The following is a 72,089-nucleotide window of genomic DNA, read 5'->3' as shown; positions in this document are numbered from 1 at the left end:
CACTGTTGTCAGACAGTGTGACCTTGCATATATACCCCTTGTCACAGACAGGTAGCCTTCAGACATGTCAGTTCAGTGTTGTGTAGTACCACAGGCTCATAGATACAGAACAGGTTACTGCAGTACTGTCAGCAGGTCCCTCACAAGCGTAGCCATTACATTAACTGCAACAGATTCACCTGTCAACACCTGTTGGCCCTGCCATTTCTTTCCCATACACTCATCACTGATGCAGTTGATGAGTGTGTGCATGATACTGTGTATGACGGGTTTGTGGTATGTATTCCTGAGTCCACTGGGTGGAACACAGAGATAAAATGGCATATCCTTTACAAACACACAGTAAGGACTGACACATGGGATGTGCCCATAGTAACATTAACACAGTTGGCAATAGACAGATTAGTAAACCTACATTTCCACCTTGATGTACTGTACTACATATACATGACATGCCCCACATAGATTATATGCATTGGCCATAACACAGTACCTCTTACAAAACGTAATGCTCTGAATGCCTTCGTGGATGGTGAGGTAACCCACCAGGCATAGGATGTGGAGTCATGCATTGCTCCTACAAGCTTGGACAAGTGATAGTGCAGCAGATGTTGTATCAGCATGATGTTTCAGTCAGGTATGATGCCTGATTCTGGTATGTGTGTCACTACAGTCACTGTGGCCAATTTGGCAACAATATCACATACATGGGCATTGTTAAGGGACACAGATTACTTATAGGTTGCAAACATCTGGATATCCCATAGATATCTGTACAGGGACTGGTATGGCCTGTGCAATGGTTTAACATGCAGCATGTGAGGCAGTTGCCGTTACCACTCTATATAAAGTAATGCCATTGGGAAGTGGTAAACAAGCATGGATGGTACCCAAATCAAAATGGTATAAGCCAAACAGGATATGATCTTCACCCAAAGATGCACACTCACACACACACATGCACACACACGCACACACACACACACACACACACACACACACACACACACACACACACACACACACACACGTGTCAGTACTGAGATTAGAACTCCTGCCTATCTAGTTATTTGTACTATAGTGTTATTATAGTGTTACACAGTTATCGCATGCACTACAGAGCTTACTGGGCTGACAACTGGCCATAGGTGCTAAGAACTGCACAGCTGAGGTAAACTGTTACAGTTGCCAGAAAGTCTGCCTTCATTTTTCCTGTAGCTCTTGCTAATTCTTTCTCTCCTGCACTTCAAATAGAATAATAGCTTTGTACTTCAACAGTTTTTTTTTATCAATTATTCTAGCACGCCTGAGAGCCATCAGCAGTAGTTGTTCCTCATGGAATTAGCTCCATTACTTAGTAGTTATGTTCAACCCTCCTGACATGATTAAAGTGCAGTTCTCTGTGCTTTTGCCCATTACCCTGGTGCACTTGGGCATTCTGAGGCACTGTTGCAACTGTCTCATGTACGCAGACAACCCTCTCCTCTAGACTCCCAGCATTCAGACCTGTGAGAGATACCCCTGTATCACCGAACTGGATGATATGCACTCTCCGATGAAGACTGTACTAGCTGGTCAAGAGGAGAAGGGTCAACACCTGCAACACACCACATGGAACACATATCCCTCCAGAAAACCCAGTATCACAGCTCTGACATACAAACAATAATCACACACCCACCTTCACAGAGGCACTCAATAGACATTTACCCAAACAGCAGAGACCACCAAGACAGACACCCACTCAACCACCACATCACAGCACAAACCACAGGACGCTATCTCACCTACACAGTGTACCCCTCATCCTAAGCCTCAAAGGCTAACCACCTTGCTTGATACATTAATCAAGGGTGACTCAATAGTGAGGCACACCGATGTCCCACTCACCAGGTTGAACATGGAGAAGATAGCAGTCAGTTATCTATCAGGTGACAGAATCCAACACATAACACACCCAGTCAGGTCACTCCACAACAACTACAAGTATCATTTTGTCATTGTCCATGTGTATGTGAATGACCTGAGATGCACCTCCATGGACTATATGAAAAGAGATATTTTGAAGCTCTCAGATTATGTGGGTCAGGCATGTATGACAGTAGCCCTGAGCAGTATACTACTGTCACCCAGAATGATACCACAGTACAAACGACAAACGACTGACTTCAACAATTGGCTTAAGTGTCTGGTGTCACTCTCATGGGATCTATTATCTGTCTGCTTGGTATGACATAATTGACAAACTGTAATGGCTTGCCAGAGATGGCCTGCATCTATCACCCCAGGTTTCCAGGTACTGGATAAGTCTCTTGCCACCCCTATATTGCCTTTTTAGGTGGTGTTCCAAATGAAATTACAGCCATAACAGCTGTACATATATGCAATCTGAGGGCCATGCTGCTCAACACTAGACATCTACATCCTGAGATGCAGCAACTCGAAGCACTCCTCACAATGGAGAACATTGACATTTGTGCTGTAATGGTGATCTAATATCTTAAAATCATCAGCTCCACAAATAGGCAATGAACTTAAAATCATCAGCTCCAAAAATAGGCAATGAAGAAATAATATATACCAACCTCAAAATTAATCAAAACAAAACCATCAACATAATTGGATGCTACTTCCCACCTGGCCAAAACATCCCTCCACTAGAAAACCTTCTCAGCTGGTCTACCCACCATCTCCCCCAAGAAACTATCATCTTAGGTGATTTCAATATTGAATGGCAATCCTGTTCTGGCAACAATCCAACCCATCATGTACACCTTCATGGCTTCACCCAACTAGTCCAGTCACCAACAAGGATAAATAAAAACTCCAGCAAGCACACTACCCTGGATTGGATACTAGTCAGTAAGAACCCCCAGTCATATATAACAGGCTGCTTATCAGCGATCACTCCCCAACATTCCTACTCAAGAAATACCTGTACCAAGCTAAACCTGTCATCTATCGTCAAATACGTAAAAAAATAAACTTTAACCCACTCACATTCATCTCATCCCTCAAAGAATGTAACTGGCATGCTCTAAAGTACCTCAGTCTAGATGACGCAGTTGCATTTTTTAATACTACCTTCCTGAACATCCTTAATTACCATGCCCCCATAAGATTTTCCAGAACCAAAGCACAACCCACCCCATGGCTACAGAAAACCACTAAGTCAGAAATGAAAAACAGGGATAAAGCTTGGGAGCACTGGCGCAAAACCAAAACCCCCTCAGCTAGACAGAAATTCCTAGAACTACACAATAGAGTCAAAAAGCTAATAAAACAGGACAAATTCCAATACTACCAGTCTGCCCTAGACTCCTCACAACACAGCCCTAAACAATTCTGGTCGTCCATAAACTCCATCCTCCACCCAGGTAAAGTCAGTATCCCTCCTCCTAACATCCCTTACTCCTCAGAAAATATTGCTGCCTCATTCAACACACACTTCACCCAAACCATACTATCACTAGCTAAACAACACACACCCCCTCCCCTCCAACCCACACCTTCAACTAGTAATCTCCCCACCGCCTTCTTTTTTTCTCCTGTACCTACCTCCAACATAAAAAAACTCTTAACTAAACTTAAACCCACCAAATTAGCAGGAGACAACCTCCCAAGTGAATACCTACAAATCGCAGCTGATGCTCTGGCCTACCCAGTATCCATCTTGATTAACCAACCTCTGTCAGAAAGTTACGTTCCCACATTGTGGAAAGCCTCACATATAATTCCCCTCCACAAAGGCGGACCCTCTGCAGAACTAACCAATTACCGCCCTATAGCTATTCTCTCTCCACTCTCCAAAATACTAGAGAGATGCATACACTCTCAGGTCTCAGACTACCTCCTTTCCAGTACTCAGCATGGTTTCCGACCAAACCATAGCACCACCACTGCCTTACTCTCCTTTACTAACACTATCCTTCAGGATAAAACAATGGCTATCTCTCCTCTGCTACTTTCCTAGACCTATCTAAAGCATTTGACATGGTCTCACACAAACAACTTATCTCTGTCCTCAATAACCTATCCTTCTCACAATCAGTCACCAACTGGTTTCAGAGTTACCTGTCTGACCGCCAACAATCCGTTGTATGGCAGAATGGCATATCTCCCCAACTACCTGTCTCCATAGGGGTTCCCCAAGTATCCATCCTTGGACCCCTACTCTTCTCTGTTTACACCAATAATCTAGCCTCTGCAACCAAACATGGCACACTCATCCAATACGCAGATCACTCAACCATCATCTGCTCAGCCCAGTCCCTACCCAAACTGCAAAAAGTCACACAGAAAGCTTTTTCCTCTGTTGAAACATGGTTATCCGATGCCCAATTAATACTCAACCCAAACAAAACTAAACTACTCATCTTCCAACCCACCAAACATACTCAAAACAACTCTCACTTTAACATCACAGCAAAACACAACACCACTATATACCCAACTGAACACACCAAATTGCTAGGAGTGGAAATAGACAATAAACTAAAATTTGACATTCACATATCCATGACCATAAAAAAAGTCCACAAAAAACTAGGAGTATTACACAGAAATAAACAATTTCTCACCAAAGCAGCAAAGATATCAATAGCAAATTCCCACCTTATCTACACCCTACTTTATGCCTCTCCAGTATATACCAACCTAAGGCAATGTGATCTAAATAAGCTAGAGACCTGCTACAACAAAATCAAATACCACAGGCATCCTATCGTAGTCACCACTGTCTCTCACTTGCTGAACTGGGCTGGCTTGAACTCCCTCACCTCCTTCAATGGTATCAACTCTCACTCGTCCACAAACTAGTAAATCATCCACTAAATGTCCCATCCCTCCAGAATCTACTCCAACCCTATTGCACCACCAGACCACTAAGATCCAGCAACAAAAATCACTTGCAGATCACTAAAGCCAATAACTCTGCTGGTGAAGCACTATTCTCTTGCACCATAGCCAAATTATGGAACTCACTCCCACCCACAATTACCTCTGTACCATCATGCACCAACTTCAAAACTTTATTAAAAGCGCACCTAAAAACATACTGGCTATGCCCTTGCAACTTCCACTCTAATATCATCCACCCCATCCAACTACTACCTTTCTTTCCACTCCACTAACTACCTTGATTATAGCAAGCTCAAATGCTCATAAGCCTAGTACTTATTATACAGCAGGAACTTCTCATTGTTACATTTGTTAATGCTTGCTATGTACTTCACAGATAAAGATTCTAGTTGTCTACTGATGTACTATGTTCTTCATCTGTAAATATGTTGTAAGTAATTTCTATGTTAAATTGTTAATCGCTATGTAATCCAATGTAACCACTGTCTGTTTATTTTACTGTGGAGCTTTTCTCCCTGGGCCTCCGCTGAAAATGGACCCACGTCCAGTCGGACACTTCCGGTCAATTTAAATAAATAAATAAATAAAATAAGTGGAGACCTGGTTTACAGCAGCAGACAGTACCCCTGCACTACCAGCCTATAACTCATTCCACACCTGTCATCCCCAAGACATGGACCACAGCTCCAAAGGCAGTGGTGTCTCCATATTAATAATGGATATGCACACATCCAGAGTAGTATCCAAACATAATGCATCTGAGATACTACAGGTACAACTGACATTGGGTAATAGTGCAGTCCAGGTCTTAGCCTGCTATAGGTCCCCATTCATGTCCCTAGACTCTCAATCCACATTCCCCAGCACCCTGGAATCTATCAAGGTCCAAAGCAACACTCTCATAATAGGAGAGTTCAACTACCCCTCCATCAACTGGGACAGATACTCAAGCACCAATACACTGGCCCAACACTTCATGGAGTTCATCAGTTACAATGCCCTGGTCCAGCTCATTCTGACACCCATTAGAGGAAGCAACATCCTTGACCTGTGTTGATTTCTAACATATGGGACCGTTGCTTGACAACAGTAGTCAATCACTACCTTGTCAGATCCAACTTAGAGTAAACACCATGGAAATCCACATCTCACCCACACCCCCCACAAAGGTAACAATCTTGAAAAGTTTCTCCAAAGCTGAATTTGGACTCATAGGAACAGAGGTGGCTAATTTCACAGCACCCATCCCAATGGAAAATACCTGCTTGACTGCCGAATCATACACAAATGCACTGTACAAACATGTACATCAATACATGGAACTAGCCATACCCAAATGAACCATGACACTCTCCTTCAAACACTAGAAGCCAATCTGGTGGTTCCCTGCCATTAATAACCTGTACAACAGAAGGAAGAAACTGTTACAGAAAAAGGTGGAGTCCCATGAGTGGTAAAACTCCCTTATTAGCCTCAACAATAACTTGAGATCCCTCATGAAATCATCTAAAGCCACCTATGATGGCAGAATTGCAGCAGACACTGTCAACAATCACAAATCCTTTGATAGTTATATCAAAATCCTCCACGGCAATAGCCAGAAGTGCTCTGAGTTACTGCACAATGCTACCTCCTATACTGAGCCAACATATACTGCCAACATTCTTGCCAACGCATTCAGTGCCAGCTTTACCCCTCTCTCCCCCCTGGGAACAATCAGAATGCCAGGAGAATGCCAGGCACCCAGGATTATGGCCACCCAGGTTACACCTGCGTTGTCCATGGGCAAGAATACAGCTTTCATGGGACCCCACATTATCCCTGGCTGTGTTCTACATGAACTACAAAGATACCTGGCACTACATCTGTGTGCCCTGTTCAGCCACAACCTCACCTCAGGTTTTGTTCCTCCCAAATAGTGCACTGCTACAATCATCCCTCTCCATAAAGGTGTGGCAACTACAGACCATGGGAATTATCAGTTCATTAGCCTGACTATTCTGATATGTACAGCTATGGAGCACATCATCAGGGACCTGATCGACAAACATATAGGTAATCTCCTAACTTGGACCCCACATAGTTTGGCTTTGTGAAAGGGTGATTATGCCTGCTCAACCTGGTTGACTTCTTTTTGTCAGTCACCAGGGCTGTGTATGACAGTAAGGCACTGCATACAGCCTACTTATCAATCTGGCCAAGGCTCTTGATACCATTCCTCAGTCAGGAATTAATGATGAACCCACCAAACTAGGCATCAACCCCTATATCACTAGGGGGGTTGCAAATTGGCTCACAGATAGAACACACAGTGTGAAAGTCATGAGTTCCAAGTCAGACTGCCAACCAGTCACGAGTGGAGTCCCACAGGGATCAGTCCTGGGAACTCTCCTGTTCAACATCTACTTCTCAGGAGTCCAGGCCAACAAAAACGAACTCTGGCTGACAAAGTTCGCAGACAACTGCAAGCTGGGAGCCATCATTAACTCCACAAGTGATGCAGACATCCTATAGAAAGGCCTCACTGAGACCACTGACTGGTGTGGAAACCATAGTCTGAAGCTCAACACCACAAAATGCATCAGCCTCTTTGGTAAAATCTCAGTTCCCACTAAGTACCACATTGATGTGAGCCCACTGAACAATGTAGACATTATTAGAGATCTGGGGACACAAGTTGACAGCAACCTCTCCTTTAACAACCACATTGCCACTGTGGTCAGGAAATCCTTCTATGTGGCACATCTCATTACCAAGGGTTTTGCATCCAGGAAGAAAGAGGTAATTGTCTCTGTGTACTCTTCCCTCATTAGACCTATCATCAAGTATAATGGCCCATTTGGCATGTACCTCACTAGACACCTGCAACAGCTGGAGAGGCCACAGACGTACCTCACAATGAGGATCCTAGGCATTAAACACATGTCCTACATAGACAGACTCAAAAGACTCCAGCTATTTCCTGTCTTATATCACCTACTTAGAGGTGATCTCTGCTTGACTTGCAAAGCCATGTCTGACCCAGCTCTTTCACAAATGCTACATCTAAAGACATCCCAATCTCTCTGCACCACACACTGCAGGGACCTCAAACTCATTATCACAATCAACACAACATGCTGGAGGACAGGTTCCTCACCCTGAGACTGCACGTGCCCTGTAATAGACTTCCCAAACACGTCAAGAAAGCACCTAGATGACCCTGTTGCAGGGAGATCTTGATGAGTGGATGGGTAATAGAAAGGTCACCCAGGGATCACTCCAGTGGCTCTACTTGATGGGAGCACTGGGAACTAACATTGGGTGGCACACTGGCAGAGCACTTCTATGGGCTAGTCTTGTAATGGCTCCAGGGCAATTAGCCTAGTGCATACCTATGAACCTATAAGGGGAGTGACATTGGCATGACTGATAAAGTAGGCCAGTGGGTGGGTAACTTATCAAAATACTTCTTCCTACAAACATACACACACATTTGCCAGAGCTGAAAGTAGAAGCCTTACTATCTAGTTATTTGTACTATAGTGTTATACAGTTATCACACATGCTACAGAGCTTACTGGATGACAACTGGCCAAAGCTGCTGATAAGGGGAATGACATCAGCATGACTGATAAAGTATGCCAGTGGGTGGGAAACTTATCAAAATACTCCTTCCTATACATACTTCCACACCCATACACACATTTGCCAGATCTGAGAGTAGAACCCCTGCCTATCTAATTATTTGTACTATAGTGTTACACAGTTATTGCATGCAGTACAGAGCTTACTGAGCTGACAACTAGCCAAAGGTGCTGGTAAGGAGAATTACATCAGCAGGAGTGTAAAGTAGGGCAGTGGATGGGAGACTTATCAAAATACTTCTTCTTACAAACATACACACACACTCATTTGCTAGAACTGAGATTAGAACTCCTGTCAAGCTAGTTATTAGTACTATAGTGTTACACAGTTATCACATGCACTACAGAGCTTACTGGGCTGACAACTGGTCAAAGGTGCTGATAAGGGGAATGACATCAGCACGAGTGATAAAGCAGGGAACTGGGTGAGAGACTTATCAAAATGCTTCTTCTTAAAAACATATACACACTCATTTGCCAGATCTGAGATCAGAACCCTTGTCTAGCTAGTGATTTGTAGCATAGTGTTACACAGTTATCACACACACTACACAGCTTACTGGGCTGACACCTGGCCAAATGTGCCAATAAGCGGAATGACATCAGCAGGACTGATAAAGTGGGGCACTGGGAAGTGTTGTGGGTGAGAATGGCCTAAAATTGTTTCACCTACAAAGACACACCCCCTCTCTCTCTCTCATACACAACTGTCTCTCACACACACACACACACACACACACACACACACACACACACACACACACACAGGCAGGTGATGTGATATTATAAACTCATTCTCAGTACTGTTATGCAATAGGGCTCACCTTTTATGCTGGCATGTGCAACTGTTTACAACTGGTAAGCTACTGTCCACAGCAGGACATCACTGCATGCCATTCAGGGTATTTGTGTGTGTGACTCACTCTGTCTGTGTCCCCTTGTGTGTGTGTCTCTCTCTCTGTATCATTGTCTGTCTCTTAGTTCCCCACATCTATGTGTGTGTATGTTTTACATATGCTTATCTGTTGCCCATATATATGTATGTATGTGTACCTTATGCATTTATATTACGCTGTTGAAAACTCAAACTGTCAACAGAGTAATAATCGACACAAAAATGTCAAAACCCCTGAACATCGAACACACACAAAAAAATAAATATAAAAAACACCCAAACACAACACAAATTGCTCTATGCAGGGGGCTGCACCCCCCACACCCCCCGCTACTTAAATATACCAACTCTGAGATCGCACTACATTGCAGTAAATGGAAATCTACCCTTATGGAGATTTCCGTTTACACGTGCGATGACTTTCACTTTCGACATTTTGGTGCCGACAATATCAGCTTTGATACTGTCGGCCTTCGACAGGGTGAAATAGACCCTCTCATGCAACAGATGCAGTTATATCAAATATGGGCCACCTACAGCTAGCTGAGGGTAATCCTGTCTGATATGTGTGTGTGTGTGTGTGTGTGTGTGTGTGTGTGTGTGTGTGTGTGTGTGTGTGTGTGTGTGTGCGTGTGTGTGGGGACAGTTGAGGTGTACATAGCTGTCTGTATGCACGGACATATATACACACTAAAGTCATATATTCTGATGTGGGTTCCAACATGTCCTGTGATTCTCTAAGTGTAGGAGCATGTCCATACCTCTCAGGAGTACAAGGGACTTTCCTCAGGGTACTTGGTTTGTTTAGCAGATATTTTCTGACATATCTGTAGTCTGAAACTGCAATGTATTGTGTCATTACCTAGTGCTAGACATCCTCATATCATCACAGTGCTTTACCAGAGGAATACTAGTTATATGAAGCATAGACCAATATTATGAGGGCAGCTATGTAAATTCTTTCCCCAACAAGGCCATTTCTGAGGTGTGGGTACAGCCAGTGTAGTAATGACACACAGCTGTGTAAACAGTCCAGCAACCTGGTGATACACTGGCTGGGGATCTCCTGCTTGTGAAGTATGTTGCTAACCTAACATGTAATATCCATGTGTGTGCATACTCTGACCTGTACATTTTTTGGCAGGATGTCCAGGTGTTTGCCTAGAGATTTTATCCTTTCTATGTAAACTTGTGTTTTTATGGCAAATTAGTTACATTTAATTCAAGTGTGATGTTACAAAGTTATACAGACATTACTGTATCAGAATACATAACCTTCAGATCATTCCCACTACTGCAAATCCCTCACCCTACCAACTTTCTCAGTATGTAAGGGCGATATTTACAACACATGCCTATCATTGTGCCTTTGTTCCACTTTTATTTCTGCCATTGTCCAGACATCTTGCTGTCAGAGGTTGTGAGTTATGGGTGTGGGTACAGAGTGCATTCAACTGTGCAGGCCTGTCCATTCTTTGTAAAAGCAAACATAAGTAAAAGGATAATTGAGAATGACCACTGGCAACAGTACCACAAAGCACTTATATTCACAAAAGCCTTGGCACCTCTGCTATACATCCTTCAAGATGTCACTAATATGTGTAGTATATTCCACATAGCACTGTGACTTCCAGGTATGTCAGTGGCAGGGCAATGGGTGTCACTGAAATGCATAACAGTTGGCACTGCAGTTATCTGCAGATGGCCCTGTCAAAGGCAGCACTGTACCTAGGGCAGTACAAGATGAGTGCCAGGAGAACGTGCTGGTCAGATCCAGACAGTATTAACCACACATATACATAGCTCATTGATCAGTGTATATTGTGGACAGGCAACATGTTTGTATGTGCATTGCTACAGCCCTGCCAATGTGTGCTATGCTGCTATTTCCATGCAAACACATATGTTACTGCATTTGTGTAGGTATGTGGAGGGGCACACCTGTCAACTGTACACATTTGCACAGACTGTGCTGATATTTGCTTTACATTTTGGTCCCATTTACTATATTATTGTGCCTTGTCTTGAGGACTGGAGGCATATCAGTAAAGAGCCAGGTCAGATTGTAATGGCATACATTTGAGTGTCAGACTTCTTACCCTTCATAGCCTTATTGCAACTGCAGGTCTTGCTGTGCTATCACTGTGTGAGTCTGTAGGGGGTTAATTCAACATTTCTGCCATTTGTGTGCCTTTACCAGACATTTCTCTGTGGTTTTCTACAGCTGACTTGCTGTGTGGGTGTGACGGTTGGTTATGGGACCCCCACCCTGACACCCATACCTGTGACCTATGACCACCCACTTAGTTGTCCCCACACATATACTGTAGCGGGGATTGCCACCTTGGGTACTACTGCATAGTGTGTGGAGGCTAGTTTTGGCCAGACATTTCCTGGTGTCCCACATAGCTGTCAGTTGTGTGCTGCTATCCCATTAGGCCACCCATTCCCTTGCATGCATGCAACATTACCATAAATATGCTAGCAGAACATACTATTCAATTCATTTATTGTTAAGAAGACTGACTTACCTTGTGCTTGCAGCAGTTGTGAGGATGGTGCTTGAGGACCGCCTATGTTGGATGCACACAGTACACTGCCTATACATGGTAAGTTACAGGTAATGTGATGTGTGTGCCATCCATTTTACTGTGTGTGCGAGTCAGAGAGAGGTGTCAGTCCCTGGGGTCCCTACAGTGTCAGTGTGTGTGCTATGCATTGCTTCTTTGTCAAGGCCTGAGCATACTGGACACACCTCTGTCTGCCTATGGGAGCAGGCTCTGGGGCCTCTTCATGTGAGTCCCTCTGTGCCTGTGGGGACTTTGGCAATGGTGGTGGGATGTGTGGCCCTTCTCCATGCTGTTCTTGCTGCAGCTATTTCCTCAGGATCATATTGTGTAGCACGGCACATACTATGAACATGTGTGCACATGTGGCTGGAGAGTACTGCAAGGCTCCACCAGACATGTCAAGGCAGCTGAACTGAGAATTGAGCCTCCCAAATATACTCTCTATAATGATCCTGGTTTATACATGTGTCTCATTATGGCGTTCTTGTGTGGGTGTGTGTGCATTTCTAATGGGTGTCTTCATCCACAGCTCCACTGCATAGCCAGCATTCCCCACCAGATGGCCATATGGAATGCCTCTACTGGCAAATGCTTGGTACAGCTGTGATGAATGCCAGATGTGGGAGTCATGATAGCTTTCAGGGCTGCCAGCACACATATTCATGATAATGCCTGGGCATTCCACATGACCTGGCAGTTGATGGAAGGGAAGCCCTTGCAGTTTATGTAGACACTACCCTGTTCACCGAGTGGTGCTTTGATGTAGATATGCATGCAGTCTATGGCACCCAGTACCTCCGGGTATTCTGCTACATGGTGGAAGAGTCTCATATTGCTGGTCCTCCACTCACAGATATTGGGGAAGTAAATGTGCTCACTGGCGTGTGGTAGCATGGCATTCAGGAACTGGTGGAGTACCCTGGATGCAGATGCCTGTGAGACCCCCATCATGTCCCCAGCAGGTCTTTGGAAAGTACCTGTATCTAGAATTCTTAAGGCTACTCATACCTTGGTATCCACTGGGATGGGTTCCCCTCTGTAGGTTATAGCTCTGAGTTTAGGCTGGCACAGCTTGGTGATTTGCTGAAGTATGTCTCTGTCCACCCTGTAGTGCTCTACTATCTCCAGATCATGTAACCTCTGGTAGATTACCCTGGGTGTGAACACTCTTCTCCTCCACCTTAGTCTGTGGCAGTTGTCAGCATTATCCTCCTCTCCGTCATCAGCGTCTAGCACATACTGGTGGATCAAAGCAATGGCAGCCCCTAACATTTTTCCAGTTAAAATTCCCCCGTATGTATACCCAAATGGTGTAGAGTTTGTGGGAAAAAACAGACTGGAAGGCATTTCCATACTTTATACTGTTGTGTTGCAGATGCTGCCTGTATGATTGGCTGACTATGATATATTCCAGCTGAGTGCCACCTATATTACTCATGGTTTTGATTTGGCCACTGTGAGTGTTAGAGGCATTACTAGTAATTTGTGCAGGATTGCCTTTATTATGCTGTTGTCCTTTTTTAATTATTTTTTACTTACATCTCCTCCCATTTTCAGCTTTGCAGCCACTTGCCAGCTGTATTACTGTGTGCTTTTCATGGCCATTGTGAGTTGTAAGAATCCCATATTAGTGATTTCTACTTCATTTCCCCTTTATTGTGCTGTTGTCCTTTATTTATTTATTTTACATCTCCTCCCATTTTCAGCTATGCAGCCACCTGCCAGCTGTTATTGAGTGCTTTCAATGGCCCATTATGAGTTGCAGACTCCCATATTGCTGATTTCTACAGTGTTCCCCTTGTTCGGCTATTTCCTTTCTTTTTTCCTATATCTTTTCTGTTTAAGCCCCACTGCACCATATAGACCCGTTTAACTAGTGTAAACAGCAAGAAATGGCCCTCCCCTGGGCACGAGCATGCTCCTCAGTTCATGGAATAAGAGTATACAGCCAAAGACACACACCCTCAGTTAGCTGTAATTAGCTAAGCACAAACCCGGGCAACGGAGTTCCAATGTGTTTACAGCAAGCATGACACACCCCCTTTTCATGTTAGTTGCTCCTCCTGCCTACACAATGGTGTTACAGCAACTACATGGTTAGTGCAGTGTGACACTTAGAAGAATTTTGTGATTTAGTATAAGTTCCCTCATTAACATACCCCACTGCCTTAATCTGTAGTTACTGCACTACACAAGAGCCTTTCCCCTTAGCAACCGCTGTTCCCCGCCATTGTTTTGATTCTGCTTGACATTGAGTATAACGGCAAAATGCAGGTTTCACCTAAAATGGACTTTTCAACTTATTTTTTTTATTTTTCCCCATGATCCCATTTGTGTGGCGCTTCCCTATGCTTAAACAGCCGAGATCACCCCAAAAAAAAAAAACTTTTATTTTTAAAAAAATTAAATACTTTAACATGCCAATAGCCATATATCTGGCCATTGGCATGCCTACAGATTAGGGTACATGCTTTTATTGGAGCTGTCATGGCTCCATTTTCATTTTTGCAGAACTGTATTTGGCTAGTAGCCGAATACATTTCTGCAAATAGCCGAATACATTTCTGCAGCTTACACTGTTCCTGCATGGTTACCTACCTGCTTCCTGGATCACTATTTTACCTCATTTTCATGGTTTTCACCAGCAAATGAGACAATTAGCATCCCGCATGGGTTTCCATGTAGGAACAGTGCCGGCTTGCTAGTGCACATCAATACGGCATGTTCCTGGATCGCTCAGTGGCCATATTCTGTACAGGGGCTGCTACACTGCTTCTGCATGGAAAATAAGCATCCATGAATCCCAGGGAAACTCTATCCACACTCTTATGACAAGTAAAATTTAAAAAGTATTACTCATTGACAGAATTAATAAATACTTGCAAACTGTCTACATTACCTATCCAAATAAAAAAATATGTCATCAATAAGATGTTGATAAAATTTATGATAGGTGTAACCAGGAATTTCTCTCAAAATCATAGTTTCCAGTATGCCATCACTAAATTAGCACAGTTGAGTGTCATCCTAGTACCCATAGCAATCCCCTTCTTTGTCTAAAAAATATTATTTAGAACTTGTTCAGTACTCTCAACAATAAATGTTATTTCACAAATTGTATATTCCTCATGATATTGTATATAATGACTGCACATCAGACATTACCAGCCATTCATTCTTCCCCACCAAAATACCTTTAATTTTTTCCAAAAAATCAAATCTGTCCCTAATAAAAATGTGAGGCTTTCACTAACTTAAATAATGATCTATCAATAAATGTAGAAATAGGCTCTGTTTTAGATGTTGCCACAGAAACTAGAAGTCTAAAAGGAAAATCTACATCTGTATGGATTTTTAGTATCCCCAAAAACTTACCACAACTGGTGTTTCTATACTAAAAACTTATACATATTATCAGAAATAATCCCATTACACCAGTTATCATATAACCAGCTATCTATATATTTATATGATTTTTAACATCCCTTAAACTATTTTTTATAAATATCCTTATCTTCCAGCATGGAATTAAGCTTTATATTGTAATAAGATGTATGAGTGATGACCTCCTTTGTCAGCTTTCACAACACAGATGATGTGGTAATTAATCAAGCCCCTCAAAGCTTTCCTTTCAACTTCTGTTAAATTATAAAATTTATTGTTAACTGGTTTAGATGGGGCTTCCCTGACATCCCTAGGCTGATGTGAATAAATAATTTTATTACAAAAAAACACATGGCGGACAAAGGAAAGAGAAACATCAACCTTGGTTTCATGATCTCTGACCACACTATCATTTTGGAGTGGGTTTTGGGTCTACTCTGTATTGAGGGAGAGATTAGTTTGTCTTTAATTTTTGCCCTTTTTCAATACATTATTTGTTTATGAGAGTTAGTTCTTACTATAATGAATGGATATCAGAGGAAGATTAGACAATCTCACACAGATTGTAATCATATATGAGTAGTCCTACACAGAGCACTGTGTAACAACTAGTACTGCATTAAGATGTCAGTCACTTTGTGACAACAATGCAACAGTATAGCCCTGTGCAGGACTAGTATTGTATTATGATATTTAAGTTACTTTGTGACAGGACAAGAAGTCTCTGGGTAGAACCACTACTGCATTATGGTGTCTAAGTAATCTTTTAACAATGTGCTGTAACAACAGATCCATATGCAAAATTACTATAGCACTATAATACCTAAGTCAATCTGTGATGTTACTCTTCAACAACAAACCCATGTTCACAACTAGTACTGTATTATGTTGTTAGTTGCTTTGTGACAAAAACTCTGCAGTATTGTATCATGATATCTAAGTCACTTTGTAACTATACTCCAACATAAATTACCCCTGTGTAGATCTGGTGATGCAACATGATGTCAATCACTTAATACTCTGTTAACGACAAAGCTTCTCAGCTACCTATGTGGTATTGTTCACAGAGACCCTGTACAACAATGTAAATGACTGCATGGAGGTAGCTGTTCCTGCTAGACGTAAATCCAAAACAAACTCTAAAATTAAGCCACACTGATGGAATCCTAACCTTAACATAGTATATAACACAAGGAAAAAAATGTCACGACTAAAATCAGTTAGAGCAACTCCCATAATGATAAGAGCTAGCTAATTAAATTAACATGACACTAAGAGGACTAACACGCTCAAACAAGGCCACTTACAAGGTCAAGCTAGTGTCACAGGCTAAAAACAACTGCAATCCCTTCTACAGCTATGTCCATAACCTCAAAAGCAGTACATAGCAGTGTGCCGAACAGGTGGTCAGTGGTACCAACTTCAGTGAGCAGAATAACATAAAAAATCTGCTGGCTGACAAATTCATCTCAAACTTCATTCCCACTCCCCCCTGCTTCTCCCTCTATAAAATAGCTACTAGCATAACCACCCAACTTTTAGCAGGGAGCAGATCCTGGCAACACTTGCTAACTCCAAACATACAGCCTCAATGGACCCCGACAATATCCCAAAATGTCTTGTAAATAACTTGAAATAATGACCTATCAGGATTACTTGAGTCACTTTTTAACTATAGCCTCAAAACAGGCTCTGTCCCATGAGAATGGAGGACTGCAATGATTATACCACTTCACAAGGGTGGACCATTAACTGACTCTGGAAACTAAGACCCATTAATCTGACTAGTCTAATATGCAAAGCCATGGAATGAACTATCAAGAAAATGAACAACAAAGACATAGGCAACCTTCAGAAATTGAACCCAACCCATTTTGGCTTTGTCAAGGGAGTGTCATGCCTACTAATCCTAATGAACATCTTTGAGAAGGTCACCAAGGCAATGAATGAGGGCAAAATGGTGCAAACTGCCTACCCTGTCCTGGTTAAGGCATTTGGTACAATACCTCACTCGGGTATAGATGACAAATTCACCAAACTGGGCATAAAACCCTATATAACTCATTGGATTGCCAGCTGGCTCACAGACAAGAGCCAGGAAGTCAGGATTGATGAGACCTCTTTCACTGAGAGACAGCTCACCAATGAGGTACCTCAGGGCTTTGTGCTGTGACCACTCCTATTTGGTGTCTACTTCTTGGAGGTAAGCATTAATGCCAAGGGCATTTGGCTGATCACATTCACAGATGACTGCAAATTGAGAAATATCATAGATTCCCCCATGACACAAACATTTTGCAAGAGAATCTAACACAAACAAATGAATGGTGCCAAAGTTTCAGATTAAAACTCAATGCCAACAAATGCATTATAGTGACTTTTCAGAAAACAGCCACCCAGACTAATTAGTCTTAAGATAAGACATCCCTAAGAGTTGTCCCTGCAGTCAGAGATCTGGGAACATATGTAGACAGTAATCTAATCTGACCTTTGACTTTAAACAATATGTGGCCAAGATAGTAAGAAAATCATTCTATGTCACCCAACTTATAAGTAAAGGCATGGCATCCAGGTCTAAGGAAGTCTCACTGCCACTTAATTCAGTCCTTATCAGACCTATCATTGAGTATAATGCCCCTTTCAGCATATACCTGACCAGACATATGCAACAGTTGGAGCACCCATAAAGGTTCCTTACCAGGACAATCTAGGGTATAAACATATTGTACTATATGGACTGCCTTAAAGTCCTATCTCTGTACTCTGTCTGCTACAGAATACTGAGAAGTGACTATCTATGCCTGACATACAAGGCATCCTCATATTCAGCTCTGATGGACCTTTTGCACATCTGCAAAATAAATAGCATCAGAATTACTAGAACCAAGGATTCACATTTTGCTTGTGACATGAACAGGACATGCTGGAGAGACAGACATGTGTCTCAAAGGATTCCCATGCTCTGGAACAGTTTCTCCATCCATGTAAAGCAGAGTCCACCCCTAATCCTATATAAGTGTGACCTTGACCAATGGATGGGAAATCAGAAATTCACCCTGGGATCTGGCACCATGTCTCTAATAGACATAGGCAGAAAGTATGCCCAAATTAACCCCCCACATAACCTTTAGAAACTTCCTTACTAACACATTTGGGTTAGGTTGAATGGCCAGATTATAAAGGCCCTGGTGGTCATTACCCTAGTGTATACTAGGGTAATGACCACCAGGGCCTTTATAACTCTAGCCACTCAACCCAATCCAGTTGTGTTCCTATGTAACATTGGTGTCTGAAAAAAACAAATCCCTCTGCAGAGCAGTACTGCATCAAGCTGTTTAAGTCACTTTGTGTGACAACATTCTAAAAGCACAAGCACTGTGCAGAAATAATCCCACAGTATGAAGTTAGTCACTTTCTGACAACTCTGTGTATAACCAAAGCCCTGGCTAGAACTAGTACACCATTATGATGTCTAAACAACAACATGGCAACTTGCTGTAAAAGTAAAGCACTGTGCAGAAGTAATATCGCATTATGATGTCAGTCACTTTGTGACAACATTCTGAAACAATAAAGTCCTTTGCAGAACTAGTACTGTATTATGCGTAAGCCAGTTTATGAAAGCACTTTGCGAGATCAAAGCCCTGCACATAACTTCTGCTGCATTATGATGTCAGTCACTTTGTGAAGATTAATTTTAGCAACAAAGCCTTGTGGAGAACTAGTATTGTATTATGATGTCTATTTCACTTTGTGACACAGCATCTGAAACAGTAAAGCCCTGTGCAGAACTAATACTATATTGTGAGGTCTAAGATGATATGTGAAAGCTCTCTGCAGCAAAATGCCCTGTACACAAGACAACTAAGCTACTAAACCATTAATGCCTTGCTATTACCCACTCTCACGTTAGATTCTCCTTTTCAAGAAGGAAAGAAGGTCCATGACAGAGTAAATGTATGAGTGACCATCCAACCATGCAGGTTTAATCTAAAGGATGTAAACTGCCACTTTGTTTAACTTACAAACACAGTCTGCTCCAGAGGTTGGTTAGGCAATGCATAATAAATTTATCTTTCCAGTGCATTGTATTTATCTGCTGGCTGAGATTTTAGTCACTAGCTCTGGAATTAGTAGAGGTGTTTGACTTGCAAAGACAGAGAAGATCAAGTTGGCCAGGGTCCCTAAAAGCACATAATCAAGGTATACATAACCCCACAAAAGCACATAAGAACATGAGTACAGGCATAGTCCTTCAAGCTTTTCCTTGTAGCTCAGGAACTTTCGGCCAAATATCTTCTTGGTTAGAAGTCCATGGCAGTTTTCCACTTGCTTAATATGTCCGGAAGGGTATGTTGGGCATTGTGCTCAATAGTTGGTCTAATTAGGACTGCAACTTCTCTTAACTCAGGTGACATGTGACATGCCATTAAGTACAGCTGGCACAGTGGTGCAGTGGTAGCATTGTCACTTTACAGCAAGAAGTTTTCTGGTTCAATTCTTGGCTGGGGTGCTTTCTGTGCAATGTCTGCATGTCCTCCCTGTGTTTGTGTGGGTACCCAATGGGTGCTCTGGTTTCCTCCCATGTTACAAAGATGTGTCTGGAGCATTACACCCCAGGCCTCTGCTGAAAATTGGCTTGTTCCATGTTGGACTTTGCCAGTTAACAAATGTCAAATAAATAAAAAATATTAGTCGTGCTAAATACAAGATTTTCTGACTACTGCTGTTGCTACATGGCAGTCAGAGAAGAAAGAAGTATTGTTCCCTATTCAAAGACCTTACTACATTATATTTTGGAGTGGGGTATTGGCTATATTGTACATTGATGGAGACTTTTTTTCACTAAATGTGACAATAGTAAGCTTATTTACATTTAGCGCCTGATCAGTGCACCACCGTCTACAAGGGTTAGCTCTTGCTATAATGAAAGGGTATCAGCTGGGGATATGTCAATCACATTGTGTGAGCATACATGTTTATCAGAGTTTTGCTGTATATCTTTGTTTGCACTTAATTTCCTTTCTGTTTATAGTCTAAATACAAGTGACAATTTATTTTGAATAACGGCAACTTATATAATATTTTTATGTTATAGTTTGATTTGTATGCCCAGATTTTTTATTATAGCCATGCTCACAAAATAATGTGATCTTAGGCTTCAGGCAGTGATTTGCACAAAACAGCAAAGCAGTCTGTGTTGTCAAGACCCAGTTTCTTTTATAAGAACAGTCACTATGTGATGTCAGGATAGAAAAGCTGACTTAAGGTGTTATTTTTTTTCTTTATTTCAGACTGTGGGCACATTTGTAAAGGCATATTTAACTCTGCAAAATGTGTGCTTCCGGTAGCATAAAGATGTGTGTAACCTTGTATTCTTTCTCTGCAACTGATAACAAGAGATTGAAAGATAAAGAAATGTATGAAACTTGTAATTGAAATGTAAAGTTTACCTTACATAATTGCTTATAAATGAGTCATTAAAGGGTCTGGATTCAGGAAGCTCAACACAATTAAAATATTCAAACAGGTGGCAGAACAGGAAAAGCAATCATTAGTATTCACATGAAAAACTAGTGCATTGCATGTTGGGATCTAAATATAGAAAAAAAACAATCTTTTCTGTGGGAACAAAATTAGCTGACATCAGTGTAATGTCAATCAGTGTTGCTTAGATGACTGTGGTAAACATATACATGCATGTTGCTGTGAAATCTGCAATATTGCTTTATTAACAGAATAGTTAGGCCCAATATTTCTTCAGTAAAGGTTAGCTAGGATTTTCTTCTAGATTAGTCAGAGATTTTATTTAAATATCATGTCTGCATAACTGATTGCTTCTGTTCCTTATGCATTATTATGAAATTACATTTTCATATTTAATGTACATCAGTACTGTCTTTAATTTCCTATTGTTTAAATAGCTTTATTTATTCAATTTTAAGATTTTGTGTCTGGTATTTATTATTTATTCATGTATTGTTAATTTATTATATGAGAAGAAGGCATTATTTAGCACTATAGGTTGGCAGGTTGTCTTATATGCCTGTAATTAGCTAATAACCTGAACATACCACCAGTGAGATATAATTTCTTATCATTTATATTTGACCAAGTCAAAAATGACAGGTAATTGCTGCATTTGTTCCCCAGCCATATCTGTTCTCATGAAAGTATCACTATACCAGGAAGAAAGCTGTGGGGTCTTACAGAATCTTGCTTGTATTCTCTGGTCTCTGGAAATTGTGTGTGTGTGTGTGTGTGTGTGTGTGTGTGTGTGTGTGTGTGTGTGTGTGTGTGTGTGTGTGTGTGTGTGTGTGTGTGTGTGTGTGTGTGTGTGTGTGTGTGTGTGTGTGTGTGTGTGTGTGTGTGTGTGTGTGTGTGTGTGTCTATCTAAATAATTTGTTTGAACTATAGTTATCATGGAAAAGGGGCACTGGAGGACAATGTGGTTCACAGTGAGAGTAGTGAAAAGGGACCTGGGTGTTAGACCAAAAACTGAGCTCTATAAGTAGTCATTTGGAAACAACAAAAGATAAGATGCATTCCGAACAGGCTAAGGCCTGTACATTGAAAACTCCACATGAATATTTTGTCAGAATGGAGAAGTAGGTAGTGTCGAAAACATGACCAGAACTTGCTGTGATGATATATATTATGGCCATAGTTGTTGAGACTGGAGAGTGTGAGTCTGCCTTCTGCCTATAATATTTAACCCCAATCCTTTCCCTGCCTTGGTTATTACTACCTGTTACCTGTAGCAAATTGATTTGCCTTTAAGTTTGAGTGCTAAGAATAATAAAAGTAACTTAGATAATCAGGTTACAGAGTAACCGGCATAGAATAAACATGATTTATAAGCACCAAGAGTATGCAGTGTGAAGACATTTGCAAAGTTATGCATAAAATAATACTAAACATACTTTATTTGCTGGTGGTATACTTAAAAGTCCATAGATTGCAAATGCAGTTTAAGGAATAAAAGTAGTGAGGTTAAGTGCACATGTGAGTCTTTTCTTAACCTGTTTTACAAGTAGTTAGCCTACTTTTATGGTAGCACTACAGACATAAGGCAATTCTTGCAATGAGTACAAGAAAATAAGTTGGTGGTCAAGTCAGGTTGTCTAAAAGATGAAGAAATTGGCAGACTATATGGGAAAAACGGTCCTTATTTGCCATCAGCTTACCTATATATTGCAGAAACTACAAAAACTAAATTACACGACAGCATTATTTGCAGCCAAAGACAACAGTTATAACAGTATGAAGGATTCAAAGCTAATAGTGCATTGATACAAGAACATTCAAAACAGTAAATCATAATTCAGTTTTGGCAGAAATACAATAACATGGTTTCAAAGCTGCCTCCAAAACATAATATTCCAAGTACAAGTAGGAACCTGCCTTTTGACTGAAGATACTATTAACATAGGATTCCACAAGGCTCAGTACTTTGTCCACTGTTATTTTACCCCTTCAATGATATATCCACTGACCTGTCCTCCTTCAATTTAATTCTTTATACAGATAATATCTTACTACTTCAATTGTGTAAAAACACCTTGATTCTTCAGCATAAACTACAATCTAGTCTTTCGGCTTTTCCCGGTTAGGGGTCACCACAGCAGAACTCTGGTCCGCTAATGATTGGTAGTTGATTTTTACATGCCGAGTTACCAGCCCTGACGCACAACCTTCAACTAAGGTACATCCATTCATGTATGTCTCCACGCAGAAGACACTCTTGCTGAGAATCGAACCAGACAGTGTCTTACTGTGAGGCGACAACGCTACCGCAGCACCACCACCACGGGTCCATAGTTTTATGCCACTAGATAAATAAAATATGCCCCTAATCAATCCCCTGAAGTCTGATAGCATGATATTTGACACCAACAAAAAAATAATTAAATACCAATTATTTCTAATACAGATGGCAATCCAATACCACTAGTAACAGAACAGTAGTACCTAGGGATCATTTTGGACCCTACTATTTCATTGGCCAAGTACACTGCCAAAATTATTAGCAAAGCACTCCACCAACTTAAACTATGTTAGAGAATCTTACACTTCCTCACTCCTGTGACTGAAAAGGGTTTGTTGACCAGTCCACTTACCCGGTTATCAAACTTAAGCAAATTATTTTTTTATTTATTTTACATTTATTTACTGGGTTAGTCAGACTGGACACATTTCCATTTACAGCGGAGGCCCGGGGAGAAAAGCTCCACATTCAGTACAGAAAAACAAATAGTTGTACAATATGATAACAATATGATCATCTATACAGAAGCAAAAAAATTGACAACAGATAAAAATACAACTTTTGATTCAAAAAACAAAATTAGACACTAGATAAAAAATACAACTTTTGATACAGAAACAGAAATTGATAAATAAATATGAAAATAAATACATCATGCGATACATATTGTTTGTTAGCCAGCTGTTTAGCTTGAGTCAAAGACCATTTTCACACAGTTTTCCTTCATATGATACATTGTATGACTACCTTGACTAAGTTATCTCTGTGCAAAATTATAAGATTGCAGACCAAAACTAATATAGCCCCAAGGTTTATATTACAGCATTGATGTTGTATTCATAAGATAGCTGCATAAATATTAACTCAGTCCTGATTTTCTCTAGGGCTCATGTACCTCTTGTGTTTTGCTTCAAAACCAATGTCTGTTCATAGGTTCATAGGTAGGTACTAGGCTATCGGCCCGAGGGCCTATACAAGCCTAGTCAAAAAGGTACCCTGGCTTTCGCCACCCAAGAAAATTATTTTCCTGTGCCCCTGTCGAGCAGAGCCACAGAGGTGATCCCCAGGGTGAATTTCCTATTTCCCATCCAATCATCAAGATTTTTCTTGAAGAGTGCTAATGAGGAGCTTTGTTTGATATAGATAGGTAGTTTGCTCCAGAGTATGGGAAGTCTCTGGGACAGGAATCTATCCCTCCAGCATGTTCTGTTTATTGTGGTGACAATGTTTAGGTTCCTAGAACGTGTAGCTCGGAGGGACTGGGATTTCTTTAAGTGGAGCATGCCCAACAGCTCTGGGTTTGACATAGCTTTGTATGTTAGGCAGAGATCGCCTCTGAGTAGGTGATATGCGACAGAGTAAAGATGGAGTTTTTTGAGACGGTCTGCATAGGGCATCTGTTTGAGGCTGGTAATCCTCTTGGTGAGGTATGTCTGCAGCCTTTCCAGTTGTTGTAGATGTCTTGTGAGGTACATACCAAAAGGGGCATTGTACTCTATAATGGGTCTAATGAGTGATGAGTAGAGGGGAACAATGACCTCTTTTTTCCTGGATGAGAAACCTTTTATGATGAGGTGTGCCACGTAGAGGGATTTCCTGACTACTGTGGCAATGTCATTATCAAAGGAGAGACTACTGTCCAGCTGTGTCCCAAGGTCTCTTATCACACTTTCGGTGTTAAGTAGACTACTACTTATGTGGTAGCTCATGGGTACAGAGTTTTTACCAAAGGGGATGACAATGCACTTTTTGGCATTGAGCTTGAGGCTATGGCTTTGACACCTGGCATCTGTCTCAGTGAGGCCATTTTGTGGGATGTCCACATCATTAGAAGTTTCAATTATGGCTCCTAGTTTGCAGTCATCTGCGAACTTCATTAGCCAAAGACCTTCTGTGTTAGCCTGTACTTCAGAAAAGTAGATACCAAACAGGGGAGGACCCAGGACTGAACCCTGTGGTACTCCACTTGTCACTGGTCTGAAGTCGGATTTGGAGTCTGCTACTTTCACAGTGTGGGTTCTGTCAGTGAGCCAGTTGGCAACCCATCTTGTGACATAGGGATTTATACCTAGTTTAGTGAGTTTATCTATAATTCCAGAGTGGGGAATGGTGTGAAAAGCTTTGGCGAGATCTAGATAGGCTGTGTGAACCACCTTACCCTTGTCTACGGCTTTGGTGATTGCTTCAAAGAAGTCAGTCAGGTTTAGGAGACATGATCTGCCTTTTACAAACCTGAACTAGGTGGGGTCCAGAGTTTGGAGATTACCAATGTCTTTGTTTATAAGTTCCATGATGATACATTCTATCGTCTTGCAGACCAGGCTTGTTAGGCTAATGGGGCAGTAGTTCTCAGGGTCCGTGGTGGCTTCCCCTTTAAGGAGTGGGATAACCGTCGCTGTTCACCATTCAGTGGGCACAAAGTCTGAGGTGAGGCTATGATTGAATGTGGTGCTTAGGTGGGGTGCCAGTTCATTCTGTAGTTCATGTAGAATGCAGCCTGGAATGTTGTCAGATCCCATGGATGCTGTGTTCTTGGCTTTGGAGAGTGAAGTTTTTACCTGTGCAGCTGTGATTACAGGAACTTTGCATTCTTCAGGTATAGAGATGAGCCGTTTGGGGGGGGGTAAAGTTAGCACTGAACCCATCTGCCAGGATGTTGGCAATATCAGTTGGTTCTGTATATTTAGTGCCATTGTGTTATAACTCAGAGCAGATCTGAGTGTTGCCATTGAGATTCTTGACATAGCTATAAAATGCTTTGTGGTTATCTTTAGAATCAGTGGTGATTTTGTTTTCATAACTAGCTTTGGAGGATTTTATGAGGGATCTTAGCTTCTTACTGAGGCTGACCAGGGAGTTCTTCCATTCATGGAATTGTACTCTTTTCTTGCAACAGTTTCTTTCTTCTGTTGTAGAGTTTGTTTATGGCAGGGGACCACCAGATTGGCTTCCTTTTTCTGGTGGATAGCAGCTTGCTTCTGTTAGGGATAGCACGATCCATGCACTTAAAGTGCATTTGTGTTGTACCTCTATTGTCCATCTGCGTGGGTGTCGTGAAGTTTGCCACTTCTGTCTTAAGAAGCGTGAAGTTGGCTTTGGAGAAATTTTTTACGGTGGTTTCCCTAATGCGGGGTGGGGGCGGGATGTGGATGTCTACGCTGATTAGCTTGTGGTCGGATCTGACCAATGAGGAATTGACCTCTGGTGTGGAACACCGGTCGCCCATGTTGGTAATGACCAGGTCTAGGATATTGCTGCCCCTGGTGGGGGTGTGGATAAGTTGATCCAAGGCATTGGAATTTATGAATTCCAGAAAACGTTGAGCAAAAGAGTTGGTCCATGAGTAGTTTTCCCAGTTAATGGTGGGGTAGTTGAAATCACCCATTATTAGGGTGTTGTGTTGTACCCAAATATTTTTCACTGTATCAGAAAATGAGGAGTGGGAATCCTGGGGCATGGTGGGGGATCTGCAGCAAGTTACAATTTGGATTGCGGTCTTGCCCAGAGTTAATTTCACTTGGATAATCTCGGCTGCATTATGCTGAGCAACTAGCATGGAGGTGTGGATATCCTTAATGAATATGGACACACCTCCACCTTTAGTGTTAGGGTCCAGGTTAGCTGGCCAAAAGGTGTGGTATGAATTATAGCCTGGTAATGCAGGGGTGCTCTTTGGAGCCTTGAACCAAGTCTCTGTCACTGCACAGATGTCAATGTTCTCCATGTTAAGGAGTGCCTCGAGTGAATGCATTTTGAGGTTTAGACTTCTAGCATTGAGTACCATTACCCTCAGATTTTGCTTGCTGTATCTGTTACGCTGGTCATTTGAACCTTGCCTATAAAGGTATTATAGGGGTGGCAAGAGCCTTAGCCAGTATCCAGAATCCCAAGGGCGACAGATGCAGGCCATCTCTGGCAAAGCGCCGTGCTCTGTCGATCATGTCATCCCAGACAGACAGATACTGAATCCCCTTAGAATGACATCAGAAGCTTAGCCAATTGTTGAAATCAATCATTTTGTCCTTGTACTGTGGTATCATTCTGGGTGATGGCAGGATGCTACCCAGGGCTAGGGTCATACCTGCCTGAGTTACAAGATCAGAGAGCTCCTCCATGTCTCTCTTCATGTAGTCCAGAGAGGTACGTCTCAGGTCATTCACACCAACATGGACAATGACAGAGTCATATTTGTACTTGTTGTGGAGTGACCGGAGTGCATGCATTATGTGGTGGATCCTGGCACCCGACAGGCAGCTGACAGTAACTTTCTCCTTGTTTAGCCTGGTGAGTGGAACATCAGTCTGCCTGACTATAGTGTCACCTATAACTAGAGTGTTGGGTATGTTGTTATGCCTTATCGGCTGTGGCTGAGTGGCACACTGAGTTTTTGGGCTATGTGTCATTTGAGTTGTGTTGGGGGGTGGAGGTTGCATGCGTTCCTGCTTTGGAGGTCTCTGTTGTTTAAGCAAATTTTATTGAGATCCTCCATGAATGTAGGTGTGTGTTTTGTGTTTCTATGTGTGTGTTTTGGTGGTGTAGGTTTTGAGGGACTATGTGATGAGTGCGGTGTGGTGCAAGTGTTTACCTTCTCCTCCTGACTGTCTAGTCCAGTCTTGGGTGAAGAGAGCTTTGCTTCCGGTTTGGCTATATAAGTGCATCTCTCACAGGTTGTAATGTTGGGTGGTAGGAGGAGAGGGTTGTCTGTGTACATGAGGCAATTGCTGCATTACCACAAGATGCCCGGATTCATCAGGTAGACAGGAGAAAATACCATGAGTTGACCCTTAGACATGCCTGGATAGGTGCTTATTTATTAAGTACTAAAAACTGTTTTCCTCTAGACAAGTGAGGAAAGTTGAGTATTGTTTTGTAAAATATTGTTAACACCACTGTAATTTAAAACTGATTACTCAGGTAATATTACTTATGTCGGAATGCTCAAATGTGATATGTTTACTTTCAATCACTAAATCAGGTTTTATTTATATGCTTATAGGACTAAGCTCATATAATACAAGCAGCAAACAGTCACATGTGTAAGCAAATTCAAAACAATAGATGAAGAAAAATCACGGCTTGTTTAAACTGAGTGAAGAAATACCAATAAGCAAGAAAATTAATTTAGACACTGAAAAAAAATTGTAAAGTTATGAAAACAGAAAGTTAAGAAGTCAGTCAGGGTTCTAGATTAATCTTTGAAAAAGGTATGTTTTAGGGCATTTCCTTAAAAGTACAAAGAGCCACACTCACAAAACTGCAGAAAAGGCTTAATCCATAGCTCTGGTCTACTTTCTGTGAGTTCAGATTATTCAAATTGCCCTTTTCAGTATTATAATAACGCTCCATTATTGTCTTCTTGCCAGGTGTGCCCCTTTTACCCACCAAGTAGGAGCTACACTAGCAGTGCTGAATAAATTAAACAGATAGTATGGAGAGATATGTTGAGTTTAGCTAATGCTAAGAGTGAATCCATAAAGATTTAAAAAGTAAAAAGTCATGGACATTCAGAAGCCATGCAGCTGAAACACTGGATGTCCTTAATGGATCATTTGTATATATCCTGAGTCTCCATTACATGAAGTGTAAGGTATCACACAGTGAAAACTCTAACTTAGCAAAGGGTTTTCTTGCAGTTTTACTGAATGTTTTTTTTCTGCTTTACCTTTTTACCCTTTAATTTTGATGTTGTTGGGATATTTTGCAGGCATCTTAATGTTTATGGCATCAGCTATGTTTAAAGGCCCACTGGGTTTAAAGTATAGCTAAACAACCCACTTACGCTTTGCTGATGAGGCCAATAAAAAGGCCAAAATGTGCATGCCCACAGCTAGTGGGCTTTAGGTTTATTGGCCTGAATGCATACATAAAAACTTAAAAAAGTAAAATGTCATAGACCTTTAGAAGCCATATAGCTGAAACACTGGATGTCCTTAAGGGGTTATTTGAATATATCCCATAGAACTCTATTGCAGGACATTTAAGGCATTACAAAGTAAAAACTCTAGTCTGGCTGTGGTCTTTCTTGCAGTTTTTACTGAATGGGTTGTGTGCCCTTTTCATGTTTGGTTTGAATGCTAAGAGTTGTGATTTGCTTTCATTACTAGCTACTGTAGGGACTCAGTACTGGGAATGTTTTGTCTGCTGAACATAAGTTAGAGGAATTTCTCAGTCAGAAATCAGTTGCTGCTTTTAGGGCAGAGCTTACACTGAAATACATACCACAGACCTCTGATCAGATGTCATAGAATCATAGGATCATAGGAAGTTACTAGGCTAATGGCCCTAGGGCCCTTACAAGCCTAGCCAAGTTCTACCCTTATTTCTACTATCAACATCTATTGCCCCTGTACAAGAAGGACACAGGTGGAACCTCTGGGGTGAATTTATGGTTACCCATCCAATCAACCAGATTGCACTTGAAGAGAGCCAAAGAGGTGCTGTACTTGACAAGAATTGGGAGTCTGCTCCAGAGGTGTGGTAACCTCTGGGAGACAAATCTGTCCCTCCAGCAGGTTTTATTAATGTCAAATACCACATTAAGGTCTTTAGAGCGAGTAACCTGTGAGCCATTGGACTTATTGATATGCAGCATTTCCAATAAAGCAGAGTTAGAAATTGCTATATGCAAGGCAGCAATCGCCTCTGAGTAGTCTGTATGAAATGGAGTAAAGTGACAGTGATGTCAGCTGATCCACATAGGACAGATGTTAAATACCTTGAGTTCTCCTTGTGAGGAACTTTTGTGTTCTCTCCAGTTGCTGCAGTTGCCTGGAAAGATACATACAAAAAGGGATGCTGTACTCAGTTACTGCCCTGATGAGGAAAGAGTACAGGGAGGTTTCTTTTTTTTCTGGAGGCAATGCCCTTATTTGTTATGAAATGAGCAATATACAATGCTCTTCTTACCACTGTGAAGATGGTGATTAAGGGTAAGGTTGCTGTCAACCTGTGTGCCCAGGTCTCTCACCAGTGAGTGCATGCTTAGGATGTTTCTATTGATGTGGTAGTTAGCAGGAACATTGCTCTTACTAAAAGGGATGATAATGCATTTTTTGCATGGAGTTTAAGGCAGTGACTTTGGCACCAATCATTTGTTTGCTTAAGACTCTCTTTGTAGGATTTTGACATTGTTTGGGGATTCTGTGACCACTCCCAGTTTGCAGTTGTCATCAAACTTTGTCAACCACAGACCTTTAGCTTTTGCTTGTACTCTAGAGAAATAGATTACAAGCAGTAGAGGTCGGGGACTGATCCTTGTGGAACACCATTGGTTATGGGTCTGCTGTTGGAGATGGATTTGCTTATTTTGATTGTATGCCTTCTGTCAGTGAGCCAGTTAGTGACCCACCTAACGATATAAGGTTTGATACCTAGTTGGGTGAGTTTGCAATAATGCCTGAGTTGTGTCAAAAGCCTTGGCCAAGCTCAGATAGGCTGTATGCAGAGTTTTCCCTTCATCCAGGGCTCTTGTGACTGTCTCAAAAAAGTTCACCAAGTTTAACAGGCATGATCTCCCTTTGTCAAATCCAAACTGCGTAGGGTCAAGTGTTTGGAGATTACCTATATCTTTGTTGATAAGGTCCACGATGATTCACTCCATGGGCCTGCAGACAAGGCTTGTCAGGCTAATAGGTCTATAGTTCCTGGGATCAGTGGAAGCACCACCCTTGTGCAAGGGGATAACGGTGGCCATTTTCCATTCAGCTGGGAGGAAGCTGGTGCTTAGAACATGATTGAAAAGAGTACCCAATGGTGCTGCTAATTCTTGTTGGAGCCCATGTAGGATGCAGCCTGGGATGTTATCAGTGTGACATCCCCATTCTGGGCCAGTAATCAAGGAGCCTGAATCCTCACCGGTCACACTGGAGAGGAATGTTCACTTGGAACAAAAATGGATACACCCAGTATTTCCAGATGAAGCTCTCTGCATCAAGCACAATTTCCCTTAAGAGCACAAAGGGAACACACTCAGTCTGGGGTCTGGATTTCTCTATCTGTCTCCCTTCAGGTCCCCAGTAAGACTCCCCACTGGCACAGCTATAGAGTTGAAACCTCAGCCGAGTATCCAAACCAAGTTCTGCACAGTGCTTCATGCCCTTGCTCTAAGCAGCTGACACACACGCACTTTTTGAGATTTGATTTTCACACAAACACACACCTGGGAAAAGCTGGCACAGATTTACTAGCTATGCCTCCTTCTGCCCAGACTATAAAATAGTTACACCACCACCAGAACCTCCAAACTCAGTTACTCTAATGATCTTGCATGGGTACCCAATTATACTGAGTGAAACTAATATTAATACAAATGGTAATATTGACCAAACAGCAATGCTTTCAGAAGTGGCTGCAGTGTCACTGAATAAATATAAGTACTCTCAAAGATTGAAATATTCCCTAAAGGACCAGTCACAATGAACAGTTTAAATATATTTAATAATAAATAATAAAAGAACATGAAAATACTAAATCACAATCAGGTCCCATAGATGCTGTGTTTTTGGCCTTAGAGAAGGCATTTACGACCTGCTTTCTAGAGATACAAGGTGGGTGACAAGTGGAAGGGATATCATGGGGTATGTGTGGTGGGGACATGGAAGTCATAGGTCATGGTCATGTGTCCATAGGCTCAGTGTATGTGGTATCATTAACTATCAGTTCAGCTCATATCTGGGCCTTACCTTTTAGGCTACAGATGTAACTAAAGAATGCCTTATGGTTGTCCTTAGTTGAAGATGCTAATTTGGATTCATAGTTTGCTTTGGAGGACTTCACCAGAAGACTTATTTGCTTGTTTAAACTGAGGAGGGGGGTTTTTCACTTTAGGGAATGCTCTCTTTTACTTTTGGACAACTATTTCTTCCTTTTATTGTAAAGCCTGTTAATGGCAGTTGTCCAACAGGCAGGTTCCTTGAAGAGCTTGTTTTGGTCCTATCAGGTATGACCACGTCAGTGCAGTTATACATAACTTTGCAAAAAGCAATAGTGTAGGACTTGGCATAGTTGCCAGTTCCATCTGAGGGGGGAGGTGCAGTGGAGCTATTTATACCATCCCTTAGAAGGATATATAATCTGCTTTTGAGAAGTTTTTTACTATAGTTGCTGCAAGGGGGGTCCGGTGTGATAGTTACTTTGAATGAGACTGATTTGTGGTCAGATCTGACAAGGGAAGACCTCACAGTGGGGGGTGCTACAGTGGTCTCAGATATTGGTAAGGACCAGATCCAAGATTTTCTCACCCATAGTTGGGGTGCCCAGCAGCTGGTCCAGGGCATTGGAGTTAATGAACTTGAGGAACCTTTGGGCAAGTGAGTTTGAGTATGAGTAATTTACCAGGTCAATAGATGGATAATTAAATCACCCAGAACCATTGTGTTTAGATTATCTTAATGGATTCCAGTAGATCCAAGTAGGCAGAGTGGGTGTCTTGATTCATGGAGGGGATCCTGTAGCTGGCAATGACTTAAATAGGTGTCCTATCAACAGTTAGTTGCACCTGTATTGTCTCCAGGGAATCGTACTGTTTAACCAGTCTGGAGGCGTATTTATCTTTAATGAATATTGATTTAGTGCCTCCTTTAGTTTTCATGCCTTCCAATCCTGGTCTGAATGTATGGTATGAGGTATAACCCAGTATGACTGAGGTGCTCTCTACTGCCTTGAACCAGGTCTTCGTGATGCACAGATTTCAGCATATTCCAAGGTGAGGACAGCTTACAATGAGAGCAGCTTCATGCTAAAACTCCTAGCATTTAGCGATATAACCTTGAAGTTGTTTTTTTATTACATTTTTACATTGGGAACTTTGTTCTTGTGACATTGCCTAAAGAAGGCACTATGTGGGTGGCAAGACCCTTTGCCAGTAGCTGAAATCCCAGGGGTGACAGATGAAAACCATCTCTGGCAGAGGATCGAGGTCTATTAATCATGTCATCCCAGGCCAGGCTGACATAAACTGGAACCCCTTAGAATGACACCAGAAACTAAGCCAATTACTGAAGTCAATGATTTTCTGTTTATATTGTGGTATCATCCCAGGCAAGGATAATATGCTGCTCAAGGCTAGGGATGTACTTGCCTATGACACATAATCAGTCAGCTCAATCATGTCTCTCTTCATGTAGTCCAGGCAGGTACATCTCAAGTTGTTCACACCAACATGTACTTTGATGAATCATAACAGTACTTGTTGTTGAGAGACTTGAGTGCCTGCGTAATCTGTTGAATCTTGGCAGCAGAAAGACAGCTGACTGTGACCTTCTCCTTGTTCAGTCTGTTGAGGGGTACATCTATGTCTTTCACTATAGTGTCTCCTATGACTAAGATGTTTGGAGTGGATGTGCATTGCCTTACAGGTTTTGATGGTGAGACACTTGTGCTTCTGTCATTATGTGTATAGTGTGTTTTGGGTGCTATGATTAGTTTAGTATGCATGTGTTTTGGAGGTCTCTAGTGTTTAGGTAGATTTTTTGTGACTACCTATGCATATGTTGGTCTATGTGTATGCTGTGTGTCATGAGTAGGAGTTGTGGAAGGTGGGCTGGCAACCTGATCTGTATTGCTATTTATTGCGTGAGACAGCTGTGATTCCAGATTCATAATGTAGGTGCATCTCTCACAAATTGTACAAGAATGATTTAGACATAGGAGGTTGTCAGTGTACATCAGGCAGTTGCTACACTGCCTTAGTAGACCCATGTTAACCAGGCTGGTAGGAGAACAGGAGGGAACTGACAGTTCATTGTGCTAGGAATAATCTTGTTCTGGCTATAACAGTTGAAAAGGGAATACAGCAGGAGCAGGTATTAGTAGGTTTAGGTGTGAAGGGCACTGATTTAGATAATATCTGTGAGGCTAGAGAGCAGGTGTCCGTTACTGGCAATCCCTCTGCTCAGCAGTGCATGATGCTGCACGATGTGCAAACAAGTGCAAACAAGCACAAACCAGTTCAAACACAGGCTTCTTAAAGCAGAAAAACAGGAAACAGACAAAGTTCAAATTATCCAATCAAAATACCCTAAACAGAGCCCTGCAACAGTAACTCTTGCTGGATCATTCCAAACTATACCTTCATCCCACAAGGGCATGGGGGGCCTCTCTAGACAAAATATTAACTGTTTTAAGAGCTCCAAAGCTCACAAACAGTACTACATTCAACAAACACCTGAACCTAGTCTATGCTACTGATTTTCAAGTGCAGAAAATAAGTAATATGAACAAAACAAGCAGATGAACAGCAATTACAGTTGTAAGAGGAATTAAATTAGCAGACAATCTAAAAAAATGCAGTAAAATACAGTTGCACAGTTTAAATAGACAAATATGCAACAAATATCGTTTTAGTTAATCGGAAAGTGGAGAAAGTTGAAAATAAGCACTTATCTTTTGTAGTCCCTCAGTGGGTATTTGGAAAACAGTAGAGCAAGGACAGAAGGCATAACTCACTACAGCTTTGAGCAAAGAAGCACAAACTGGTTAAAACACATGCTTATTAAAGCAGAAAAACAGGAAACAGCCAAGGTTCAAATTATCCAATCAAAATACCCTAAACAGAGCCCTGCAACAGTAATTCTAGCTTGATCAGTCCAAACTGTACCTTCCTCCCACTAGGGCACGGGGGGGGGGGCTCTCCAGACAAAAGATTAACTGTTTTACAAGCTCCAAAGTTCACAGACAGTACTAGATTCAGCAAAAATCTAAACCTAGTCTATGCTAGTGTTTTTCAAGTGCAGCAAGCAAGTAAACTGAACAAACAAGTAGATGAATGGCAACTGCAGCTGTAAGACGAATTCAGTTACAAGACAATCTAAAAAATGCAGTAAAATACAGTTGCATGGTTCAAATAAACAGATATGCAGCAAATATTGTTTTAGTTAATCAGAAAGTGCAGAAAACATTTGAAAATAAGCACTTATCTTTTGTAGTCTCTCAGCAGGTATTTGGAAAACAGCAGAGCAAGGGCAGAAAGCGTAACTTGCTGCAGCTTTGAGCTAACAAGCACAAACTGATCCAAACACAGGCTTTACACAGAGCCCTGCAACAGTAACTATAGCTAGATCAGTCCAAACTGTCCCTTCCTCCCACAAGGCCTTCCTCCCACAAGGACCCGGAGGGGTGGGCCTCTCCAGACAAAAGATTAATCATTTTACAAGCTCCAAAGGTCACAAACAGTACTAGATTCACCAAAAACCTGAATCTAGTCTATGCTAATGTTTTTCAAATAGACCAGCAAATACCTTTACGTGTGGAATCTGTGTCTTTGACATTCTGTTGCCATCAAGCTTTATAACTCTTTTCTTGTAATTGCAGTACCACCTATGCATGCTGCTTGTCCAGCTCCTACCTTGTGGGTGCAACAAAGAGAGTTTTCAAGAGAAGAGTCTTCTTCTTTTCCTGGTTAGGGGTCACTACAGTGGATCACCTGTCCATTCATGATTGGCAGTGGAGTTTTACAGTGTCAAGTTGCCAGCCCAGCACCCAACCTTCCACACACTCACGCCTATGGCCAATTTAGAGTGTCCAATCCACCTACAGCAGCATGTCTTTGGGAGGAAACTGGAGCACCCAGAGGAAACCCACACAACCTCAGGGAGGACATGCAGACTCTGCACAGAAGATACCCCAGCCAAGGATCAAACCAGAGATACTCTTGCTGTAAGGTGGCAATACTAACCGCTGCACCACCACAGCAGGCCACCCAGAACAATGGATCATAATTATAATGTATTCCTAATGTGGTGCTGACCAATGTTTCAACTTTCTTGTAATTACTATTTTAAGTATTAGAACCCATGGTGGAAATATGCACAATGATTTTTTTTCTTTGCAAGACTAGGTGGAAAAATACTTAGGCTGCACATGTCAAACTAAGTTTAAATGACTTTTTTAAATACCTGTCCTTAAACCTAAACAAATTCATTTGATTAATTAATTACTTATTATCACCTACTCCAGTATTTTACAACATATGACCATATTTTTAATGACTTAATGAATGGCATACTTTGCTACATTAACATTGAAAAGCAATGTATTTGTTTTTTGGAAAATGTACACTGAAATTTTATATTAAAGCTGTTTTACTTTTACAATGTGAGTATTTTTATTACTAAAGGCAATTTTGGACTTACTTGGTTTTGGGGTTTTGCTGTGCTGTTTCACTATTTTTAAAGGTTCATCTTTGCCTTTCTGGATATGACAGGTGGTTATTTTTCCAGGAGATGATGAAGCTTTCATGAGTTGCTTGAGACTGAGTATCTCTTCAATAAATGGCAATGGTATATCATCAGATATGGTTGTGCCTGAAAATCTGGTTTTCAAACCTTAGAAAAAATCAGTGATAGAGGCCTGTAGCTTGTTTTGGCAGAGATATATGATTATGGTATATGTTAAACAGAAGAAAGGTTCCTCAGGAACTGAGGTTATATAAGATCAGTATATACGGCCATGACATTTAATAGCAAAGTCGGAGCAGCACCTGAACCAGATAGGTCTGGAGTTAATGCAACTAATTTTTGAGGATGGGAAGTCTGTGAAAGCAAGTTACCAGTCAAAATTAAATAAAAGAAACATCCACTTAACACAATGATAATTGTGAGGATAATTATTGTTAAACTATGTTTGGATAATCCCATCCAAAGGTATAATAACAAAATTAAACAGCACTCAGAGCTATGAAGGAGTATCAGAATAATGTTATACTTACACTGGGTAAGACCTTAAGAAAATTTCTGTTCAGAAAAAAATGTTAATGCCAATTGCAATTAATCAGAACATTTGACTGAGGATTTTTGTGATGGGTGCCTGGTATACATTCTGTTAAGATTTATTTTTTTTGATAAAAGTGACATACAGACAGTCATTATAATGAGTTTCCTAATTCAGAAGAGGCGAAGAAGGGTTAGAGGTTGGCATAGTGGTTAAGGTGTTCACTTTATAGGCACTACGTTCAGGGTTTGAGTTTCATATGGGGTAACTGGCTGGACTTGGATTGGCTCACAAGGACAATTAGCATGGTATTAAGTTATACACACCCCTTAGAGTTGACCCAGTAGTCAGGGGCTTAAGGACACACATACATAGTAATCTAGCCTTTGCTCAGCACATGTCTACAGTGGTGAGGAAATAATTATGTGCTGCACAACTTATAAACAAAGGTATGGCATCTAAGTCCAAGGAAGTCATTGTTCCACTGTATTTGGCATTCCATCAGACCTATCATTGAGTACAATGCTCCCTTTGGTATGTACCTAACCAGGCATATCCAACAATTGGAACAACATCCACAGAGGTTCCTCACTAAAAGAATACAGGGCATAATTAAAATGCCCTATGCAGACCACCTCAAGGCCCTATCTCTGTATTCTGCCTCCTAGAAGCTTTTGAGGGGAGATCTATGCCTGGCATAGAGTGCATTGTCAGTCCCCAAACTGATGGACTTCCTGCATATTCTCAAAATAAACAGCACCAGAATTATGCATTCTAGAGAATTAAACCTTGCCTGTGATATAAATAGTACCTACCTGAGAGATAAGTATGTGTCCCAGAGACTACCCCATCTGTGGAACAGGCTCCTCATCCATGTGAAGCAGAGTTCCTCCCTAAGCCAATTCAAGTGCAAGTTGGACAATTGGATGGGAAACCAGAAGTTCATTCCTGGTTTGTAACCTATGTCTCAAATGGACATAGGCAACCTGTAAGTGATTCATCTCCCAGGCTCATGCTTACAGTTATCAAGGATAAAAGAACTTGCCAGAGATTTGGGGTGCATGGCTAGGCTTAAAAAGACCCTTGTGGTCATTAGCCTAGTAAACATCTATGAATTTATGATCCTGAAGTTGTACACCCAAGATGAGAGACATTTGACTAGTAAATGGAAACAGTGGCACATTCATACTTTCACTGAACTTTTCTAAAGCAGAAATGACTTAGTACTGATGGATTTTGTAAAGGTAATATTAATCATATTGTTCTTAATATTTCATTTGTTTAAGTTCCAAATAAAACATTATTACTGAGTAAAGGTTTAAGCTTATGTCATGTTGCACTACCAGCTTTTGATGTAATATTTTATTTATACTAATTTACACTACAACTGAATTAAAACTTTTTGTTTAGTAATTCCAGTGGTGGCATTTCCCTTCTAAGAAAACTGTCTACCTCCAGTTATCCTTATAATAAACATGCTTTATTATTTGAACCATGATGTGAGAAATAACAGAGGAAATTGATCTAATAGAGAATGAAGCTTTAAATATAAGGCTGAAAGGCTAACCCTTTCTAGATTAAAGTATTGCATTAGTATTTACTGAAAGAGATAAGAGAGAAGCCATCACAGTTTTTGATAGGACAAATTTAACAGTGGATTGGAGTTGTGACATCCCCACTCTGGACCAATAATCAAGGAACCCAAATCTTCATCACTAACACTGGAGAGGGATGTTCGTTTGGAATACAGATGGCTACACTCAGTATTTCCAGATGCAGACATCTCTGCATGAAGCATAATTTCCCTTAAGAGCACACAAGGAACAGAGTCAGCCCATCATCTGGATTTCTCTATCTGTCTCCCTCCAGGTTCCCAGTAAGGTGCCCCACTGGCACAGCTTCAGAGTTAAGACCTCAGCCAAGTGCCCAAGCCAAGTCCTCCACCACTCTCTCTCTGTGAAACCAGTGCTTCATGTCCCTGCTCCAAGTAGCTGACACATGCACTTTGAGATTTGATTTGCACGCGTGTACACACACACACACACACACACACACACACACATACACACACACACACACACACACACACACACAGACACACACACACACACACACACACACACACACAAAATTGGAAAGGCTGGCACAGGTTTACTAGCTATCCCCCCCTTCTGCCCAGACTATAAGGTAGTTATTACTGCCACCAGGCACAGCAAAGCCAGTTACCTAAGGCTCTTACAAGGGTACCTAATTATACTGAGTGACATCAATATTAATACAAATAGTAATATTGACCAAACAGCAAGGCTTTTAGGAGTGGCCATAGTAATCACCAAATAAATATATGCAAATACTCTCAAAACTGAAATATTTTTCTAAAAGGACCAGACACTATGAGAAGTTTAAATATATTTATTAATAAATAATAAAAGAAAATTAAAATACTAAATACTATTTACAGTAAACACCGGAGTTTTAGCCACAGGAAATATTGAAAATAACACGGCTGGAAAGATTCACACAGTTACAGAAAAAAACAATACTTAAGTATTCTTAATATATTTTCCTAACTGATTTAGAAAATTACTAACCCTGTGTCACTTACTATTTCAAGGCAAGATAAAGTAGGTGAGTGGTCCTTGTTGTCAGCTCCAAGACAAAATACAGAATACTTTGAGCAATCTCCTACTTCTTCTTCTTCTTCTTCTTTCGGCTTTTCCCGGTTAGGGGTTGCCACAGCGGATCACCTGTCCACTCATGATTGGCAGTGGAGTTTTACAGTGTTGAGTTGCCAGCCCGGCGCCCAACCTTCAACAGAAGGCACACACATGCACACACTCATGCCTAGGGCCAATTTACAGTCTCCAATCTATCTACTGCATGTCTTTGGGATGTGGGAGGAAACCAGAGCCCCCAGAGAAAACCCAAGCGACCACATGGAGGACATGCAGGTTCCGCACAGAAGGCACCCCCAGCTGAGGATCAAACCAGAGAACCTCTTGCTGTGAGGCAGCAACGCTAACCTATCTAAATATTATTTCCGGCTTACAGAATGACATCACACACATCTGGTCATCTGTCTCTGTTTTCCGCACTATACTCCATCACCAGAAGCTGTCAGGATTTAGCACCTATTTGTTACCATAAACACCGATAGAGCATTGTTCAGATCTGGTATAGCTACTGGAAATTATAAACAATTTCAAACCTCTTCCCTTCTAGAGTAGCAATTAGCTCCCTCCTAGCGACAATAAAGAAGGCTTCCTAATAATTTATTTCTCAGATATTTTTGTCTCTAGCTACAGCTACAACTGTAAGATACAATCTTTATGTCTTAATTTTTCAAAGTTTGCTGCAGCTGAATTGTGATTAACCTCTTCCCTTCCAGTATTCTTTGTTAAAACATATGCATTTAATTCAGTTACAGTAATGCATGTACATTTCTATTCTTTCCAGCAGGGCACACTGCTGATGCATTTTAACACAAGCAGCTTTACAAATACATTTTTCAACACAAGCATCTGTACAAACAATTTTAATATACAAATGGCATATAATTCTTTACAAAATTCCAGCTAGCTGTGCTGACATTGGTTACACATCCACAGCCCTACTTCTCCTGGCATGACTGGCAGTGCCTCCTATCATCACACAAGTCATTAATAGAAGACATAACCACATACGAAAATATATCTAATGGTTCTGTTTAGAAGTTATATGAATATCACTCTATGTGAGTTAATGCTGAGGGTGACATTTCTTAAGAAGAATATCTTTTTTGTGAAGTAGCTTATCTTGAATGAATGTTATAATTCAGCTTTACAAGAAGTCATAACAATTATTTAAATCTTCTTATGCAGACTGTAGTTTTAACACATGGATCTTCTACAAAATGTATTTCTATGTCACTACAAAGACTGTTGAAATTGTTGTTAAAATTCCTTGGCATGTGTGTTTGGACACCAGTGATTTACATGACCTCTGGACTAAGTGCACTGCACCTGGTGACCTGATAGTGACCTCTGACATTACCTCCTGATATAGCAACATTAGGAATGATCTTGGGAGATTAGCTGTTAAAGAATGGTCGTATAAGAATACTCTGTGGTCCAGTATTAGATTTCAAACTATTATTATTATGTTGGAGTTAATGTTGGTGCAAATCATTTTTCTAACTGAGAATCAGGATTTAAACATATGTTTTAGTTTAATTAATTGATCTGATAGGATTTAAACATATGTAGGGCATGACCATGGGGGTGAGTGCTTCTCTCACTTAAACTAATTTGTTTAATTCACACTGGCAAACAAAAATTTTTAGACATCAGAAATTGCTTAAAGAGTATCGGCCATGTTCTGAAGCAAGGGTAACAATCCCTTAAAGTTGGATATAGCTGCCTTACCATATACAATGTCAAATTATAAACTTTTTAATGCAAAACATGGGTTGATTTTACATTTTACTTTTGTCAATATAGATGATTCACTGAAAGTTTTATTGGAAATAAAAACTCTTACCATGACATCATGGCACCACTTCAGATGGCACAGTGGTACAACAGTTGCATTGTAGTCTTACAGCAAGAGGTTTTCTGGTTTGATTCTTGGTTGGGGTGCCTTCTGTGTGGAGTCTGCATGTCCTCCCTGCATCTGTGTGGGTTTCCTCTGGGTGCTCCCTTTTTCTCCCATGTAACAAAGACGTGCATCTGGAACATTTCTCCCTGGGCTTCCTCTGAAAATTGACTTTGTTCCAAGTTGGATTTTCCCAGTAAACAAATGTTAAATAAATAAAAATAAATAAAATATCATGATCCATGTACTACTAATGGGCAGAGGCAGCTTCTAAATGCTTTAGCCATGCATAGGTCCCCTCAAATTATCTATGGTATGATCCTAGTTATTCTCATTTGGGGTAACATATAATTATCAGTCATGGGATGGATAAAGCCAAGCCATAACCAAATGGAATAGGTTATTTTGACCACAAAAAAGGAACACGGCTAGGCTTAAATGGACTGTAAGGGCAGCTAGCCTAGTGCTTACCTATGAATCTATGACTGAATCCATCATTTTCTGCTACCAAAATTGGTGTATAGGCAACTGTATTAGTAGGAGTCTGTTACTTCCTACAAAGACCACAATTCAAGTAAGGAGCTGCTTTTCTAAAGAAGCAAGTGATTTTTGTTTACCCAGAATATTTTGCAGTTGCATGCAAATAAATTCCTAGTACCTACCATGATATCATTTTGTGGGTGCGGTTATAGAGAAAAACTGAGTAAACAATGAAACTGAAAAATTAAACAACACACCGTAATCAATTTTTGTGAAATCGCTTACAGCTTTAACTTGAAGAGTGTAACTAGAAATTAAATTAACTGTAAAACAAACATTTTTCAGAACATGATTAACACATTTTAAATATGTTGTGTATTATAGAAGATTCATTGATGATACAGTTTATTTGGTACTCTAAGAGGAAATGTTTATTAAATTTCAGTATTGTTGAATAGTAATCAAAGGGACTGATCAAGGGGGTTTAACTTTTTCTTTCACTGACAGTTCTGTAAGACTGCAATTTTTAGACTTTTAGATATGATAGTGTATGATAATCTATGTAAGTATCTTCAGTATATCTATAGACAGACATTTGAGAAAAACAAATGGATATGTTTTACCAGTGAATTTCTTATGCATATCAAACAGAACAGTCCAAAAGCCAACATTTTAGGTTTTGTAGGAATATAGCTGAGGATCATATTTTCTTTTATACACATGCCTCATACATATTACGTAAGTTTTCTTATAGGGACTATCATGATGATTTATTAGAATAAGTGCAAGAAAAGCTATAAACCAGCAGAGTCATGTTCGTAACAATGTTAGGCAAGTAATAGGCATTGATACTGCTGAATGTTATAGTGCAGCACAAGTTTATACTTTGTGGGCAAAGAGCATCTCTCAGTACAAAATACTGTAGGGACCCTTTACATTTTTTTATGAAACTATTGCCAGGTTTTAAAAATAAACCTAAGTTAAGGGAACTTGTGGGTCAGAAACCAGTTGCGGTAGTTAAGAGAAGACTTACATGCAAACAGATGCTATAGACCTCCAATTAGATGTCACATAGAAGAACGTGTAATTTTAAATGTTCAATGTGTGTTAGTTATGAGTTTGTGGAGAGAAATGACTGAAAGTTGGAGGTTAATACAAAAAGTACACTTACACACACTTATAGTTAGCGATTAAGTAACACCAAATTATAGCCAGTCACCCCTGAGGCAGACAGAGGAGGAATAAGAGTGGGGTGCTATAACCACGTCAACATCATGCTGTGCAGTAGAGGGGGGCAGTATCAGAAGGAAGTACAGTGATTGGTTACATTGCTAAGAGTGTGGCTGCGAGAAATGTAGATGTTATCTTACTGTTACCCAAGGGGTTAGCAAAGACTCAGCTGGAATACAAGAGGTCATCCTGATCGAAGAATGTCATGCTGGTACAATGCATGCATCAAGAGATTACAGAGTTTATGATAGTCATCTGCATACTTGGTCAGTCAAAACCCATAACATTAACTTTGACCTCTCAGAAGTAAATGCTAAAGAGCAGTGGCCCAAGGAATGAACCTTTGTAGTAAGGACTGAAGAAAAAACCTCATTGCATGCAAAAATAAATCTAACTCTCAATTTGTCTAAAACACTCTTGTTAAACTAAACAAAGAACTACGAGCTCTAATCAAATCAACCAAAGGCATTTATGGGGTAAAAATAGCCACATATGTGAGGGGTAGCCACAAAGCCTTCTTTAATTATGTTAGAAATCTCAGAAACAATGTGCAGCACCATACAGAGGTAATAGGAAATGATATCGCATATTCCAACCCAGAGGACATTGCTAGTCTACTAGTGGGCACATTTAGCTCAAGCTTCACCCCCTCTCCCCCCTTCCCCTCCTATTGCCTCAAACCATACACCTATACCTCCTCCTCTGAACTCCCAAGAATATATTGTTAAGGCACTAAGACCAAGAACACTACACATTTGGGGCCAGGCAACATATCAGGCTGCCTACTGGGCAGCCTGAAACATTACTTATCTGATTCCCTACAAAAGCTAGTAAATATTAGGAACAAAATAGGCTTTTTGCCTGAAGAATGGAGAACAGCAACAGTTATCCCCTTGCACAAAGATGAAGCTTCAGAGGACACAGGTAATTACAGAACCATAAGCCAGACCAGTTTTACCTATAAGGCAATGAAAGGATCATTATGGAATTAATAAATAAGGACATATGTAACCTAGAAATTCTCAACCCAGCCCAGTTCAAACTCATCAAGGGCAGGTCCTGCCTACTTAACTTTGTCGACTTTTCTGAAATAGTTACTAAAGCAATGCACATGGGCAAAACAGTGCACACTGCATATCTAGACCTCTCAAAAGCATTTGACACCATCCCACACCCACAGTCAAGTATAATAGATAAGCTCTCCCAGCTCAATGTCAACCACTATGCAAAGCATTGGATAGAAAACTGGCTCACAAATAGAGCCAAGGAAGTAAGAGTGGGTGGTTCTACTGCCTCAAAAAGACCTGCCACTAGTAGTATACCCCAAGGTTTAATGTTTGGGCAAGTCCTCTTTAGCATTTACTTCTTGGGGTTCAAAATTAATGTTAAATGTTAAGGGTTTTGTGCCTGATCAAGTTTGTGGAGGACTGTAAACCTGGTGCCATTATAAACTGTCCAGATGACACCAAGATCCTCCAAGTGGGCCTTTCCCAAGCAAATAGCTGGTGTCATAATCATGTACTAAAGCTAAACCTTGTAACTATCACGTTGACAACACACCCATGAAAATTAGGGGCCTGGGAACCTATGTGAAGAGCAAACTATCCTTCGATCACAATGTATCCACTATTGTAAGAAAGTTATTTTTCAGTGCAGAGATTAGTAGGAAGTTTATGGAGTCTAGATACAGGGATATGAGCAGTACTCTGTATTTGACACTTATTAGGCCCCCTTCAGCATGTACCTGTCCAAACACTTAACACCATTCAATCAAGGGCCTAAATCATAAAAACTGCACTAATTGTCTCAAAGTCTTACCATCTTCACAGTATCACATAGGCTACTGTGGATCGATCTCTGCCTTTTGTGAAGAGCCTCAACAGACCCATCTTTTCAGATCTATTGAAAATCTACAAGCTCAGTGGTGGCATAAACACCTGGTCAGGAGACCTTAAAGAGAACATGCTGGAGGGAAAGATGTGCATTACAGAGAATTCCACTTCTTTGGAACCATCTTCCTTTCAATATAAAGCAAAGGACTCTAATCAAACATAATCTGAATGAATGGGTGGTAAGCTACAGCTACAAATTCATTCTTGGTTTAGCACCCTTGTGCCTTATAGACAGGTTTAATTTATATGAATGTTCTGTTCTTCTCTGTGTTATTTGCAAATTACAAGGGATAAAAAATGCATGGGAATTCAGGGCTAGACTTCTAAAGTTCCTCATACATCAGTAGCCTAGTAAGTAAGTATCTATAAACATTTGCAAGGTCCCCTGCACCCTCCTGTGGGGGATTGTGTTCTCCACACCCTTGCTAACTTAAATATACTAACTACAAGATCCCACAATACTGGTGAAAAGATAAAATACCTTACCTGATATTCTGTGATCTAGCTGTTGTCAACACTCTGCTAATGCTCTATCCTTTCAATGTGCATGCATTCATTTCATAGGTATGTGCTAGGCTAAGGACACCTGGGTCCTTTTTAAGTCTACACACGCATCCCAAATCTCTGTTAAGTTCTGGTGCCCTTGGTAAGTGTAAGCAGGGGCTTGGGAGATGAAACATTTACAAGCAGGTGCTTGGAAGATGAACCATTTGTATGCTGTCTGCATCTATTAAAGTCATAGATACCAAACAAGGGATGAATTTCTTGTTTCCCATTAAATTGTCCAAGTTACACTTGAATTGGGTTAGGGAGGAACTTGACTTCACATGGATGGTGGCGGCCTGTTCCAGAGAAGGAGTAGTTTCTGGAAAACCTGTCTCTCTAGCAGGTCTTACGTATATCACAAGCAAGGTTCAAGTCTTTACAATGAGTAGTTCTGGTGCTGTTTGTTTAGCAGATATGGAAGGCATTCATTGAAGTAGGGCGTGATGATGTCTTGTATGCCAGGCATAGATCTCCCCTTAGCAGCCTGTAGGAGATGGAATACAGAGATAAAGCCTTGAGGTAGTCTGCATAGGACATGTTAGGAATACAGAGATAAAGCCTTGAGGCAGTCCACATAGGACATGCTATTTATACCCTGTATTCTTTTAGTAAGGAACCTCTGTGAATGTTGTAATTGTTGGATGTGCTTGGTTAGGTACATACCAAAAGGGGACATTGTACTCATCGATAGGTCTGATGAATACCAAATGCAGTGGAACAAAAACCTCCTTGGACCTAGAAGCCAAGCATTTGTTTTTAAGTTGCACAACATAGAATGATTTTCTCATTATCATCAACAGATGGTGGTTAAAGGCTAGATTACTGTTTATGTGAGACCCCAAGTCCCTGACTACTGGATTGACTCTTAGAAGTACATTGACAATATGATAGTTAGCAGGAATGGATGACTTACCAAAGGATACTTTTATGCATTTTTTTGTATTTAGTTTTAGTCCATGGCTCTGACAGCAGTTATTTGTCTGTGTCAGCTCTTTTTGGGGAACATTAGTGTCAGTGGGGGATTCGATGACTGCTCCTAACTTGCAATCATCTGCTAATTTGCTCAGCCATAGGCCCTTGATATTGGCTTTGGCTTCAGAGACATAGATGCCAAAAAGGAACGGTCCCATGATCAATTCCTGCGAGACTCCACTAGTGATTGGCCTCTTTGTGGAGGTGACTCCCCAATTCTAAATCCCTGAGCCCTATCTGTGAGCCTGCTGGCTAATCACTGGATGACATAAGGGTTTATACATAATCTCTGGAGCTTTTAACAATGCCTGAGTGGGGTATTTTGTGAAATTCCTTGACCAGGTCAAGGTAAGCAGTGTGAACCATTTTTCCCTTGTCTTTTCTTTGGTGACCTTCTCAAAGAAGTCCACCAGGTTAAGTAGACATTACCTGTCCTTGACAAAACCATTCTGGGTTAGATCCAGTGTCCGGAGGTTTCCAATGTCATTATTGACCATTTCTATGATAATTCTTTTTATGGTTTTACATATGAGAGTAGTGTGACTTATAGGTCTGTAGCTTCCAGGGTCTGTAGATGGCCCACCTTTGCGCAAACGGATGATGATTGCTGTTCTCCATTCATGAGGCACAAAGTCTGTTTGGAGGTTATGGTTAAATAGTGATTCCACAGGGCCTAACAGGTCATGTTTCATGCTACTTAGAAGGCAGCCTGGGATATTGTTGCTTGGATTTGAATAACATGTACTTGACAAAAGTGCACTTTGATCACATCACATAGAAGCTGTTTGGACTCAGGTGTGTTGTTTTTTCAAATGCATGTCTCACACCACTACTTTTGACATTCTTTCGGAAAAGAAAAATGCTTCTAAAGCCAGGAAAAGGGAAGATGTGATCCCCCTTCAAAAGAGTGAAATGAAAACAACTGAAGGCTGAAAGGGATTATGCTGTCAGTTTGACCAGGCTTGTACAGAAAATCTTGAAAGCACTACTTAAGGAAATAATGTGGAACTATTTAGAATCCAGTGGGCACAAAATCCTAAGCAGCAAAGATTCACAACACCATACAAACAAAATAAATGACAAAATTCGAATGGCAAGAGCAAAACAAAGCAGATGTCCCAAAATAGCATATAAATATCCTCGATACTTCAGTAGTTCACAGTATATGAATGAAAAACCGGTACTGCAACTAGTTCAGTATAAAGAATATATAATTTATTTTTCACAAACAGGTTAGCGCTTTCACCAGATGGCTTCATCAGACCTACTAAAACATTTCACTCATCAGTTTAAATACAAAAAATGGCGGGAAAAACAGCCAATCTTAAAGTGAAAGAATCAATATTCATTTCCAACCTGTATAACAACTCAACTGTTCAAATATATACAATAAAGCAACAATCAATAAAAACATTCATATATATATCTAATATTTAATACACTAAAAACATAAATCATACTCAATTCATAGATAAAAATATCTAAAATGTATATGCATATCTGAAAAATATGTACATACAAATAAACATAGATATATATCAATAAAAAATAAAAAATAAATATTCATGTTACAAAATAAAACCTGTGATATATATATGTTAATAAGGGGAAAATAGTGAACTATAATATTAAACAAGAGTGGATACACATCTAGACATGACCTAAGCCTTCAATTTCCTCATCTTGAGGAAAGGTTGAATGGGGACCTTACCATTTAATCCAGGGCTTATGTCAGATCTGAATCTCATGATCCAGTTAGTTTCCCTCGCTTCTGTAAAAGTCTTAATGTCCCCTCCTCTAATACTCCTGAATATATTTTCCACTATTTTGAATCTAAAACTATGCACCTCTCCTCTCTCTGTGACATGTTTTGCTAGGGCATTGGTCATAGATCTTATCCTGATGTGATACATATGCTCACGCATCCTATCCCTCAGACACCTATTGGTCTTGCCAATATAAAATGCAGAACATCCCAAGCAAGATGCTAAATAAACAACATCAGTGGACATACAATTGCCCTTAGCTCGAAACATGAAAGCACCAAAACCAGAAGGATGTATGAATGTAGGATCAGAATCAATCAAAAAGCAAAAATTACAATGGTTGCAAGGTGAAGTGATACAGGGTTCATTGGAGCTGTCCTGTCTACTGTCTCTCGGATAACACAACAGTCTCTTCAAATTCATTTTATTCTTATAGACAAATTTAGGTGTAACCCCTATAACTTCTTTTATAATCGGATGCACTGATAAAATATGCCAATGTGTCTTAATTACATCTTTTATAATTCCTACATCTTTAGTATAGAAAATTGGGAAAATCACATTATTAGACTCCATTCCCCCTCTAGGCCTTCTGTCTTCCAGAAGGTCATAGTCATGTGTCCTGGTAGAGAAATAAGGAGCTGCTACATTAGATCTCAACTCATTAATATCTAGCATCCCATTAATCAAATCTCTATTATAATAATTCCGTGCTCCTAACCTCTGATGTAAATCATCTAATCCTTTCCTAAAATTCAAATCTATCGGATTATATCTAGAAATACGCACGGCCTGTCCTCTGACAATATTGTTATATACATATCCAGGATGCATGCTATGTCGATGTAATAACATTCTTATGACAGGACTTTCTATATAATCCTGTATTAATCATACCATTTCCTAACTTCTCTACATAAATGTCAAGAAAAGGAATCTTATCAGAAGACCAATCAACAGTAAAATTAAGATATCTAGTGACAGAATTCACCTCACTAACAAACTCTTCCGATTCATCAGATGTACCTGTCCATAAAAGGAACAGGTCATCTACAAACCGTCTATAAAATGGAACAAAACTGTTGTAATTGGTCATCTGAAACATATACCTGTATTTCCATTCAGCCATAAAGAGGTTGGCGTAGCTATTGGCACAAGAAGTGCCCATAGCCACGCCATCCCTCTGTAGGAAAATTCTATTATTAAAACAAAAAACATTAGATTCCAATATGACTTCCAAAAAAGTCATTAACAAATCTATTTCCATGCCATCTATGTCTGACATCCTCTTTAAATAACTATCTACCATCCCTATCCCTTCCAGGTTAGGAATCACTGTAAATAAAGACTGGACATCCATAGTGACAAAAATATATTCTTGATTGGAAGGTGCCGAAGCAATAAAATTATATAAATCTAACAAAAACTGTTTGGTATCCTTTAGTATAAACACATTAGCATTGACTATCGGTCTCAGTTTATTCTCTATATAAATGGAGAGCGGTTCCGTTGACCAGCCCCTTCCAGCTACAATAGGTCTTAAGGGTGGATTCACTCTATCTTTGTGTATCTTAGGAAGCCCTTGGATAACCGGTATAAGTGGATATACAACTTCCAAAAATTTAAACAAATTAAAATCTATAACTTCACTCTTTAGTAGATCATTCAACACGCCATGTATCCTTTCAGTCAAATGGTTGACTGCTTCTAATGTGATGGGAATATAGTAGTCACTATCACTCAACATCTCAAACATACGTTCTCGATACCTAGAAGTATCCATAATAACCACTCCACCTCCCTTGTCAGCAGATTTGATGGTAATCATGGTATTGTTACGTAAGCTGTATAAAGCCTCCTTCTGTTTAGGTGTAAGATTCTGTTTGCCCCTCTTGTAATTATTACTAGAGCTTCTCATCCGATATAAATCATCTTCCACTAACTTACTATATGCTGCTAACAAAGGATGTAGGGGGGGTATATGTACTAGGTCTTTTAATACTGTGATTACTAATAACACTATTGTTACCTCTGAATTCTATTTTCAGTGACAAATTACGTATAAACAACTTAAAATCACGTAAAGTTTCCTCAAAATTACTATAAGTGGTAGGAATAAATGAAAGTCCTTTGGAAAGAACATTTATCTCATCTAAGGTGAGTTGATATGTAGATAAATTAAACACTATGTCATCCGTTTCCCTTCCCACATTTTCTTGATATTCTGATTCTGAGACCGGTCGGGAGACAGTTTCCTTTTCTGTCTCCCTCTGCTCATCGAGCATGTTCTCCCTTCCCTGGAGTCTGACCTGATGGGGAAAGGGTGTTTAATATCAAATACATTGTTAGAAGGGTGATCCGAATGTATACTAGATCTATCAGTGGTAGTGGTCCCATTCCTACTCATCCCAGGAACCTGGGAGGTATGAATCTTCCTTCTAACTACTTGTTCAAATGGAACTGTATGAGCAGAGCTAAATACAACTGGCTCATTATCTGTATTAACCTTATGAACTGAATTAATATGAGATTCAGCAGGCAGTACTTCATTTGAAATCATAACATCACTAGTAATGTTATTGGAAACAACATCACCATTAATAGCATTCATCAACCTAGAATCAGATATAGAAACAACTGGAAAATGGCTGTTATTAGATACATTGACATTATCACTGTTGATATGTCCATTAACATTCTGTCTACGTGTAGCCTGGCCTCCAACATCTCTGTTGCCCCTCGGCCAAGTGAAGATATTTCCTAATTTAAAATCATTTATGTCTCTTTGTAATTTCATTCTCTTTTGATTAAAAAGTCTTTTCTCATATTGTACAACATTATCTAAAAGCGTATGACAACAACCATCGACAGCGGAGGCCGGATAACTGGCATATATAGCAGTTCGTTGTTCTTGTATGTCCAGCCTCAACGCTTCTTCCAAGGGCATAAAAAACTTATTCATTAACTTCATATAATTGAGGCTTACCTCAATATTGAGTTGCTGCCATTCAAATAGCAGCTCCGGATAGGTGATTCCGGTGGTAGGCATCTTGAGCACCCTGAGACCTCTCGGAACAAGGCGTCATTGGATGCACACCTCAAAGTGCTGTCGCTGGGTTTGCATCCTTTTTAATTTAAATAAGTCTGCTTCTAGCTTTTCAATAGCTAGTCGTAAGCTCTCTCTATCATACTGTGTCCCAGGAGAGCCATTCGTGACCCGTTCACTGTCTTCATACGACTCCAATGGATTACCACACTGTCGCAAACAATCCGCGAATCTATCCGACGCTGGACGTAAAACATCACCAATGTCTCTCCTCTCTCGTAAAGTATATGGAAGTTCCACTTGTACTTGTTCACCTTCCACCATGTCTCCAAACAGGACTAATAAGCAAAAGACAACAATCAAAAAGAATATAAGCCTGTTAGGAGTTAATGCGCTTGCCAAAAAAGCTGAAAACCAAAATAAATGACAAAATTCGAATGGCAAGAGCAAAACAAAGCAGATGTCCCAAAATAGCATATAAATGTCCTCGATACTTCAGTAGTCCACACTATATGAATGAATAACCGGTACTGCAACTAGTTCAGTATAAAGAATATATAATTTATTTTTCACAAACAGGTTAGCGCTTTCACCAGATGGCTTCATCAGACCTACTAAAACATTTCACTCATCAGTTTAAATACAAAAAATGGCGGGAAAAACAGCCAATCTTAAAGTGAAAGAATCAATATTCATTTCCAACCTGTATAACAACTCAACTGTTCAAATATATACAATAAAGCAACAATCAATAAAAACATTCATATATATATATAATATTTAATACACTAAAAACATAAATCATACTCAATTCATAGATAAAAATATCTAAAATGTATATGCATATCTGAAAAATATGTACATACATATAAACATAGATATATATCAATAAAAAATAAAAAATGAAAAATAAAAAATAAATATTCATGTTACAAAATAAAACCTGTGATATATATATGTTAATAGGGGGAAAACACGCTCGATGAGCAGAGGGAGACAGAAAAGGAAACTGTCTCCCGACCGGTTTCAGAATCAGAATATCAAGAAAATGTGGGAAGGGAAACGGATGACATAGTGTTTAATTTATCTACATATCAACTCACCTTAGATGAGATAAATGTTCTTTCCAAAGGACTTTCATTTATTCCTACCACTTATAGTAATTTTGAGGAAACTTTACGTGGTTTTAAGTTGTTTATACGTAATTTGTCACTGAAAATAGAATTCAGAGGTAACAATAGTGTTATTAGTAATCACAGTATTAAAAGACCTAGTACATATACCCCCCCTACATCCTTTGTTAGCAGCATATAGTAAGTTAGTGGAAGATGATTTATATCGGATGAGAAGCTCTAGTAATAATTACAAGAGGGGCAAACAGAATCTTACACCTAAACAGAAGGAGGCTTTATACAGCTTACGTAACAATACCATGATTACCATCAAATCTGCTAACAAGGGAGGTGGAGTGGTTATTATGGATACTTCTAGGTATCGAGAACGTATGTTTGAGATGTTGAGTGATAGTGACTACTATATTCCCATCACATTAGAAGCAGTCAACCATTTGTCTGAAAGGATACATGGCGTGTTGAATGATCTACTAAAGAGTGAAGTTATTGATTTTAATTTGTTTAAATTTTTGGAAGTTGTATATCCACTTATACCAGTTATCCAAGGGCTTCCTAAGATACACAAAGATAGAGTGAATCCACCCTTAAGACCTATTGTAGCTGGAAGGGGCTGGTCAACGGAACCGCTCTCCATTTATATAGAGAATAAACTGAGACCGATAGTCAATGCTAATGTGTTTATATTAAAGGATACCAAACAGTTTTTGTTAGATTTATATAATTTTATTGCTTCGGCACCTTCCAATCAAGAATATATTTTTGTCACTATGGATGTCCAGTCTTTATTTACAGTGATTCCTAACCTGGAAGGGATAGGGATGGTAGATAGTTATTTAAAGAGGATGTCAGACATAGATGGCATGGAAATAGATTTGTTAATGACTTTTTTGGAAGTCATATTGGAATCTAATGTTTTTTGTTTTAATAATAGAATTTTCCTACAGAGGGATGGCGTGGCTATGGGCACTTCTTGTGCCAATAGCTACGCCAACCTCTTTATGGCTGAATGGGAATACAGGTATATGTTTCAGATGACCAATTACAACAGTTTTGTTCCATTTTATAGACGGTTTGTAGATGACCTGTTCCTTTTATGGACAGGTACATCTGATGAATTGGAAGAGTTTGTTAGTGAGGTGAATTCTGTCACTAGATATCTTAATTTTACTGTTGATTGGTCTTCTGATAAGATTCCTTTTCTTGACATTTATGTAGAGAAGTTAGGAAATGGTATGATTAATACAGGATTATATAGAAAGTCCTGTCATAAGAATGTTATTACATCGACATAGCATGCATCCTGGATATGTATATAACAATATTGTCAGAGGACAGGCCGTGTATTTCTAGATATAATCCGATAGATTTGAATTTTAGGAAAGGATTAGATGATTTACATCAGAGGTTAGGAGCACGGAATTATTATAATAGAGATTTGATTAATGGGATGCTAGATATTAATGAGTTGAGATCTAATGTAGCAGCTCCTTATTTCTCTACCAGGACACATGACTATGACCTTCTGGAAGACAGAAGGCCTAGAGGGGGAATGGAGTCTAATAATGTGATTTTCCCAATTTTCTATACTAAAGATGTAGGAATTATAAAAGATGTAATTAAGACACATTGGCATATTTTATCAGTGCATCCGATTATAAAAGAAGTTATAGGGGTTACACCTAAATTTGTCTATAAGAATAAAATGAATTTGAAGAGACTGTTGTGTTATCCGAGAGACAGTAGACAGGACAGCTCCAATGAACCCTGTATCACTTCACCTTGCAACCATTGTAATTTTTGCTTTTTGATTGATTCTGATCCTACATTCATACATCCTTCTGGTTTTGGTGCTTTCATGTTTCGAGCTAAGGGCAATTGTATGTCCACTGATGTTGTTTATTTAGCATCTTGCTTGGGATGTTCCGCATTTTGTATTGGCAAGACCAATAGGTGTCTGAGGGATAGGATGCGTGAGCATATGTATCACATCAGGATAAGATCTATGACCAATGCCCTAGCAAAACATGTCACAGAGAGAGGAGAGGGGCGTAGTTTTAGATTCAAAATAGTGGAAAATATATTCAGGAGTATTAGAGGAGGGGACATTAAGACTTTTACAGAAGCGAGGGAAACTAACTGGATCATGAGATTCAGATCTGACATAAGCCCTGGATTAAATGGTAAGGTCCCCATTCAACCTTTCCTCAAGATGAGGAAATTGAAGGCTTAGGTCATGTCTAGATGTGTATCCACTCTTGTTTAATATTATAGTTCACTATTTTCCCCCTATTAACATATATATATATCACAGGTTTTATTTTGTAACATGAATATTTATTTTTTATTTTTTATTGATATATATCTATGTTTATTTGTATGTACATATTTTTCAGATATGCATATACATTTTAGATATTTTTATCTATGAATTGAGTATGATTTATGTTTTTAGTGTATTAAATATTATATATATATATGAATGTTTTTATTGATTGTTGCTTTATTGTATATATTTGAACAGTTGAGTTGTTATACAGGTTGGAAATGAATATTGATTCTTTCACTTTAAGATTGGCTGTTTTTCCCGCCATTTTTTGTATTTAAACTGATGAGTGAAATGTTTTAGTAGGTCTGATGAAGCCATCTGGTGAAAGCGCTAACCTGTTTGTGAAAAATAAATTATATATTCTTTATACTGAACTAGTTGCAGTACCGGTTATTCATTCATATACTGTGGACTACTGAAGTATCGAGGATATTTATATGCTATTTTGGGACATCTGCTTTGTTTTGCTCTTGCCATTCGAATTTTGTCATTTATTTTGTTTTTCAGCTTTTTTGGCAAGCGCATTAACTCCTAACAGGCTTATATTCTTTTTGACCATACAAACAAAGCTAATACAGTTCTTTGGCTGGTTAACTAGAATATTAAATCAGATAAGAATGTGGACATGATATACTTAAACATTAGCAAGGCATTTAACATGGTACCAGGTAAAATGTTCCAAAAAAAAAATAAATAAATTACAGATGCCTCACTATGAAAGGTATCAGGTCTGTATTCATATGCACATCTGGCAGTGATCACTGATGACTAAGGTTAGGAACTGCTTCCTGTAGTCCAGGGTTTGATTTTCTCAGCCTCCATTTGTCCACTATGTGAATCTGAGCAAGTCACTTAACCAGACATTGCTTGGAGCAAGTAGAAAATTGAGCTAGGCACCTCAACAGTCTTGCCCACATACCCAGTAACTATCTATAAAACTATGCGGTTTAAATTGTGACAGTTTAAATTCAATGCAAAAGCAATATATATGTATACGGAAAAGAAAAGTCCCAAAAGGTCTATCCAAGAAATAGCTGAAAGCAATAGTGACAGCCTATTAAATCTTGCAACTAAAGCCAGCAACTTAACCGCAATGAGATGCACTTATTGGCCAAAACATCAGCCTTTCATTTATAGCATGTTTTATACATGACGGTTTTATGTTTTAAACAATAAACACATCATTATAGTTAAGTTGCTGGCTTTGTTTTGTATTTTGGAAACAATGACAGCTGGAGGGAAAACAGTGGTAGTAGCAAATAAATAGACCTGGGATTTGTAGGAAAACAAAACCACCATGTACATGTCCTGTGTGTACAAATATGTCTAACTGGGAGTGTCTTTTGAAGTGCTGCCAAAGCTAGTAAAGCAGCAGTTACCTCTCTCTCTCTCTCTCTCTCTCTCTTTCTCTCTCTGTCTCCCTCTTACTTTCTGTCTGTCTGTCTGGAGTCTTCTTGTTTTTTGCACTGTGTTAGAGTGTAAAACTAGTACATTTAGGACCTAATAAGAGTAGGCATTGAAAATGACCTAAAGGAAAGCAAACAGTATAAGGAAGCAACGAGGAAGGTTGACAGAATAGTCCCATTATTAGAAACAGCAGGCTTGAAGAAGTTGTAATCCAAATATAGACAGCCAGTTGTTAAGTTCCTCCTTGCAGTATTGTGTGAAAATCTGGAGACACAATCTTTCCAAAGAGTAGAGACAGAACAAAGGCCCTTCACTTTAGGGTAACAAAAATGATGCATGTTCTGTACCAGGAGCCATATAAAAGAGAGAGGCTAAAAGAGTTGTACACGTCAAGTCTGGAAACAAGGATGTAATGAGGACATAATGGAAGTTTTTAATTTTGCTAAGAGAATCTAAATATTGTATTATGATTATGATATATATGCAAAAAAGGAAAATAACAAACACAGCAGAAGTTATAAGGTGAATGTCTCAGACAGATTCATTACTTCACAGAAAGACTACATGATAAATGGGAGCTGGATAGCTCAAGGAGAAATAAGGTGGTGCTACTTCACAAAAGGAGTAACAAATAAATGAAGGCACTTTCTTGAAGAGGCTGTAAGGTCAAAAACTATGACAGAATTCAGGAATGCATGGAGGAAGCATAAGGCGATTCTTATGAGCGTCTGTGCAGAGGTGGGATGGGAGAATCTATTCAATAGGCACAGTCTGTAAGTTATCCAGTATACAAGGAAACTAGCTGACTGAATGGATATGTGTTCCTCAACTACAGTCATATTCTGCTTTTATGTGGCAAGAAGGTGATATGCTCAAGACGACTGTCATTCGAGTTGACCTCTTTCATTTCAATACCTGCAGAAGAATACTCCATTTTTTTCCTCTATACGGCCTTCTAAATGAAGTGATATAAGGATATGGAGGGAGTCCTTAGTGATAGGACTTTACAGTCTAGAAAGAGCTTCCTGGAAATTTTAGAAAATGACTGAACTCTTAGATAATTCCTACAGCTCAATGTTTAGACACTGCATTTTGTAATGATTTAAAGTCCAGCCCTTATACACATGCTTTCCCTTCTGCGGGTATTAGGTAGAACTCTTGCATGAGTGAGTGCTGAGGACAGGAGCCATAACTCCACATATAAGAACTAATTTTCTGGCTGTACACTATGCAGCCACCAGCATCAGATGTTTAGATAGGACTTATTTGTGTTTGTATGTTTGGGTTTCACCATCCTTAGCTGGCCTTTAATTGCTTCATAGGGGAACTCTGGCATGGGTATTTACCCAAGTTAGAGTTAAGGATGAGAATAAAGAAAGCATCCTGAGGTTTTTTAATCTCTTTTTTATGGGATTTCTTGGACATCCCAAGCATACCTCTCAACCTCTTAATGTAAGAAATCTGGAAAAAGCCAAAGGTAATTGGGGGGGGTCAAAAATCAAGGACAAATTTTAAATGTCACTCTTATAAACTTAGAAAGTTGCTAGAATGACAAGGCTTGCATTAATATGCATTTTCTAAAGGTACAAAATATGAAACACAAATGTATGTCTTTATTGACTCCGACCCACAGTGATTTGCCAAAAATCACAAATTTAAAAAGGAACAAACTAAAAATATGAAGCAAAAATCTGGACATGCTGCAGAAATCTAGACAGTTGGGAGGTATGGACACAAAACAAGAAAATACCCAAGTAAAGTCTTAGGTTCATAGGTGTGTACTAGGCTAATGGCCCTGGAGCTTTTACAAGCCTAGCCCATAGCAGTGCCCTGGCATTCTGCCGCCCAACGTTAGTTTCCAGTGCCTCTATCAAGTAGAGACACTGGAGTCATCTCCGGGGTGAACTTTTTATTTCCCATCCACTCATCAAGATTTCTCTTGAAGAGGGCCAATGCGGTGCTCTGCTTGATATGTATGGGAAGTCTATTCCAGATCATGGGCAGTCTCTGGGTTGTGAACCTGTCCCTCCAGCATGTTCTGTTGATTGTGGTAATGAGGTTGAAGTCTCTGGAGCATGTGGTGCAGAGCGACTGAGATTTCTTTAGATGTAGCATTTCTAACAGAGCTAGGTCAGACATGGCTTTTTTAGTCAAGCAGAGATTGCCTCTTAGTAGATGATATGAGACAGAGAATAACTGGAGTTTTTTGTCTGTTCATATAGGACATGTGTTTAAGGCCTAGGATCCTCTTTGTGAGGTACTTTTGTGGCCTCTCCAACTGTTGCAGGTGTCTAGTGAGGTACATACCAAATGGGACATTATACTCTATGACTGGTCTAATGAGGGAAGAGTAGAGATAAATGATGACCTCTTTCTTCCTGGATGCAAAACCCTTGGTAATGAGATGTGCCACATAGAAGAACTTTCTGACCACAGTGGCAATGTGGTGGTTGAAGGAGAGGTTACTGTCAACCTGTGTCCACAGATCTCCTATAACACCTTCAGTGTTCAGTGAGCTCCCATCAATGTGGTAATTAGTGGGAACTGAGTTTTTCCCAAAGGGGATGACAATGCATTTTTTAGCATTAAGCTTAAGGCCATGGTTTCGACACCAGCCATTGGTCTCAGTGAGGACTTTCTGTAGGATGTCTGTATCACTTGGGGATTTAATAATGACTCCCAGCTTGCAGTTGTCTGTGAACTTGGTCAGCCAGAGTCCCCCCGTGTTGGCCTGGATTTCTGAGAAGTAGATGCCAAACAGGAGAGGACCCAGGACCGATCCCTGTGGTACTCCACTCATGACTGGTCAGCAGTCTGACTTGGAGTCTGCTACTTTCACACTGTGGGTTCTATATGTGAGCCAATTTGCAACCCACCTAATGATATAGGGGTTGATGCCTAGTTTGGTGAGCCTATCAATAATTCCTGAGTGAGGAATGGTATCAAAGGCCTTGGCCAGATCGAGGTAGGCTATACGAACTGCTTTATCTTCATCCACAGCTCTGGTATCTGACTCAAAGAAGTCAACCACATTGAGCAGGCATGATCTACCTTTCACAAAACCAAATTGCATGGCATCTAGAGTTTGGAAATTTCCTATATCCTTGTTAATTAGGTCCATGACGATGTGCTCCAAAGTCTTACATATCAGACTCATCAGGTTAATGGGGCAATAATTTCCAGGGTGTGTAGTCATTCTTCTTTTATGGAGAGAGATGACTGTATCAGTGTGTCATTCCATAGGGACAAAGCTTGAGGTGAGGCTGTGAGTGAACAGGGCACACAGATGTGGTGCCAGTTCACTTTATAATTCATGTAGACCACAGCCAGGGATATTATCGGGTCACATGGAAGCTGTATTCTTGGCCTTGGACAATGCAGCTTTAACCTGTGTTGCAGTAATGCTGGGTGCCTGGCATTCTTCCAGTATTGAGATTGGTCCTTTAGGGGGGATGAGAGGGGTAAAGTTGGCACTGAATCTGTCGGCCAGTATGTTGGCAATATCTGCTGGCTCAGTATAGGAGGTACCATTGGGCAGTAACTCAGAGCAAATCTGGTTATTGCCATGGAGATTCTTGATATAACTATAGAAGGCTTTGTGGTTGTTTTTAGTGTCTGTCACAATTCTGCCTTCATAGCTGGCTTTGGAAGTTTTGATGAGGGACCTCAAGTTTTTGTTGAGGCTAATAAGGGAATTTTTCCAGTCTTGGGACTTCACCTTTTTCTGCAACAGTTTCTTCCTTCTGTTGTAGATTTTATTATTGGCAGGGGATCACCAGATTAGCTTCCTTTTTTTGGAGGAGAGCATATTGGTTCTGTTGGGCATGGCTAGTTCCATGCATTTATGTACGTGTTTGTACAGTGCATTGGTGTATGATTCGTCAGCCATGCATCTATTTTCCATTGGAATGGGTGCTGTGAAGTTAGTCACCTCTGTTTTTAGGAGTCCAAAGTCAGCTTTGGAGAAGTTTTCTATGGTGATACCTTTGCGGGGTGTGTGGGTAAGATGTGGATTTCCATGGTGATTAGTTTGTGGTCGGATCTAACCAGGGAGGAATTGATCATTGGTGAGAGCAACTGTTGCCCATGTTATTAATAACCAGGTCAAGGATGTTGCTTCCTCTAATGGGGGTAAGAATGAGCTGGTCCAGGGCATTGGAATTGATGAATTCCAGGAAGCGTTGGACCAGTGCATTGGTGCATGAGTAGTTTTCCCAGTTGATGGAGGGGTAGTTGAAGTCCCCAAGTAAGAGAGTGTTGGGTTGGACCCTAATAGTTTCCAAGGTGCTTAGGAACATGGAATGAGAGTCTTGGATCATGGTTGGGGACCTATAATAGGCTACGATCTGAATTGCCATCTTACCCACTGTTAGTTGTACCTGAAGTATCTCCGATGCATTATGCTGGGTTAATAGTCTGGAGGTGTGCATATCCTTTATGAATATGGAGACGCCACCACCTTTGGAGCTTCGTTCCATGTTCTGGGACCAAAAGGTGTGGAATGAGTTATAGCATTGTAGTGCAGGGGTCATTTCTGCTGCTTTAAACTAGGTCTCCGTTACAGCACAAATGTTGATGTTCTCCATTTTGAGGAGTACTTCGAGAGAGTGCATCTTGAGATTTAGACTTCTATCGTTGAGCAGCATGACCCTCAGATTGCATTTATTTATAGCTGTTATGGTGGTAATTTGGTCTTTGGAACACCACCTAAAAAAGGTAAGAGCCTTAGCCAGTACCCGGAAACCCAGGGGTGACAGATGCAGGTCATCTCTGGCAAAGCATCAAGGTCTGTCAGTCATGTCATCCCTAGCAGACAGATACTGGATCCCCTTAGAATGACACCAGAAACTGAGCCAAATTGTTGAAGTCAATCATTTTCTGTTTGTACTGCGGTATCATTCTGGGCGACAATAGGATGCTACTCAGAGCTAGGGTCATACCTGCCTGGGCCACATAATCTAAGAGCTACACCATGTCTCTTTTCATGTAGTCCAGGGAGATGTGTCTCAGGTCATTCACACTCACATGGACAATGACAGAGTCATACTTATACTTGTTGTGTAGTGACCTGAGTACGTGTGTTATGTGTTGGATTCTGGCACCTGATAGATATCTGACTGTTACCTTCTCCTTATTCAGCCTAGTGAGTGGGACATCAGTGTGCCTCCCTATTGAGTCACCTATGATTAATGTATTGAGCAAGCTGTTTTGCCTTAGGGGCTTAGGTTGAGGGGCACATTGTGTAGGTGAGCTATGCGTCTTGTGGTTTGTGCTGTGTTTTGGTGGTCAAGTGCATTTCTGCCTTGGAGGTCTTTGCTGTTTGGGTAGATTTCTATTGAGACCCACCTTGAAGGTGGGTGTGTGGTTTGTGTTTTTATGTGAGGGCTGTGATGGTTTGTGTTCTGGAGGGCTATGTGTTCCATGTGGTGTGGTGCAGGTGTTGACCTTCTCCTCTTGACCAGCTATTCCGGTCTTGGCTGGAGAGTGCATGGCTTTCAATTTGGAGATATAAGCACATCTCTCACAAGTCTGAGTGTTGGGAGGAAAGAGGAGAGGGTTGTCTGTGTACATGAGGCAGTTGCTACACTGCCTCAGAATGCCCAAGTTCATCAGGTTAATAGGAGAAAGCATAGGAAACTGATCTTTAGACATGCCAGGAGGGATGGTCATCATTACTGAGTACTGGAGTTGTTTCCTTATAGGACGTCTAGTGCTGATAGCACTTATGTGTGCTACAATAATTGCTACAAAAAGCCTGATGAAGTGCTAGGTAAATAATCTAATTAAAGTGCAAGAGAGAAGAGATCTAGCAAGATCTAAAGAAAAAATTGAAGAGCAGACTTTCTGGCACCGGTAATATACTTTAAATGCATTGCAAGCTAGCACACTTGAGTGTATAGCAATATTAAAGCAAATACAGTTAAAATAAATGCAGTTAAATAAAAGAATGACTTAAATTAAGTCCAGAAAGCAGTATAATCAGAAAAAAATCAACATGGAGGCACTTAAAGTCTCTTTCTCCTTTCTGTTGCTTTTGTAGTCTGCAGGATGCCAAAACAGGATCCGCGGGGCTTAAACAAGTGCAAACCCACGGAAACAGGGGCTTTTAAACCAGAAAGTTGAAAGGGATGGAAAAACTGTCAAAACGGCCAATAAACTACAATTTCAGAGCCAGAAACCACTCCTCTTGGGGTAGATAGGCTACCTAGTGCTTACCACTCCCACTGATAAGCTAGAATGCTTCCTTCTAACACAGAAAGGTCTGGGGAACTCAGAAACTTACAACACAGTCCTGGATACAGCAAGTCTGTATCTAGACTACTCTAATAACAAATAGCCATTTTATTCTTTTCTTTTATTTTCTTTCCTATTTTAATTGTGCATCGGTGAGGTCCCTTACCTGCAAATGGTTAAAATAATTTTGTGCTTAGATTTCACTAGTTTGTGAATAGTTTTGATAGTTGACTTCATTCTTTTCTATTGTTATACAAATGTTGTTGTAAATGTTGTAATTATTCTGAGTAATAATTGCACTGACTTTTTCTCTTTATATAATACATGGAGAGTTATGAATAGATGCTGTATATTAATATCTTCCATAATGTTGAAAAAGTTAATAAATAAAGGTATTTAAAAATATCTGATGTTTAAGGCTTACTTGGCTGATTTTAATGTATTACATCAATTTTCAGGATATATATAATGGGTAAAAAGTCTCTCCTGTCTCAGGAAGTATTTTGAATACTGATGCCTGCAGGACCATCTCATGTTACTGCTGACTTGGTTCTTTATGTTCCTTTTATCTTCTGTAGTTCCTGATCTAGTAATCAGATAGCCTGATTTTGTTATGTTCCTTTTATTTCAGCACTGTTGTTATTACTTATAAACTTTAATAAAAATGAAGTGAAAAGATATTGACATGCTGCAGCAATATATCTTATTCTGTCTCTCGAATGATACATGAAGCCAGATGACATACAGACTGCTGTCTCAAGACTTGTACATTGAGTAACAAACAGCATGATTTCCCAAGAACACGGGAAGTCATACAAAGCTGAAGCAATCATCTTGGGGAAACATCACATGTCAGAACAGGTGTCTGTAGCAGAATGATGTATAGTCAGCTGTAAACCTGTAAACAAAAGGCAGGCGGCATAGCTATATATGCAAAGAGCAAATCATAAAGCAATATTAGTCAGGTGTTTTAGCCTCTTACTAATTCTGTAAGCATATAAAATGGCTACACAAATTCAACTGATTGGATTGGCTATTGAATCTCAGATATAGTGAGACAATAGACTGAACATCTCTACACTAGCATCAACAAAAAGGAAAAATATATATTTTTAAAAGAAGTAAACTTTTGCAGAACAGCAGTAAAGAATTTCTGGCTTCTGATTTGCTAGGTAATGTCATGGAGAAGTTGAAACAGCTGGCCTTGCCTCATTTCAGGAGTGATAATTCTCTATAGTAATATACATTCTCAGTCTCACTTTATCATGCCTTATTGCTTGATAGAGTCTATGAATCTGTTAATAGTTATGAAAGCTAGGCATGTATGATCTTACTAGGTACCTTAATCAGTTTCAGTTTCAATACTTCTGAGACAAGAGTTGATACATTTCATTCCCAGGCTATCAAATGAATTCAGAGCCTATGTCAGCAGTAGATGAGTTTAAGGCTTAGGCCATCTGCTGCCTGGTATAATGCTTAAATTCAATAAAAAAAAAGAAGTTTGTGCTCAAACTCCAACCTTCACAAACACAGTAAAAAGCAGAAGCTTCAGGAAAACCAATTTAATAGCCACAAGGTTAGCGCTTTTAAGGGATGTGTTTATAGGGTGTCATGTGATTTGCTGTAAGTGTATTTAACACTGCAAGTATTTTAATTTAATTGTCTGATGAAGTCTCATTTGGAAGAGTGGAGAGACAAAAGTGCTAACCTTGTGGCTATTAAATTGGTTTTCCTGAAGCTTCTTCTGCTTTATAATACTTAAATTGACAGTGGCTAGCACATGAGAATAATATCCGCATACCAGTGAAAAAAATCTAAAACCTTATTAAGAAACAAACATATGGCCTCAAACTTTGTAACACCCAGGAGTGAAGATCTACAACTAGTCATTCTAAATCACAGTGCCTCAAGTAGAATCAAAGCTCATTTCTAAATCCACTTATTTTCATGGTAAGCAAAGTCATTTTCTTGAAACCTCTGTGATCGAGAACTGTTTTACCTCTATATGAAGAATAGTTAGCTTTCCCTCATTAGGAACAAATGAAGGCAGAGATATGAACATCTTGCTTTATGAGATTATAAACACTATAGTTAGCAATAAAGTATGACAGATAGAAGACCATTTCCAAGTATCATATTATTTTTAAGTAGACTGAAAATGATGTGATCCATGAGCTTTGAATCCTATTTACATGGTACCCAAATGGCGAAATGGCTGTCTTTCTTTGTGGCAATATTGCAATCATTGCGTAGTTATTTTTTATTTATTTTTGTTTTGATAATCAGGTTGTTCAGATGGGTAGTAATCTATTTTTCAGGGGAAGTCTGGTGAGAAAAGCTTCAATATATCAAATTCAATCTTAACATGAACAGATATTAAAAGCTAGATTTATAGACATATAACTATAATTTCAGACAGACAAGTGATATTTATGTGAGAGTAGTACATCTGCTGACTGGTGTAATAGTATACACTGGTATCTTCTACACATAAGGTATACCTTCATTGATCACGGTACTATAGCTTACAATAGCAAAGTTACACAGTGAGGTATACCTTTCAACTATCCAGACTATTGCAGAATATCATGATTTTTGCCCGCTATTTTTGGTATGTTCCACATAAAATTTATGGTTTTCTGGCATATTCTTGAGGATTGAAGTCAGTAAATAATGACAGATATCTGAGTTTTCTAAATTTATATTGTTCAAAAAAATGCATGCCAATTCAAAACTTGTGATTATTGCAACTGAGTTTATAAGAGCAATGTTTAAAATATCTCCCTGATTTTGGACCTTTACCCTCCCTCCCATTAGTTTTGGTTTTGTCCAAAATTCTTGTACTAAGAAATTGAGAAGTATCCAGTGTGGTGATGCACAAAGTCGACAGAGGTACACTAAACAAAGTATAATGCAACAAATTGATATCTGGTATTTTTTTTTGTCCATAAGTTGATAGGTGTACAGTAATCAGAAGAAGTTGATAGGTATACAGTAATCTAACTAAATATAAATTCTTACATGTAACATTCGGTGAATATTCAATAAGTTATACATATAGAATGAATACAGAACATAAAATCAGTTGAGAGACAATTCGTAGGAGGAAGTAGTGTACTGAAATAAGAAAAATTTATATTAGAATGTAGTTGTCCTTCAAGTGATATTAAAAATATGAATGGTCAAAATATTCATCCTTTGCTTTCAGAAACCAGATTTTCTTAATTGCTCGTTTACTTGTGGGATACATTGATTGGCAGAAATGGTGAAGCACATAGATGTCTTCTATTCTTACAATGGAAGAAGATTTCAGAGTGTAATGGAAATACACAAGTGCATATAAAGCAGGGTTGGAAAATGCAGTAGTGTATTGTTCCAACTGTGGATTGAAGTTTGTAAGGAAACAGAATCATAAAAGTGACCAGAAAATATTGTAACACATACTGCTGGCATTGTGGTTGTCATTCATTCATTCATTCATTCTAGATCCAAGGCTGTGACAGGTATATCTAAGGGTGTCACTGAATGTATATTTAATTTTATCTATTAAAGAAAGGGGTGGCATATCTAAAAACCTGTTGTCTTCTATGACCAGCATATCACTAATGGGTACACATTTGGTTGGAAGATGGTGCTAGGGATGCACTGTGATTGGCATGGGTAACCCACATCAAATTTTTGTGGTATAGTGGCATGATGAATCCTCTATGGCTGCACCTACAGAAGACATACTATGCTTTTCTATGGACACATGTCTCCAGCCATCTGATACAGTAGTAATATACACTGTAGAGTGCATATCACATGTTGTAGAGTGCATAACACATGCTGTAGAGTGCATATCACATGCTGAAGTCTGAACAGCTGCTTCTGTTAATGTATTATAACTACAGGACAGGTGGGGATAGTGCAGCACACAGTATATGGGTACAATATCACATTGGTGGTCAGCAAGTGATAAACTCATCACAGCCACTTGAGGCTTTATGTACTGAGCTGTTAACATGAATGTTCGTTGGTGCAAGATAAGTCAATTTTTGGTTTTAATGCAGTGGTGAGCAAAATCAGACTCATAACAGTTACACACACATGCACTCCTGGAGATGAATCAATAGTGAAGTAGGTAGCTAAGTGCAGCCTATAAATTAAAAAATGCTAGAAAACTAGAAAAGAGTTCATTAAGAGTATTGTAGTATTATTTAGGATAATGTTGTGATAAACTGTGAATATAACAATGTATGTTATATTTTGGTAGCACACATACATGTGGGCAACTACTCATTAGAATCTCGTGATAGTACTATTAGTAAAATGTCACTATAAGGCAGGAATGCTAAACAATGTATACTACTGTAGATATAGTCCTGATCATAGAGATCAGTTGGACCATTGGTGACTTGACTTTTAACAAAGGAAAGGGGAAGTTGATATGTCTACAAGTTTTACAAATAAATGTCCACCTATATGCCAATCAAAGTTCAATTTTTTGAAACATTACTTAATCATCAGCTATAGCATATCATGTAAAAGTGATTGCTTATCACACTCTGCATAATGATGCGATTATTAATAAGGTTGGATAATAAATGACTTTCTGTGGAATGCCATAATTTCAAGAATCATTCATTTTGTGTACTGCTGTGGTTATCCTGTAACATAAAAGCAGCAGTTTGAATATTTCTTTAATACCTCTATTAGTAAGGTCATTGTTTCACGTAAAGAACTGTATGGATGGATGGCATATTCCATGTTTTGATGCAGTCATTTTGTATGATGAAGGTAGCAGTTTTGATAATTCTGCAATGCATATCTTTGTGTAGTAATTCTGTATTGTGAAGGCTGCAGTTTTGGATACCCGGGTATGCTAAATGTTGTGGTTTAGTTGTTTTCAACTGTGAAGACAGCATTTGAGATAACTGTCCATCTGTGGAACAACTGTAATGGTCTATGACTTGTTTTGATGTGGTCATTTTGTACAGTGAAATCTACACTTTGGATACTTGTGTATTGCATGACTTCATGTAGTCACTTTTGCCATGTGAAAGAGCAATTTGGATACTTCTACATTGCACAGCCTGATTAGCCATTTTGCACTCTGAAGGCAGCAGTTTGGATACTTATGCATTGCATATCTTAATGTAGTCATTTTGCACTGTGAAAGCTGCAGTTTGGATACTTGTGTGCTGCATGTTTTAATGTAACCATTTTTCACTGTGACAGCAGCAGTTTGGATGCCTGATTGCATGTCTTGGCCTAGTCATTTGGCAATGTGAAAGCAATAAATTGTTTACTTGCGTATGCTGCATGCCTTGGTGTAGTCATTTTGCATGATGAAGGCATCAGTTTAGATAACAATTTGCAGCTATGGTGTAGTTATATTACACTGTGAAAGTAACTGTTTGGACACTTGTGCATTGCATAACTTTGTGTAGTTGCTTTTCATGATGAATTCAGCAGTTTGGATAATTGTGTATTGCAGATCATGGTGTAGTTATTTTGCTTCCAAGTGAAGGCTACATTTTTCAGTAATATGTCCAGACAGTGATTGTTGCAGCTCTGGGGACTGAGGTACCATATAATAGTCAGGCACACAACCAGCCACATTATTATATAGTCTGGAGCTGCCCATATTTGGCACTGATCCAAATAGCATGTTTCATTATGTGTTGCTAACAACAAATATTATCACCTATCATGCTCTGTCCATTTATTGCCCTGCCTTGTATCAATGGATGTACATGTGCATTTGCATGCAAATATAAGTATCACTGTAGAAGCAGTTTTACACTGTCCATTGTGCAGTCATGGTACATTTCTGAGTGGTTTCAACATTTGCCCAAGTTGCTGGCACCCATTGAAAATACAGGAGTAGGTAAACATGCACATCAGGAAGAGACAATTAACCTGTCTCCAAGTATAGCTGCATTTATTTAGTTAGTAAGTTGAATTCCTAAAGTTACTAAATCCTTTAGAACAGGGTCTGGGGCACAGAATACTAGTAGTGTGTGTAGCACTATAAGTCACAAGTTTTTTTTTTTTTAATAATACAGCAACTTGCGAGCACATTATGGGTCTTGCCATTCTTTTGTTGTTCTGTAATGTGTCATTACAAGGGGTAGGTATGTCACTGCTCACATTTGCAGATTTTGATGCTATAAACACTGATGATTGACACTGTCTTCACTCACAAATGCAGTGCTTTAATTCAGACTGCGAACACTGACATTCGTTATTTCTGGGAAATTGATAAACCTTCATCCCCATGACAGTGACCCAGCTCCTTAAAGGAGCATACACATTAAGCTGAGTTTCTATAAAACTGCATTTGCTCACGCACACCATTGTGCTGTGTTGTGTGGGATGCTAAGAATGTTGATAACTTTTGCAGGTATAATAAAACACCTTCATTGACTATGGTAGTAGCTGAGCTCCCTGTAAGAACATCAGTTTAACATCTGGATAGGTTTGTATGATGCACACTGCAGTAAGGCATACTACATATGGCCAGGTACACCACTGTGATCCCAAGCATATGAATACAGCTGCTCCTTCTGCAGACATGCCTAACCACTCCTCACCTTTGTCAGCAGCAGCCACAGAGCTCTGCCAAGCATCACTAAAACACATGTAGGTCTTTCAGTCACTCCATGCAAAATTATGCTTTTTGTTTATAATATTTCAAAGCACATAGTAATGTGTTGCCTTCTGACTTTTTTCCTTTCCATTATACCTACAGAACATGATGACGACAGCCACCACAGGTGTAAAGGGAAAGGAAGCAACTGATTCATGAAGATCCCTTTGCAGTAATATTGCAAACTGCTAAAATAGTTATCACTGAAACCTATTAGACTGAGGACCTTCCAGCATTTTCAGGTGATGGTTATAGTGAATACGAGGGACACCTCATTACACAAAACAGTGCACAGAATAACACCAGTGCCCTCCCATGGAATGGAATGCATAAATGCATGCATGATGCCATGCAGCCGTAGGACACAAACGTTGTTTTCTATAAATGTGGAATCCTAAAAGAGATGGAGAACAGTCAGTCTGTCAATGCACTTGCAACCACCTGAACACTTTTAGTTGACAAAAGTGGTTAAATGGAGGTATTCAGAAGATGTGATTTAATGTACAAATTCTTCATGAGTTGATCGTGTCTTCTGTTGTTTCCTGTTATGTGTTTAGCAGTGCAATAGAATTTGCTTTGATGTCTTCATCAGTGATGACCAGCCATTTGCAAAGTAAATTCCAAAACGTCACAATCAGTTCAAGGACCATGGGAATATACTTGCAAAGGTGCAGACATTTTAAAAGTCTGGGAACCAGGCTCCAGACAGCTTAGCAGTGCTTTATGCAGCAAGCCAAAATTGTTGCATAAATGCACATTGCACAAATTATGATACACTGCAATAATAATATTTCTATCTGGAAGACAGGGATTTGTCACAATGTGTCCTGACTGATCCAGGACCTTTATGATCCTGTTGCAATGCATTGCAGAAGTGGACCCTATGTTTGCTCACTACAAAATGCATTGTACATATCTATTCATATGCAAAATAAGTTTATGACATTCATGAGATTACAGATTTAGTAAAAATGTTATGAATGGTAAACATTACTGAAGCTGGAACTACAGATATTACACATATGGAGCAAATTACCATGGCAATAACATCTGTAAGTCAAACAGATTTGGTTACTGAAATCTGAGAAGATGCTGCTGAATTTGCTGGAATTATTAACAATACAGAAAAGAACTAAAGGATGTTTTCTACAGCATATGACAGCATGCAGAATAAATATAGAATATTTGCATAAGACAAGGCTATGACAAAGGAAGCAACAGGAGTGGATATTTTAGAGGAGCAAAGGCAAGAATTCATGATATTTCCGGACATTTTGTATAGCAGACACAGAGCTCATAATCTGAACATTCTATTTATTCCTGTGCAATGTGTTAGGGGCCAGTGCAACTAATAACTGGAGGAAACTAATTCATATGCTAACTTCATTAGTCAAAAAGCATAATGCATATTTTACTCAGCTGAGGGAATGTGCTATTATATTGTGTGCATATAATGATGTACAGGACAGAAGAACATTCCTACAGGCTCAAGGTAATATACAGTGGAGTTGGGCAGACATCGTCACAGCTTCAAATGAAAACACAGTATGATAGCTAACATTTTGGGGTATATTAGTAACCCTAATATAGATGCAGAAGATGCCCACTCTGACTCATGAGATTTAATTGTGGTGTTAGTGACCCTGGAATATGTGCTTGCATCATAAAGCCATATTATTTGTATCTGCAATGAAAACAGATTAATTAAATCTAGGCATCCGATGAAACTAATGCAATGTTGAGAACAACCTAAGAATGATGTATAAGAAGTAAAACAATTGGCTGATGAAACCGTAGTAGAAGCAAATGTCGCCAGCAGACATGGAAGACAGGCACACAAAGAAAATAATTAGTACACAATTATATAGGAGTACTACAGATGGAATATATGTACCATATGTGCACCACAGATTTTTAGAATTTAAAGAATAACTTTTTGTTAACCAGGGTTAACCACCCAGTGGTGTAAACAATGGCTCTAGGTGATTTGGTCATTTTAACTAATGTTTGTGTTACTCACATGTAAAAATGTCAAAAACAGTGTTGATGATGACGTACATTCAGTAGACAAAAGTGTTTCTTCTGAGGTACACCTCTCTATCGGGCAGCATATTAAGCTTTCTGTCTCACAGCTCTAGGGTTCTGTCCTGACTTCTGGTCACTGTGTGCGAAATTTGCATGTTTTACTGTGTCTGTGAGAGTTTCGTGTGGGTACTCTGTTTTTCTCTCAAAAGTATGATGATCAATTCACTACTCTAAATGGTCCATATTTATTGCATGTACCTTTGCTGTTGTAGCCCAGGTTCTGGCTAAAAGGATCTGAGCGCCAGTTCACTTACCCTTTTAGCAAAGCAAGAAAAAAAATTGACTTACTCAAAGTTGCACAACAGGCAAATGGAGTATTAGGGAATCAATCCTAGGACTGCAAGATAAAGTTTATTAACAGCATATAGTCTATGCTAGAGTGCCAAACTTGTAAGGGCCTCCAAGAGGAAAACAGCATAAAAGGCTATTTTTGGTAGTGTGCATAAGTGAAATTGCACATTTTACTCTGAAAGTAACACTTCTGGCCACAACACCAGTTAGTGTCCCACTGGCAGAAAGGACATGTAGTGTTTTATGAAAGCTGGGCATAGCTCAGTCTAACAGCATATCAATGCACTGGTTAACAAGACTAGCAATGATATGTGTCTGCAGTTTAGTTATTTATTTACTTACTTAACATTGGTTTACTGGAAATGTCTGACTGGGACAGAGCCCTTTTTCAGAGGAAGCCCGGGGAGAAACACTCGAGACACATGTCTTTAGAATGCCTGACTGTAATGACTTCTGTGAAGATATTACTTGAGTGTTGAAAGAGTTTGATCCAGGTAATGATTGTTGCATTAACCTGTTCAAAAAGTAAAAACATCACCCCATATGTATCCTTGCTGGCGCGTAAGCATAAGCTGTTTGTGCAGCTGTTAATGGTGTCCTAATATACATGGATTATTGTGCAGCTGTTAATGGTGTCCTAATATACATGGATTATTGTGCAGCTG

The sequence above is a fragment of the Protopterus annectens genome, chromosome 10.part0 (assembly GCF_019279795.1).
Source record: "Protopterus annectens isolate FY-2018-M chromosome 10.part0, PAN1.0, whole genome shotgun sequence".
NCBI lineage: Eukaryota > Metazoa > Chordata > Ceratodontiformes > Protopteridae > Protopterus > Protopterus annectens.
This window is presented reverse-complemented; position numbering follows the sequence as displayed.